The sequence below is a fragment of the Mobula hypostoma genome, chromosome 5, assembly GCF_963921235.1.
Source record: "Mobula hypostoma chromosome 5, sMobHyp1.1, whole genome shotgun sequence".
In the NCBI taxonomy this organism is placed as follows: Eukaryota; Metazoa; Chordata; class Chondrichthyes; order Myliobatiformes; family Myliobatidae; genus Mobula; species Mobula hypostoma.
Window position 1 is genome coordinate 190,974,312 of NC_086101.1, and position 61,505 is coordinate 191,035,816.

General features: G+C 45.3%; 1 protein-coding gene across 2 annotated transcripts; it reads right to left on the reverse strand.

The window, feature by feature from the left end:
• Nucleotides 1-21,856: 21,856 nt before the first annotated feature.
• Nucleotides 21,857-49,175, reverse strand: LOC134346382 (uncharacterized). Of its 2 annotated transcripts, none has more exons than XM_063047736.1 (5): nt 49,090-49,175; nt 39,128-39,508; nt 34,705-35,097; nt 25,973-26,072; nt 21,857-24,122 (listed from the first exon to the last, which is right to left on the reverse strand). In XM_063047736.1, the coding sequence occupies exons 1-5, from the start codon at nt 49,148-49,150 to the stop codon at nt 23,879-23,881; spliced, it is 1,179 nt and encodes a 392-aa protein (XP_062903806.1). In that variant the 5' UTR covers nt 49,151-49,175; the 3' UTR covers nt 21,857-23,878. The 2 variants fall into 2 exon arrangements, with proteins under 2 accessions (XP_062903806.1, XP_062903808.1); XM_063047738.1 differs by having other exon boundaries at nt 23,914-24,126.
• Nucleotides 49,176-61,505: the final 12,330 nt, after the last annotated feature.

A 61,505-nucleotide genomic window follows, 5' to 3' on the forward strand; every position in this document is an offset into this window, starting at 1 on the left:
GCCGATGTATCCTTCCACTTCAACAATTTCCTAATGACAATGGGATTGATGAGAACAGAACACTGAGTTGAATATTCTGTCATGACGATGCTGACTGGTGGAGCACGGCTGGACAGCCGAGTAGCCTACATGTGTGAACTGCGGCACAGCTGGGAGGGGAACAGTTACCTACATTCACTGTTTCAGGAGATTGTCACACCCATTAGACTTCGGATGCACGGCAAATCTGGCAGGGTTTGCAAGACGTTACTTCCTACAAAACAACACCCAATAGCATGAATGGCAGCGATGCTTCACTACCAGGTGAATTTAACGCTTCTACGCCTGCTTTGAAAGGGAGAATACAACTACAGTTTAGAAGATCGCTGCTGCACCTGATGACCCTGTGATCTTTGCCTCAGAGGCCGATGTTCGGCTGTCTTTAAAGACAGTGAACCTTCCCAAGGCGGAAGGTCCCGATGGAGTACCTGGTAAGGTTCTAAAAACCTGTGCAAACCGACTGGTGGGAGTATTCAAGGACATTTTCAACCTCTCACTGCTACAGGAGAGAGTTCCCACTTGCTTCAAAAAGGAAACAATTATACCAGTGCCTAAGAAGAAAAATGTGAGCTGCCTTAATGACTACCGCCCGGTAGCACTCACATCTACAGTGATGAAATGGTTTGAGAGGTTGGTCATGACTAGACTGAACTCCTGCCTCAGCAAGAACTTGGACCCATTGCAATTTGCCTATTGCCATAATATGTCAACAGCAGATATAATCTCAATGGCTCTTCACGTGGCTTTAGACCACCTGGACAACACAAGAACCAATGGATGCCGTTCATTGACTATAGCTCAGCATTTAATACCATCATTTCCACAATCCGGATTAAGAAGTTGCAGAACCTGGGTCTCTGAGCCTTTGCAGAACTTCCCTCTACAATTGGATCCTCGACTTCTTAACCGGAAGACCACAGTCTGTGCGGATTGGTGATTCTGCTCCCGACTGACAATCAACACTGGTTCCTCTCAGGGGTGTGTTTTAACCCATTGCTCTACTCTCTCTATACCCATGACTGTGTGGCTAGGCATAGCTCAAATATCATCTACAAATTTGCTGACGATACAACCATTGTTAGTAGAATCTCAAATGATGACGAGAGGGCGTACAGGAGTGAAATATGCCAACAAATGGAGTGGTCTCGCAGAAACAACTTGGCACTCAACGTCAGTAAGACGAAAGAGCTCATTGTGGACTTCAGGAAGGGTAAGACGAAGGAACACATACCAATCCTCACAGAGGGATCAGAATGGACAGAATGAGCAGTTTCAAGTTCCTGGGTATCAGGATCTCTGAGGGCCTAACCTGGGCCCAACATATCGATGCGGTTATAAAGAAGGCAAGATAGTGACTATGCTTCATTAGTAGTTTAAAGAGATTTGGTATGTCAACAAATACACTCAAAAACCTCTATAGATGTACCGTGGTGAGCATTCTGACAGGCTGCAGCAGTCTCTGGGATGGGGGGTCGGGGTGGGGTGGCGGCTACTGCGCAGGACCGAAAAGAAGCTGCAGAGGGTTGTAAATTTAGTCGGCTCCATCTTGAGTACTAGCCGCAAATTACCCAGGACATCTTCAAGGAGTGGTGTCTCAGAAAGGGAGTGTCCATTATTAAGGACCTCCAGCACCCAGGGCATGCCCTTTTCTCGCTGTTGCCATCAGGTAGGAGGTACAAAAGCCTGAAGGCACACACTCAGCGATTCAGGAACAGCTTCTTTCCCTCTGTCATTCGATTCCTAAATGGGCATTGAACACGTGAACACTACCTCACTTTTTTTAAATATAGTATTTCTATTTTTATACAATTTTTAATCTATTCAATATACATATACTGTAATAGATGGATTGATTTATTATTATTATTGTTTGTATCTTTTTCTATATTAACCTGAACTGCTGCTGCTAAGCTAACAAATTTCACGTCACGTGCCGGTGATAATAAACCTGATTCTGAGATTAGTTGCCTCAAATTCGGTCTGTGGTCAGGGTCAAGAGGGTGTGACTGCGAGTTAGGCGGGTAATGGGATGCAAGAGACAGTTCTGGAGGAGCATCAGCCCTTGAGCGTGCCCCAACTGGTCTGAGATTCTTGCTCCCTGTGTGGATGAGAGTGCGGGCTGTAGGAGGGGTGAGCAACCTAACTGTGGTACCGTAGTTCAGGGAGTCATTCAAGGTATCGGAAGTGATGGAGGTGGGGGAGAGAACAGAAATGTAGTGGTAATTGAGGATAGCATAGTCAGGGGAATAGCCATAGTTCTCAGACGTGAGAATAGAGCGTCCCCAAGGCTGTGTGCCTGGTGCCCGAGTTCGGGACATCTTCTCTGACCAGCAGAAGAATTTACAGTGGGAGGGGAAAGATCCATTTGTTGTGGTCCATGTGGGTACCAACGGTATGAGTAGACGAAGAAAGGGGTTCAGTTGAGGGAAATTAAACTAAGTTTTTAAATTAAGAAGCAGAACCAGAAATCTGGTAATCTCTGGATTACTACCCGAGTCACGTGCAAATTGGCATAGGGTCAAGACGATTAGAGAGTTGAATGTGTGGCTCCAGGGTTGGTGTGGGAGAAGTGGGTTTGAATTCATGGGAAATTGGCCCCAGTATTGAGGAAGAAGGGAGCTGTACCAATGGGACGGGCTCCAACTGAACTGTGATGGGACTTGGATCCCAGCGAAGCGCAGAACTGGGGCTGTGGATAGGGCTTTAAACTAAATAGTAGTGTGGGGCGGGGGGGGCTTGTTGGAGAAGTATGGATAAAGTAAAATAGAAAAGTGTGGATAAAGATAAGGAAAAAGCAAAAGAGAAAAGAGAAAAAAGAGGAAAGTAGGAGTGGAGTGAAGAAAAGTCCAGTGAAAAAAAATAAAAGATTACAGGATTTTAAAAGCACAATGACTGTAAGGGCACTTTATTTGAACTTCCGTCGTATTCGAAACAAGATCAGTGAACATGTGGCACGAATCAGTAAAAAGCGGTTGTTTATTGGCCATTACAGTGCCGTAGTTGCAGAGTGAGAGGATCGGGAATTAAATATCCAAGGATATCAGGTAAAACGGAACGATAGGAAGGTAAGGGATGTGGATTAACGCTCTTAATTAAAGATGAGATCAGGGCGATATTGAGAGACGATATAAGATCCAAGTAGAATGTTGAATCCATCTTGGTAGAGATTAGGAAGAGTAAAGGGAAAAAAAATTAGTGGTGTGAGTTGTCTAATGGCCACCGAATAACATTACAGTGGCACAGGCAATAAACGGAGAAATATCCGAGGAATGTAAGAATGGGGCAGTTATCATGGGGAACTTTAACTTACACATAGATTGAGTGAATCAAGTTGGTCGAGGCTTTATCATCAGTCACTTGCATTCACTGGCCACTTTATTAGGTTTCGCCGCTTGTTCATGCAAATATCTAATCAGACGGTTCATGTAGTGGCAGAGAAAGACATAAAGGCATGATGAATGCTTAAGAGGTTCAGCTACAAGCAAGAGAAAATTGAAATCGGAGCAGCACACACAAAATGCGGGAGATACTTCGCAGGCCAGGCAGCATCTATGAAAGTCGACGTTTCGGGTTGAAACCTTTCAGTGGGACGTTGAGAGCAAACATCAAAATGGGAAAGACATGTGATTCTTAGTGACTTCGGCCGTGGAATAATTGATATTCTGTGGTATTTCACGTTTGCTCTGCCAATTCCTGTGTGTGTTAAGGGTATTTTCACATTATTAGCTGTGCGTTTGCATTGCATAGTTCTCAGTGTGTTTATAATGACAGCCACAATTAAGACTCTTTAAATGTAACTCCACTTTAAGAAAAGAGGGAGGCAGCACAAATTAGCCTGACCCCAGTGGTTGGGAAGATGTTGGAGTCAATTATTGAGAATGAGGTTATGGAGTACTTGGTGACACAGGACAAGATAGGACAAACTCAGGATGGTTTCACTAAGGGAAAATCGTTCCTGACGAATCTATTGGAATTCTTTGAGGAAATTACATGTAGGATAGGTAAAGAGGATGCAAAGAATGCTGTATATTTGACGTTCAGAAGGCCTTTGACAAGGTACCGCACACGCAGCTGCTTACAAAGTTAAGAGCCCATGGTCTTACAGGAAAGTTACTACCGTGTTTACAGCATTGACTGATGGTAGGAGGCAGCGAGTGAGAACAAAAGGATCCTTTTCTAGTTGGCTGCCGGTGACTAGTGGTGTTCTGCAGGGATCGATATTGGGACCACTTCTTTTTATGCTGTTTATAAATGATTTAGATGATGAAATAAATGGATTTGTTGCCAATGATAGAAGATGATGCGAAGATTGGTGGAGGAGCAGGTAGTGTTGAGGAAACAAGAAGGATGTACTGATACAGATTAGGAGAATGGGTAATTGAAATACAATGTTGAAAAATGCATGGTCATGCACTTTGGTAGAAGAAATAAATGTGCAGACTATTTTCCAAACAGGGAGTAAATCCTAAATCCCTGAAATGCAAAGGAACTTGTGAGTCCTTGTGTAGAACACCCTAAAGATTAACTTGCAGGTTGAGTCAGTAGTGAGGAAGGCAAATGCAATGTTAGCATTCATTTCAAGCGGTCTTTAATACAAGATCGGGATGTGATGCTGTGTCTTTATAAGGCACTGGTGAAGCCTCACCTTGAGTATAGGGAACAGTTTTGTACTCTTCACCTGAGGAAGAATGTGCTTGCATTGGAGAGGGTTAAGAGGAGGTTCACAAGGATGATTCTGGGAATTCAGAAACATGAGGAGGGAATCACAGTGAAACCTTTCGAATGTTGAAAGGCCTAGACAAATTAGATGTGCAAAGGATGTTTTCCATGGTGGCGGAGTCTCAGACAAGAGGGCACGGCCTCAGAATAGAGGGGCGCACATTTTGAAACAGAGATGCAGAGAAATTTCTTTAGCCTAAGGGTAGAGAGTAGAGGATATGAGGAATTTTTAACCACAGGCAGCTGTGGAGGCCAGGTCGTTGGGTGTACGTAAGGAAGAGATTGATAGAGATTGAAAGGATCAGCCATAATTGAATGGCGGAGCAGATGCAATGGGCCAAATGGCCTAATTCTGCTCCCATGTATAAAAAAGACCATGACACTTAGGAGCAGAATTAGGATATTTGATCCATCGAATCCGATCAATGACTAAATCATGACTAATTTATTATTGCCCTCAAACCCATTTTTCTGCCTTATTCCAGAAATATCTGACACCCTGACTAATCAAGAACCAACCAACCTCAGCTTTAAGTATGCACAATGTCATGGGCTCCACAGCCGTCTATGGCAACGAAGTCCACAGTTTCTATACCCTCCGGCTAGCGAGATCCTTACTCATCTTCGTTATAAATGGACGTAGTTCTGTTCTGAGGCTGTGCACTCTGGTCACGCACTCGCTCACTGTAGGAATCACCCTCCCAAAAACTGGTACTAATTTTTCCAGACTCCAGCGAATGGAGTCACAGAACCACCACACGCTCTCCACATGTTAATCCTTTCATTTCCGGAGGGGAGGATGGTGGCAGTTTGAAAATCGGAGGAGGTTTGTTTTACGTGAAGTGTGATGAGAGCAGTGACACGCACTTTGCTGTGTTCCTTTAAGTTCTAAGAATAACTTCGCTCTCTGTTCGACCTCTTGATTCCTTTTGAGTCATACGTGTCAGTGTTGCGGTTAGCAGTTCCCGGACCTTCTACAGCAAGTGAAAAGGTCAGCATTTCAGTGTCAGCAAGTGAAGGGCAGCGAGCGAGATGGCCCAAACACTGGGGCGTGGGTGAAGGACTCTGGCATTGCCTTTGCAGTGGCCTTCTGTCTTTCTCAGGGGTAGGGTATTCATTCTTGACACTAATTTCCTTACACAAATTATAAAGTCCAGAATCTGTGGCCACACTCTTGGGACACGTGGTACCAGTTCGAGATCAGCAGAAGTTGCTCGACTTCTGAGCGTGATGAAGTTACGGATTGAGCAGAAGTTTCTTTGCACCCGAATGGAGAACTGACAATTTTTGTCTCCAGCACAGAAGTAGATTCTCAATCATGCACGGGTAGACTGGTGGAGCAGGGCCGGATAACCGAATGGCCTACACTTGTTAACTGGGTCACGGCGGTGGGTGGGTGGAAGAGGAGGGACTGGGCGTCAGGGGGATACAGGGAGGTGGATCTGGGGCACGTGCGCTGAGGGCTGAGGCTCAGGAATCGACAAAGGAGGGACTGCGCTGAGAGGGAAACGGGGAGGAAAAGCTGGGCAACGCGGGGTCAGGGGCGGGGTGGGTGCTGAGGAATTGAGTCTGGTTTCAGGTGAAGCACTAGGAAAGGGCCCAACTTTCAATTATAGCAAAAGTTGCATGCTGTCCTCAGCACATCTTTAAGTGCTGGTCGTTAACGCAAATGGTGCATATCACGAGTAATAAATCAATAAACGTATCTGAAGCTGAATTAATATGATCATGGACGAATTGTGTATGTTCTTCCAGATTCCTTGAAAGTTCAAAGTATATTTATTATGAAAGTACGTATATCTCCCCATGGACTACCCTGATTCAATTTCATGCTGGCATTCAGAGCAGAACAGAGGAGGTGTCGGGGTAAGTTTTTTTTACACGGAGAGTGGTGAGTGCGTGGAATAAGCTGCCGACGACGATGGTGGAGGCGGATACGATAGGGTCTTTTAAGAGATTTCAGGATAGGTACATGGAACTCAGAAAAATAGAGGGCTATGGGTAACGCTAGGTAATTTCTAAAGTAAGGATATGTTCAGCACAGCTTTGTCGGCCGAAGGGCCTGCATTGTGCTGTAAGTTTTCTATTTTTCTAACAAAGAAATACGATAGAATCAATGAAAAACTACACACAAAGACTGCCAAGTAACTATTGTATAAAACAAGACAGACCGTATCAATATAAAGAGACAAAAAATAAAAGGCAGATTAATTAAATAGATAGACACAGGCAGATAGACAAATATATATATGTGTGTGTGTGTGTGTGTGTGTGTGTATATATTGGGACTAAGGTCGATGGGACTAGACAGAATAACAGTGGACGTGGAGCTAGTGGGCCGAGTGACTAGTTTCTGTACGAGCGCTTTTTGACCCTACAACTGTAATGTTTTGACAACCTGCTTTCAGCTCTTTACTTGGCAGCCCTCTGCTTAAACACCAGGAATATCTCACTGAATCCATCCGAAGAAGTCACCCTGTTTAACTTACTAATTTTTGTACAGTATTTTCTATTAACTGAAACATTTAACTTTATTAGGCTGGGAATGTAAGGAGGCGGATTGTGTAAATAACTGTTAAACTTACGTATTTAACACCCGATGTAGATTGGGGGACCGCTCCATTTGAAAAAGTTTGGATTTGCCAGTTGCCAGCCACTTCCATTCCAATCCTCTTTCCTGTTCCAACATGACGGTCCATGGTCTCCTCTACTGCCACGGCGAGGTTACTCTTAATTTAAGGAGCAACACCTCATATTTTGTTTGGTGGCCCTGAACCTGATGGTATGAACATGGATTTCTCTAATTTCAGGTCCCCCCCTTTAATTCCTCACTCTGCCAACTCCCTGCTTCTCTCATCTTATCAGAGGCCAATCATCTCTCCCTGGTGGCCTTTCTACTGTACTTCCCTTTCGTCCATGGCCCACTATCCTCTCCGATCAGATTATTTGTTTCCTCAGCCCTTTACATTTTCCACCTATCACCTCTCATCCTCCGCCCACCCGGCTCCACCTATCTTGTACTCACTTCTTCCACTGTCTTATTCTGGCTCTTCCCCATTTCTTTCCAGTACTGATGAATGGTCTCGGCCCGAAACGTCAAAAGTTTATTCATTCCATTATATGCTGCCGACCTGCTGAGTTTCCTCCAACGTTTTGTATATGTGGCAGTGTATTGTTTAGACGATATCTATAGATGTTACTTGAATTCAGTAACTGTTCAATGTTACGTATTAGTCAAAAGGTGGCCTTCCGGCCCATTGGACAATGCTGGCTCTCAGCAGAGTGGTCCCAGTCGTTCCATTCCCTCTCTGTTTCTTTGTAAGCTATCTTTTCATAAATGCCCATCAAATGCCCCCCGAAGCATCCTCGGGATAATTTATGTCAGAAAATTAACCACTCATCCCACGCGTCCTTGGGAAACCCGGAAAGGAACGGGGCACTCATGGGATACCCACCCACAGTGACAGTGACAATGTGCTGATTCCACACAGAGATCACCAGCCACCCGTGTTCAATTCCCACCGCTACCTCAAAGGAGTTGGTACAGTTTGCCTGATACCACGTGGATTTCCCCCGTGTGCTTTGGTTACCTCCCACATTCGAAAGACGCGCGGGTTAGAAGGGTAATTAGTTCCACACTATATCTCTAAAAATAAAGTCATAAATGATAGATTGATCTTAACAGATTGGCACATCATGATGGGCCGAAGGGCTGGGCTGTAATGTTCTATGTTCCAAATACAAATCTAATCTTTGATGTACAGAAAAGTTCACCCTGGACCCCAGCAGAAACATGAAAACGGGATTTATGGGCAATGTGGAGGGGTGAAGCCCAAGGGCTACTCAATCTGCGTAGAATGATAAACATTTCTCAGTTAGCATACTTGGTTCTTCACGCTGACCAGCTGTTCCGAGTCCAGTCGACGCGCAAAGGAATGAACCTGCCATCCAGTTGTGGAAATGTGGTGCTCGACCCCATGATTTGTGATTGTAGTGGAAAATGTTGGGTTGGTGAGGTTTGGGAATTCACCCGGCAGCGAATGAATTCACGTGGTGTGCATGCGCTAGATAGACTCATTGTGGAGAACTTACCTCAGATGCAATGCGACGACCCAAAGACATTTGTATCCGCAAACCAGTAGTTCTTAACATCTACTAACAGCTGTGTGTGTTGTTGTTGTTGTTGTTGTTGGTGGTGGTGGTGGTGGTTGTGTGTGTGTGTGTGTGTGTGTGTGTGTGTGTGTGTGTGTGTGTGTGTGACAGAGAGAGAGAGAGAGAGAGAGAGAGAGAGACAGACAGAGAGAGAAGGGGGGGGGCAAGTGATGGGGTGCAGTTTAAGGAGAAGTGCAAGTCCGGTTTACATCAGAATGCACTGACGGGACTCAGACACACTTTGCTGTTGTTCCTTTAAGTTCTGAGACTAACTGAGACTGGCCTTAGCCTGACCTCAGTGGTTAGGAAGATGTTGGAGATAATTGCTAAGGATGAGGTTATGGAGTACTTGATAACACGACAAGATAAGACAAAGTCGAATGGTTTCATTAAGGGAACATCTTGTCTGATGGAACGATTGGAATTCTTCGAGGAGATTACAAGCAGGGCAGATAAAGGGGATGCAGTGGATGGGACATTAGATGGGACATTACCAGACGGGACCATGACACAGACTGGTGGGCGGTCTGTAATATAGCCCCAGTAACGTGGTCATACAATTCTTGTTACTCAGTTCCACCCATAGCACCTCACTTCAAAAGGTCTCCAGTCCGTCCTGACTGAACACTGCTGTGATATTTCCCTTGACTAGTAACGCCATCCCTTCTCCTTTAATCCCTTCCGCTCTGTCACGTCTGATATTGAACTGCTAGTCCTGTCCCTCCTGCAACTAAGGTTCACGAATGGTTGCAACATCATAATTCCAGCTGTTGATCCATGCCCTGAGCCCATCTGCCTTCCCTTTACGTGCACTGAAGTATACGCAGCTCAGGACATCAGTCGCACCGCGTTCAACCTTTTGATTCCCGAATTTGACTGAGGCCCCGGCAACATCGTCTGCACAACCTCTCTACAAACTGCCACTCAAGTTTCCATACTCCTGCAACTCTAGTTTAAACCCGCACCTGCCCCCCCCCCCACTCACCCCCACCCCCCACAACACCGAGCAGCACTATTGTCCATTTCCAGGTCAGGTGAAAACTGTCTCTTCTTTTTTTGCATTTTGTCGTCTTTTACACTTCTCAGTCTTTGCATACAGTATTTCATTGAATCCGTTGTATTTCTTTGTCCCGGGTGAATGCCTGAATGAGAATGAATCCCAGGGCAGGAGATGGTGACATCTATGCACTTTGATGATAAGTTTACTTTGAACTTTGGTGGAATCTGGAAGCACATACACAAGTTACCCACGATCTCATTAAATCAGATCCAAATACATTTATGTATTTATTTCATGTGAAATGAACCATTTGCATAAACAACCAGCATTTAAGGATATTCTGGGGGCAACCCGCAACGGTCACTAGAATTGGTTCGAATCTTTCCCGTGGGCTTCGCCTGAAACCTTACTCTATTCCAAAACCTCCTCCACCCTACATACCTTCAACTTCACCTCCCTGAATCCCTTTCAGGGACAGACCCTTCTCTCCCACCCACCCACCCACCATCCTGAGCCCAGTTAACAGATGTAGGCCGATTTCAACTTCCCTCATATTGACTGGCACCTCCCGACTGCAAGGGGGATAGACGGGGCAGAATTTATCAGGTGTGTTCAAGAAGGATTCCTAACACAGTATGTGGACCGGCCGACGAGAGGAGAGGCCATACTGGATCTAGTTCTGGGTAATGAACCTGGTCAGGTGGCAAACCTCTTGGTGGGGGAGCATTTTGGTGGGAGTGACCACAACTCCCTTAGCTTCAGCATAGCTATGGAAAAGGATAAAAACAAACAAAATGGGAAAGTGCTTCACTAGGGAAGGGCTTAAATATGGGGCAGGAACTAGCGAGAGTAAATTGGAAACAGATGTTCAAGGGTGAAAGCACAGAAGTAATGTGGAGAAAGTTTAGGGACCACTTGTACTGAGTTCAGGATAGATTTATCCCACTAAGACAAGGAAAAGATGATAGGAAAATGGAATCATAGCTGACAAAACACGCGAGGCAACTCGTCAAGAGGAAGAAGGAAGCATACGTTAGATAGAAGAAGCAGGAAGCGGGGGGGGGGGGGGGCTCATGAGAAATATAGGGTAGCCAGGAAGGAGCTTAAGAAAGGACTTAGGAGAGCTCGAAGGGGGCATGAGAAGGCCTTGGCATGTAAGATTAAGGAGAACCCCAAGAAATTCTATGCGTATGTGAAGAACAGAAGGATGACAAGAATGAAGGTGGGGCTGCTAAAGGATAAAGAAGGCAACATGTGCCTGGAGGTGGAGGAGGTTGGGGTGGTCCTAAATGAATACTTTGCTTCAGTATTCACAAGTGAAAAGGACCTTGATCAGGGTGAGGTCGAAATAGAACAGGCTTGTGTGTTGGACAATGTGGAGATTAAGGATGAAGTGTTGGATCTTCTTAAAAACATCAAGATTGATAAGTTCCCAGGGCCGGACGTGATATACCCCAGGTTGTTGTGGGAAGTGAGAGAAGAGATTGCTGGAGCAGTAGCTATGATCTTTGAATCCTCTCTGGCTGCAGGGGAGGTGCCGGAGGACCGGAGAATGGCAAATGTAGTTCCCTTGTTTAAAAAAGGTAATAGGGAGAATCCTGGGAACTATAGACCGGTGAGTCTTACGTCGGTGGTCTGCAAACTATTGGAAAGAATTCTTAAGGATAGGATTTACTTGCATTTGGAGAAGTACAGTCTACTCAAGGATCGTCAACATGGCTTTGTGAAGGGAAGGTCGTGCCTCACGAGCCTAATTGAGTTTTTTGAAGAGGTAACAAAAGAAATTGATGAGGGTAGGGCGGTAGATGTGGTCTACATGGATTTTAGCAAGGCATTTGACAAGGTCCCCCACGAAAGACTCATCTAGAAAGTCACGAGGCATGGGATCAGCGGAACCTTGGCTGTTTGGATAAAAAAAAATGGCTTGCAGGTAGAAAGCGGAGGTTAGTACTGTAAGGAATGTATTCTGCCTGGAGATCGGTGATTAGTGGAGTGCCACAAGGATCTGTCCTGGGAGCCCTGCTCTTTATGATTTTTATAAATAATCTGGATGAAGAGGCGGAAGGATGGGTGAGTAAGCTTGCGGATGACACGCAGACTGAAGGAGTAGTGGATGGAGCTGTAGGTTGTTAAAGGTTACAAGAGGATATAGACCGGATGCAGAGTTGGGCAGAAATATGGCAGATGGAGTTCAATCCGGATAAATGTGAGGTGATGCGTTTTGGAAGGACAAACCAGAAGGCTGAGTACAGGGTTAATGGTCGGTTACTTATGAGTGTGGATGAACAGAGGGCCCTTGGGGTTCAAATCCATACATCCCTCAAGGTCGCTGCACAGGTTGATAGGGGAGTTAAGGATGCCTATGGGATGCTAGGCTTCATTAATAAGGGGATTGAGTTCAAGAGTAGAGAGGTCATGTTGCAACTCTACAAAGTAGAGCACACTTAGAGTATTGTGTTCGGTTCTGGTCACCTCATTTTAGGAAGGATGTGGAAGCTTTGGAGAGGATGCAAAGGACATTTACCACGATGTTGCCTGCATTGGAAAACAAGTCTTATGAGGCAAGGTTAGCAGAGCTGGGACTTTTCTCTTTGGAGCGTAGAAGGATGAGAGGGGACTTAATGGAAGTTTACAAGATTATGAGAGGCATAGATAGGGTGGATAGCCAGTACCTGTTTCCCAGGGCACGAACAGCAAACACCAGAGGGCATATGTACAAAGTTAAGGGAGGGAAGGTTAGGGGAGACATCAGGGGTAAGTTTTTTACACAGGGGGCTGTGGGTGCCTGGAATGACTTGTCAGGGATGGTGGTGGAGGCTAAAATATTAGGGGTATTTAAAAACCTCTTGGACATGCGCATGGATGAAAGACAAATACAGGGTTACTGGTTAGTGTGGATTTAGTATATGTTTAAAGGAAGTTATGGGTCGGCACAAGATCGAGGGCCGAAGGGCCTGTACTGTGCTGTAGTATTCTACTGTCTAGTGTCTAGTGCCATTCGATCATCCGGCCCTACTCCACCCGTCAACACGATTATGGCAGACCATCCACTTCAGGATACTACTACTACTACTACTACGTCGACTCAGGACTAGGGGGCCGGCGTCGGGCACGATGACGGACTCTCCACTTCTCACTCTCCCTCATCAGTGTGTTCAGTTTATCTACATTAGCCGCGCCGCTGTCTTCTAGGAGCGTGTTGCCCATAGTCTTGGGAGTGTGCCCAGGGTTCATCCTCCCATGCTTGGGCTCCCATATGATGACAAGGCTGCCAGGTAGCTCAGGGTGGCGTAGACAGTGCCCCGCTAGTTGCAGTCTTCAGCATACTTACACCTCAATCACTTTGTATTAAGACAACATGGAGGAACTCAGCTGATCAGACAGGAATAAACAGTCGATGTTTTGACCCCAGACCCTTGATCATTACAGTAATGTTTATTATTTTCCATAGAATCTGTCTGACCAGCAGATTTCCTCCAGCATTCTGTGTGTGTTACTCTAGATTTACAAAATCTGTAGAATTTTTTGTGTTTAAGATTTGGCATTAGGAAATTGACTTCTTGAATACATTTAGCGACTTGGACTCTTCAGCATTCTGGGCTGGAGACAACTGTGTACGTTCCTCACACTCGGAGACAGAGAAATTTCTGCTCATCCCAGACTGGTACCATACGCCCCAAGGCTGTGGTCACAGATTCTAGACTTTACAGTTAACGTGGGGGAATTAGTGTGAAGAATGAATCAGCTATAGTCCCCTCGCCCGGAGTCTGACGCCAGGACCCTGCGGAGACAACGCTAGAATTCGTCACTCACAACTCAGTGTTGGGGCCTTCTCGATCGCTGTCCTTTCTTTCCCGGCCCTGAAACACTTTCTTTTTCACTTGCTGCAGAAGGTCAAGGAACTGCTAAGCTAAAACGCCGACATTTATGACACAAAGGAATCAGGTGGCAGAGCAGAGAATAAACTTATTCTTGGAACTTAAAGGGGCAACGGCAAAGTGTGTCTTAATGCACTCATCACATTAAAGTTACCCTGCTCTTTCAAATTGCACCCCTGCTCACTCCAAGCGACATCCTTCTTCTCCCCCTCGCCCCCCCACCACACACACACACACACACACACGCACACACACACACACACTCACACACACACACACACACACACACACACTCACACACACGCACACTCACACACACACACACACACACACTCACACACACGCACACACACACACTCACACTCACACACACACACACACACACACTCACACTCACACACACACGTGCACTCACATACACACACACACACACACGCACACACTCACACACACACTCACACACACACTCACACACACACACACACACACACACTCACACACACGCACACACACACACTCACACTCACACACACACACACACACACTCACACACACGCACACACACACACTCACACTCACACTCACACACACACACACACACACACTCACACACACACACACTCACACTCACACACACACGTGCACTCACATACACACACACACACACACGTGCACTCACATACACACTCACACACACACGTGCACTCACACTCACACTCACACACACACGTGCACTCACACTCACGTCAACCTTAAACTGTGCCTTGTAATATTTGCAGTTCTGGGCATTTTTCGAAGATCATTTGTGCTGGCACTGGACGGGGTCCAGAGAAGGTTTCGTGAGGATGATACCGGCAATGAAAGAATGAGGAACAGAGTATATTTCTGCTGCTTAAAACTCCTACATTTATCTTTTGTTAATTCAAGACCCATGATCATGTCTGAAAAAGGAAACGCCTCTCATGCACGGGTTCCCAAACTTTTCGTTTCGAAATGGAGCAATACCCTTAATAAAGGGGAGCGTGAACGTCAATTTGAGAAACTCTGCTCCAGAAGTTACATAGTAAACTGTATCTTACTAATAGAGGAAACTTTACTTTATATTATTATTCAGAGATACAGCGCGGTAACAATCCTGCGCTGCCCAAATACATCCAAGTGACCAATTGCCCTCCTTATCCGTAGGTCTTTCGAATGTGGGTGGTAACCGGTGCACCCGGAGGAAACCCAAGCGGTTTCACAAAAGCATACAAACTCATTAGAGACAACAGCGAGAATTGAACGCTAATCGCTGGTGCGTATGTGTGGAATTTGCAAATTCTCACTGTGACTGTGGGTGGGTATCCCATGAATTTTCTGTTTCTTTCCCCACGTCCTAAGGACGCGTTGGATGATTAGTTAATTTTCCGACATAAATTATCACGAGTATGATTTCCAGGAAATTTGGGGGCTGTGGATGGGCATTTATGAGAGAGGACGGGTTACAGGGAAGCAGGGAAGGAATGGGACAAGGGGGACCTCTCTGGTGAGAGCTGGCAGAGTGGTCCCCCTTGTGAAATGGGCGAGAAGGTCCCCTTTTAAATAATAAATAACATTGAACAGTAATTGAATTTAAATAACATCTACAGATACAGCTAAATAGTTCAGCAGAACACTCACAAAATGTTGGAGGAAGTTCAGCAGGTCGGGCAACATCTGTGGGAAAGACGTTTAGGGCCGAGACCATTCACCGGTACTGGAAAGGAAGGAGGAAGTTGCCTCAATGAAAGGGACAGAGTGCAAGATAGGTGAAGCCAGGTGGGTGGGGGTGGGAGGTGAAGAACGGAGCAGGAAGGTGATAGATGGAATATATAAAGGGATGGAAAGGAAAAAAATCTGATAGGGGACGGTAGTGCACCAGTGGCGAAAGGGAAGTACAGTAGGAAGGCCGCCGGAGGAGATGATTAGCCCGTGAGGAGACGAGGTAGGTAAGGGGGTGGCAGACTGGGGAACTGAGGAGGAGGGAAGTGGATAGGTAATTAGGAATGTTGCAGAAATTGATGTTCATGCCATCAGGTTCAAGGCCACCCAAAGGAAATGTGAGGTGTTGCTCCTTCAACCTCAAGGGGGCGTCGTTGTGACAGTAGTGGAGGCCTTGGACTGTCATCTTGCCATGAGAATGGTATTGGAGTGAAAATGGCTGGCTGCTTACAAATCTAAATTTTTGCCGATGGAGCGAAGGTGCTCGTTGCTTAAGTTTCTTAGTTACTGTTTTCACACAATGCGCATTCTTATGTTCCCAACCTACAAGAAGTTATATGTTTTTAGTTCATTGAAATGCTGTTACAGGGGTCAGTAAGTGAAACATCCTGACTGCTTCAGATGGATTTTGTGACATGTTTCCAGTGCCAAGTAACGGATTGGAAATCGGTTGATGTAACACTACAGTAGTAGATTCCTGAAGCGCCAGCACATCAAGGGTCCTTCGGCCCATCTAGTACATACGAAACTGCTAATCTGTCTAGTCCCATCGATCCACACAGGGACCATTTTCCTCCATACCCTCTAATCCATTTATAGTGCTTATTTAAAATTCTCAAGTGTTGCCACAGAGCTGCACAGTACAAAAATCATCCTATTGGCCCTCCCCGACCTTGACAAACTTCTAGTCTTGGCACGAAACCTTGAGTGTACTTCCTTCCACAGATACTGCCTGGCCCCCTGACTTCCTCCAGCATCTTGTGTCTGTTGCTTGGATTTCCAGCATCTGCAGATTTTCTTTTGTTTAAAGCTTTCGCTGTCTACGCATCCCACTTGACCCCTTTAGGTGCATAGGCTTCTGCACCTTGCCCATTTAAGTGACTGTCTCAATGGATCAAGCACATTCCAGATAACAACCAGTCCGTATGTAAATGTCATTTCCGCAACACCTCTTTAAACCCCTAACCCTCTATCTGTCTGACCTTATTTTCGATCCTCTGTTGTGCGACGTTTATTGGAAATGTAAAAGACTCCTACAAACAGCAGATCGGATAATTGATGATTAGAGATGATCAGTCATCTACTAATAATAGAGAGGGAACACCAATGCCCAAGAATGGAGACACTAACAAAAAGTGATGAATACTGCCCGATCCGTCATAGGAAATCACCCACCCTGTCTCCCCATCACCACCACCACCACTGAGCACATTTACAAGCAGCGCTGCCCCAGGGAAACAACATCCATCATTAAGGATGCCCACCACCCCAACATCCAAGTCATCTTCTGTTGTCTCTGCTGCCATCGGGAAAGAGATATCGGATTATTAGGTCCCACACCACCAGACTGAGGAACAGTTATTATCCTTCAATCATCACGGCTAGCGTCGAAAACTGCACACACCTTAACACAAAACTGATCACTGAACACAACTTATCTATCTATCTATCTATCTATACATCTATATATCTATCTATATATCCACCTCCCTGTTTCCCTCGCAGGGTCAGTCCCTCCTCCTCCACCCAGTTAACATGTCTTGACCATTCGGTCACCCGGCCCTGCACTACCGGTCTCTTTCAATATTTTTATCAGTTTCTGCATAGAAGAATACAGAGTACAAGAAAATGTATATTATAAGTCAAAAGTAAAAAAAATAAAATCGTACCAAATACATTGCACTAAAAACACAGTTACAATCACAAAACCCTGTATTCATAAAAGTTAAATTAAATCATAATGCTGAAATATAATAATTTTGTTACACAGAAAACGAATCTAAGCCCGCTACCAAAGTCAGAGCTGTTATGAAAAACAAGAAAAAGGGGGGAAAACTCCTTATCATATAATGAAATATATTATTAGCCACCATCTGTACTTTTACAACAAATCAAAGGTTTTGAAAATAACTCAAAAATTGTCGCCACAATGTATAAAAGTCTTGGCTAGACTCAAAAACTGAACAATGGATCTTCTCTAAATTTAAGCATGACATAACATCACGTAACCATTGAATATGAGTAGGCGGAACAGCATCCTTCCATTTAAGCAAGAGCGCCCTCCTAGCTATAGGTAGACAGATAGATAGATAGATAGATATACTTTATTGATCCCGAGGGAAATTGGGTTTCGTTACAGCCGCACCACCCAAGAACAGAGCATAAATATAGAAATACAAAAACCACAAACAATCAAACAACAAAGTGCAAGCTATGCCAGATGGAAAAAAGTCCAGGACCAGTCTATTGGCTCAGGATGTCTAACCCTCTACGGGAGGAGCTGCAAAGTTCGATGGCCACACGCAGGAACGACCTCCTGTGCCGCCCAGTGTTGTATCTCGGTGAAATATGGCCGAAGTCCAACAGTAAAAAGGTCAATATCCGGTCTGCAAACACGCTCCTCGATCTTAATATGACCCGGATTGCACCATCTGTTGTTAACCAGAACAGTAAGCACCTAACTCCTTCACGCTTACCGCACTCAGTGCACTTCCGGTCAGCCGGAACGGTCTGGAAGCCGTCCATGGAGAAGTTATGATCGGGTATGTCCTCGTGCAGCCCCGTCCCAGTGAAACAGATAACACTGCACTCCCGAATTGTTCTCTGACGCCTGGCTAGCGCCGTGAACTCGTCCATTTTATTACCCACCGAACTCCTCTTCTCCATAAGTCTCTGTTGTCTCGACCCGGTCCTCTTTCCTCGACTTTGTGATCCCCCTCTGCATCCTCTGTGTGTTTTCCTCCAGATTTCAGCCGGGGTGTCCGCCGCTCTGCTCGCTAAACCGGCCGGCATTAGCGCAAGCAACTGGTCCCTGGAATAGACAATGCGACCATGCTTCTGTCCCGTGTGTCGGGATGTAACTATTTCCAGCGCTAAAAACCCAAATAAAACTCTCTCTACCAGAATGTTAGAGAGGGTGCAGCTTCGACGTGTTACCGTGATAAAAAAAAATACGAAAAATAATGTAAGTTAAAAAGTAAGGAGAAAAAAGTAAGAATCTGATCTGAACGGCTGTAACAGGCGGCATGCACGACCGGCGCATGCGCACTATAAGAGAGATAAAAGCCAGAATATGCAAATCAGGTGTCTCCAAAATAAAGTCTTTTCCTCCAACAATACCAAATAATGCGGTCAAAGGGTTAGGCTTAAAATTTACCATAAAAATTACGGAGAAAGTTTGGAATACTTCCTTCCAGTATCTTTCAAGGCTCGGACGTGTCCAAACATGTGGATTAATGAAGCTTCTCCATTATTTCATCTATCACAGAAACGAGATATATCCGAATAAAAACGAGATAGCTTATCTTTAGACATGTGATCCCTGTGAACCACTTTAAATTGTAATAGTGTCATGGTCCGGTCTGTCAAGTCTGCATTCCAGTTCAGGATCCGGACTCCGGGTCTTCCAGCTGTCCCTCGTTTGATTGAGTTAAGCACAGGCACCTGATTCCCATCTTGAGGCTTGGAATATAAGTAGCCTTGAGGTTGAGTGTGGGCTGCTTGTTTGCCTTTTCAGTTCCCCTGGGAGCAAACTGCTGGTGGAAGGCTACAGCGACCACTTGTCATCTTTAGGCCGTGTTGGAGAGCCATCACTTCATGGATCACTTCTTGCTGTCGGTAGTGGGAGCTGTCTTTGCGGTATGGATTCGGCTGTTTACTGGGCCAGCTGAGTGGCTGCCAGCCACTCCGAGCTAGGTTGGGATCCAACTGTTTCCCTAGCCAGTTGAAGTTGCTGGCCGAACTGAGACTCGGAGCTACCCCAAAGCAGAGATGGAACTGTCTGTTATTCTTTAGTGTTTGTCTCTTCTTGTCCTCGCCTCCCTGGGGTAAGTCAGGCCGTTTTACCGTTGCCATGTGGGGGTCATGTCTTGTCTTGTCTTTGCCTCTGTTGGGTAGGTCCGACCGTTCTGCCGTTACCCAACAGGTGGACCTGTCCCACCTTGGTGTGGAGAGGTTGAGTCCCGGCTTGTCTAAGTATAAGTCCCGGCTCTATGTCTATGTACTGTCTTGTCTCATGTTGGTGTCGTGTTAACGATGAGTCCCGGCTTTTCGAAGGACAAGTCCCAGCTCTATCTTGTTCGGTTCCCCGTCGGTCTCTCAGCTCCAGCCTCCGAGTTATCAGCCTCCGCATTTCAAGACGAGGATCCCGCAGCCAAGCTCCAAGAACTCAAGCGTCGACGATCCCGCAGCCAAGCTCCAAGAACCCAAGCGTCGACGATCCCGCAGCCAAGCTCCAAGAACCCAAGCGTCGACGATCCCGCAGCCCAGCTCCAAGAACCCCAGCGTCGACGATCCCGCAGCCAAGCTCCAAGAACCCCAGCGTCGACGATCCCGCAGCCAAGCTCCAAGAACCCCAGCGTCGACGATCCCGCAGCCAAGCTCCAAGAACCCCAGCGTCGACGATCCCGCAGCCAAGCTCCAAGAACCCCAGCGTCGACGATCCCGCAGCCAAGCTCCAAGAACCCCAGCGTCGACGATCCCGCAGCCAAGCTCCAAGAACCCCAGCGTCGACGATCCCGCAGCCAAGCTCCAAGAACCCCAGCGTCGACGATCCCGCAGCCAAGCTCCAAGAACCCCAGCGTCGACGATCCCGCAGCCAAGCTCCAAGAACCCCAGCGTCGACGATCCCGCAGCCAAGCTCAAGACCCAAGATCCCAGCCACGTCCTGTCCTGAAGCCATGTCATGTCCTTGCCTGGTTCTGGGGTCTGAGCCCGAGGCAAGGCCCAGGTTCTGAGTCCTTGTCCAGTCTCGGGCTCGGAGTCCAAGCCTTGTCTCCTAGTCCATGGTTCCTAGTCCTGGTCCCGCTTTCCCTTGCCCAACTCTGCATTCTTGTCCCTGCTCCTTGCCTGTATCCTGTCACGTCCCTACTCCAGTCAAATCCTGTTCCTTGTATTTCAGTGTCTGTGTCTCGCATTTGGGTCCGTTCCCAGCACCCCCTTGTGACAGAGGGAATGACAGGCACATAACGATGAAGTGTTAACCAATTTAAAAATTTCATTCCAAGTTTCCTCAGAGACTGAAGTCTGTAAATCCTGTTCTCAAAGATTTTTAGTTTTTTCCATAGGAACATTTCTCATTCCTAACAACGTACCATAAATATTGGATATTGAACCATTATAAAAAGGTTTCAAATTAAAAGTTACATCCAATAAGTCCCTATCGGAACTTATAGGAAATGTACATAGTTGAGAACGCAGCAAGTCTCTAATTTGTAAATAACATAAAAAGTGAGTTTTGAGTAAACTATATTTAACTGACGTTTGCTCAAACGAAAGAAGTCTTCCTCCATTAAACAAGTCCTGGAAGCATTTAATACCCAATCTATCCCATTCTTTAAAAACTGAATAGGTCATCGAAGGTTTAAGCTCCACCCAGTCTACATGTTCAAGGATGACCATCTTCTTCTGTGCTGGAGACAAAAAGAATTTTCTACTCAAAGCTGTAAGTTCATCGCACTTGGAAATTTCTGCTCATTTCAGACTGGTACCGTGTGTCCCGAGGTTAGAAACCATAGAAAACCATAGAAAAGCTACAGCACAGAAACAGGCCTTTTGGCCCTTCTTGGCTGTGCCGAACCATTTTCTGCCTAGTCCCACTGACCTGAACACGGACCATATCCCTCCATACACCTCCCATCCATGTATCTGTCCAATTTATTCTTAAATGTTAAAAAAGAACCTGCATTTATCACCTCGTCTGGCAGCTCATTCCATACTCCCACCACTCTGTGTGAAGAAGCGCCCGCCCCCCCATGTTCCCTTTAAACTTTTCCCCCCTCACCCTTAACCCATGTCCTCTGGGTTTTTTTCTCCCCTTGCCTCAGTGGAAAAAGCCTGCTTGCATTCACTCTATCTATACCCATCATAATTTTATATACCTCTATCAAATCTCCCCTCATTCTTCTACGCTCCAGGGAATAAAGTCCTAACCTAGTCAACCTTTCTCTGTAACTGAGTTTCTCAAGTCCCGGCAACATCCTTGTAAACCTTCTCTGCACTCTTTCAACCTTATTTATATCCTTCCTGTAATTTGGTGACCAAAACTGAACACAATATTCCAGATTCGGCCTCACCAATGCCTTATATAACCTCATCATAACATTCCAGCTCTTATACTCAATACTTTGATTAATAAAGGCCAATGTACCAAAAGCTCTCTTTACGAACCTATCTACCTGTGACGCCACTTTTAGGGAATTTTGTATCTGTATTCCCAGGTCCCTCTGTTCTACTGCACTCCTCGGTGCCTTACCATTCACCCTGTATGTTCTACCTTGGTTTGTCCTTCCAACGTGCAACACCTCACACTTGTCTGTATTAAACTCCATCTGCCATTTTTCAGGCCATTCTTCCAGCTTGTCCAAGTCCCTTTTCAGGCTCTGAAAACCTTCCTCACTGTCTACTACACCTCCAATCTTTGTATCATCATCAAACTTGCTGATTCAATTTACCACATTATCATCCAGATCCTTGATATAGATGACAAATAACAATGGACCCAGCACTGATCCCTGTGGCATACTACTAGTCACAGGCCTCCACTCGGAGAAGCAATTCTCTACTACCACTCTTTGGCTTCTTCCATTGAGCCAATGTCTAATCCAATTTACCACCTCTCCATGTATACCTAGCGACTGAATTTTCCTAACTAACCTCCCATGAGGGACCTTGTTAAAGGCCTTACTGAAGTCCATGTAGACAATATCCACTGCCTTCCCTTCATCCACTTTCCTGGTAACCTCCTCGAAAAACTCCAATAGATTGGTCAAACATGACCTACCACGCACAAAGCCATGTTGACTCTCCCTAATAAGTCCCAGTCTATCCAAATGCTTGTAGATTCTGTCTCTTAGTACTCCCTCCAATAACTTACCTACTACCGACGTTAAACTTACCGGCCTATAATTTCCCGGATTACTTTTTGATCCCTTTTTAAACAACGGACCAACATGAGCCACGCTCCAATCTTCCGGCACCTCACCTGTAGACAGCGACATTTTAAATATTTCTGCCAGGGCCCCTGCAATTTCAACACTAGTCTCCTTCAAGGTCCGTGGGAACACCCTGTCAGGTCCCGGGGATTTATCCACTTTAATTTTCCTCAAGGTTCTGGACTTTACAGAGTATGTGATGAAATTGAAAAATGGATCAGGTATCGGTACTCTCCCCTGAGACTGACAGTAACAGATTGTTTCAGGGTCAGTCTACCCTCTTCCAACCAGCCAGCACCCTGAGCCCAGACAGCGGTGGGAATTCAACCGCGAAGTTTCATCACTGACTGGTGATCAATGCCATAACCGCTACTCTACTGAGTCAGACTGAGCTTAGAGTAGGTTAAAAAGTTGTGTCAACATTATGGGCTGACAGGCCTTGAGTGTGCTGTACTAGTCTGTTCGGTGTGATAGAGCAAGAGCTAGAAGAGCACTAGGGCCACTCTGCACCTTGAATCCGGTCCTCTTTTCAAAAAGGGCTAGGCTGCATTTTGAATTCCCATGCTGTCTGCATCTGGAAGAACTTTAGATTTAAAACATCTGATTCTAACAACAAAGCGGATGAGGAAACAGATCTTTTCCCAGGTGGCAGGCAGTAACTAGAGGCCAACCAGAGGAATTTGTGTTTATGCCCCAGTTGTTCAAAGTCGACAGCAAGGAAGTTGATGAAGGAAGTAAATTTAACACCTCCAGCTCTGAGGATGGCGCAATGTCAGGAGGAGAGGATGAATTTTCTAAGTGACTTGCAGCAGTTAGTTGAGAGGGCAAATGGATGGCAGAGGCAGTTTAATGTACACAAGTATGAGTCTAAATATGGTAATGCAAATTGTTTTTGAATGGTGGGAGGGAGGAAAGAAATGGATGCCACTGCACAGTACAATCAGGAGTTCAGCAGTGACAGGTTGGAAAGCAAATGTTACGTTGACATTCATCACAAGGTGATTTAAGAACAGAAGAAAGGATGTCTTGCTGTAGTTGTACAGAGCCTTAGTGATTCCCTACCCGAAAATTGTGTATTTTTAAATTTGTTTGAGTTAGGGTGATTTATCACAGAGCAAGTGCTGTGAGCATCCCAGGGTGAGCAGAACTGATGCCTGTTGGCCCCATAGTCCCTGGAGTTGAGAGAAATGAAGGGTACCTCATAGAGCCGTGAAAAATTCTAACCGGACAATATGGGCGTGACAAGGGCAAAGTTGCTGAATGTCAGAGGGGCTGTAACCATAAAACACAGACAAGAGAGAATCAGAAAGCAATTTGGAAGTAAGATCAGAAATGCCCGCTCCCAGAGTGCGGTAAGCTGATGGAGCGAGGAGGGCGGGGCGTCTGCTCCTGGTTCTTGGAAGTCTGTTCTTCTCTGCCTCCTGCGGTGCATGAGTCTCCTCCCTTCCTGTGGACAGAACAAGACCAGTTAACATGAACCTCCCTGGCAGTTGTACGACAAGACCTAACCCGGCTTCCCCATTCACTTACAGCCTTTGAAGGGATTTAGATCGAGACTTGGACGGGATTTTCTGCAGGATAAATATCATCGTTGGTATCAAAGTTTGACAACAAAATTGGAGATGAGCACAGATACACAATGAATTGGAAGCTTTGCAGTGACACACAATATACAGTACCTATGAAAAGTATTCACCCCCCCCCCCCACCCCGTTGGAAGTTTGCATGTTTTATTGTTTCACAACATTGAATCACGGTGGATTTAATTTGGCCTTTTAGCGCTAATCAACAGAAAAAGACTCGTTCATGTCAAAGTAAAAACAAATCACTACAATGTGATCTAAATTAATTACAAATATAAAAGCAAAATAATTGATTGCATAAGTATTAAACCTCACCCCAACGCCCCCCCCCCTTTAAGTTAGTATTTAGTAGATGTACCTTTGGCAGCAATTACAACCTTGAGTTTGTGTGGATAGCTCTCTATCCAGTTTACACATCTGGACACTGCAATTGTCCTTACAATACTGCTCAAGTACGATCAGATTGCATGGGGGTCGTGCGTGAACAGTCCTTTTCAAATCCAGCCACAAATTCTCAGTTGGATTGAGGTCTGGACTCTGACTTGGCCACTCCAGTACATTAACTTTGTTGTTTTTAAGCCATTCCTGTGTAGCTGTGGCTTTATGCTTGGGATCATTTTCTTACTGGAAAACAAATCCTCTCCCAAGTCGCAGTTCTCTTGCAAACTGCATCAGGTTTTCCTCCAGGGTTTCCCTGTTTTTTGCTGCATTCATTTTACCCTCTACCCTCACAAGCTTTCCGAGACCTGCTGCAGTTAAGCATCTCCACAACATGATGCAGCCACCACTATGCTTCACTGTAGGGATGCTGTGTTTTTGATGGCGTGGGGGGTTTGGCTAATGCCAAGCATACAGTAGGTAGTGTTGGTAGTAAGGAGGATGGTCTCGGACTATGGTATAATATTTATCAAATAGTACGGTACTTAGATTAAGTCCAGAAAACCAGAAGACTTCGGAGCAGAATTAGGGCATTCAGTCCTTCTATTCTGTTCTGCTATTCTATCGTAGTTGAGTTATTGTCCCTCCCAACCCATTCTTATGCCCCCATCTCGTAATCTTTGACACTCTTACAAATCAAGATCCTATCAATCTCCGCTTTAAATATACCCACAGCAGTTTGTGGCAATAAATTCCTTGTATTCTTTGCTCTAAAGGGACATCCTTTTATGAATGGCAGATGCAATATCTTGGCTGTAGCGAAATTTTTAAGGAATAGACTTTGGATGTTAGTTCTCCTGGATTATTAAGGAACAGAGAGAAATGGGTACACAGGGTGTTAAGTACATGCAAGGTACTGGGAACATGACAGACAGCGGTTGTAAATTAAGCAGGAAACTGATTGTCCATAATGTAAGAGAAATGGACACAAAATACTGAGCCGCTACGCTACTGTGGCGCTCTTCCCTCCTACATATCCCTCCATTTTTCTATCATTCGGTGGTATTTACCAGGTACTTTCGATACGAAAGGTTTTTCAAAATGTAAACAGATAATAAATACGTTTGAAGCAGTCACTGTTATGATGTAGAAAATTCAGCAACCATTTTCTGAGTATCAAAAGCTCCCCTGCCAGCAATGAGGTGTTCGTAGGCGAATACCTACTGGACGCTTCAAGTGTTCGAATCGCTTCCCAACGCCCACCGACTGTCTCGGTGAATCAGATTTCAGTCACGTCACGGCAAGAGCCTTCAGCATTATTGTGCACGGTACCTGAGTTTGTCACAGCAGAGAACGGCGCCCATCACTAAAAGGGCGAGAGTTTTCAGTCCGAGTGGGATACACAACATCAGCACGGCAAAAGCGTCTGTCCCTGAAGTGAAAGGGAGAGAGGTCAATCCAGACTCAGGCGAAGGGGAAAAACCAATAATTTGCACAGATTATAATCTGTAGATGTGGAGACGAACATATAATTTAGCAGATTTATACTAACAGAACTACGGAAGATTACACGTGTACGAAGGAACAAGAAATAGATATTACTAAGAATGTAGAGATCACAGTGACAGGAATTAAACGTTGGAACAAAAAATAAACCTACAGTAAGACCATAAATCATAAGACAAAGGACATTCGGCCTATCGAGTCAGTTCCGCCAGTCTATCATGGATGATTATTCGTCTCAACCTCATTCTCCTGCCATCTCGCCGTAAACTTTGACGTCCTTGCAAATCAGGAACCTATAAATCTCCACTTAAAGAACAAAGACGACCTCCACATTCGTCTGTGGCAATGACTTCCACACATTCACCACCCTCTAGCTAAATAAATTCCTCTTCATCTTTGTTCTTGCTCTCGAGGGCCGTTTCTCTATTTTTGAGGCTGTTCTAGTCTCCCACACTATATGAAATCTCTCCACGTCCTCTCTGTCCAGGCCTTTCAATATTCGATAGGTTTCAAAGAGTCCCCTCTCCCGCCCCACTCATTGTGGTAAACTGGCGAAAGCAGTCCAGAGTCCAATCAGCGTCGGGTGCAGAGCACTGCGAAGTAAATAAAAGTATAGAAGGGGCAAGCGGGGCGGCCATTGCTGGGAGTAGGCCAGCGGTGAGAGTGAGAGTATAAGGCTCGGACTCAAGAGCCCAAAGACACGGGTTAGTAGAGTTGTTCTTGGTTGCCCATTGTACAGTGCAGGCAGGATGGAAGACATGGCAGTGTAATACTCCCCCCGTAGGATGTGGGAATTCATGGAACCTGATGGTTTCCCTGATGACTACACCTGCGGGAATTGCAGCCAACTCCAGCTCATGAAAGACGCAGTAAGGAGCCGGAGCTGGAGTTGGACGAACTAAGGATCATCCGGGAGGCGGGACAATTGATAGATAAGACTTTTGAGCAGCTGGTTACACGCAGAGTGCAGAATTCGGGGAGTAGATGGATGAATACCGAGAGAGGTGAAGGGAGAAGGAAGTCACTGCGGCCTCCCCCTGTGGCCATTCCCCTCAGCAACAGGTATACTTTGAGTACCCTTTGGATACTGCTGAGGGGGATGACATATCTGGGCAAAGCAGCAACAGCCAGACCAATAGCACTGTGGTTAGCTCCGAGTCTCAGAAAGGAAGGGTGAAGTCGGGCGGAACAATAATCGAAAGGGACTTGATAGGACAGATAGGAGATTCTGTGGCAGCAAAAGAGACACCAGGATTGTGGGTTGCCTCCCGAGTGTTCGGGTCCAGGATTGTAGAATATTCTTGACGGGGAGGGTGAGCAGCCAGAATCGTGGTACATATTGGCACCAATGACGTATGCAGGAGAGGGGTAGAGGTCCTGCGCAGTGAGCTGAGGGAGTTAGGAAGGAGACTGAAGAGCGGGACATCCAAGGTGGTAATCTCCGGATTACTCCCGGTGCCACAGCTAGTGAAGGTCAGAACAGGAAGATAGCACAGACGAATGAGTGGCTGAGGAGATGGTGCAGGGGGCAGGGATTTGCCGTTCTTGGATGATTCGAACCTTTTCTGGGGAAGGAGTGACCTGTACAAGTGGGACAGGTCGCACCTGAACTAGAGGGGAACCAATATCCTGGGAGGGAGGTTTGCTAATGCTGTTGGGGAGGATTTAAACCAGATTTGCAGGGTATTGGGAACCGAAGTGAAGATGCAGAGGATGGGGCGTTTGGCGCACAAGCAGTGACAGCTTGTAGGAAGTTTATGATGAAAAATAGGCAGATGATAAAGCAAAGAAGCACTCAGCATGATGGTTTGAGATATGTCTACTTTAATGCAAGAAGTATCATGGGCAAGGCGAATGAACTTAGAGTGTGGATCAATACGTGGAACTATGATGATGTGGCCATTACAGAGTCTTAGATGACTCAGGGGCGGTAATGGTTGCTGAGTGAGCCAGGCTTTAGATGTTTCCAAAAGGACAGGGAGGGAGGCAAAAGAGGTGGAGGAGTGGCACTGCAAATCAGGGATAGAAGCACGGCTGCAGGAAAGGAGGAGGTCTGGGAGGGATTGTCTATTGAGTCTCTGTGGGTGGAAGTCAGAAGCAGGAAGGGACAATAACTTTACTGGGTGTTTTATAGACACCCCCCCCCCCAAAGTAATTTAGAGATATCAGGGATTAGACTGGGACGCAGATTCTGGATGGTGCAATAATAATATGGTTGTTGTGATGGTTGTCATGGTCCAGATCGGGGTCCCTTTAAATTTACTTTGTTTATGTAACGATCCGGACCGTTGACTCCCTGTTTCCCTTTGGTTCCCTGTTTTCCCGTGTCCAACTGGCTTGATTCACTAAAGTGATTCCGGGAATGGGAGGGTTAACATATGAGGAACATTTGTCCGCTCTTGGACTGTATTCCTTGGAGTTTGGAAGAATGAGGGGAGACCTCATAGAAACATTCTGAATGTTGAAAGGCATGGACAGAGTGGTTGTGGCAAAGTTGTTTCCCATGATGGGGGAGTCTAGTACGAGAGGGCATGACTTAAGAATTGAAGGGCGCCCATTCAGTATAGAGATGCGAAAGGGGATTTTTTTTTTTAGCCAGAGGGTGGTGAATCTGTGGAATGTGTTGCCACGGGCGGCAGTGGAGGCCAAGTTATTGGGTGTATTTAAGGCAGAGATTGATAGGTATCTGAGTAGCCAGGGAATCAAAGGTTATGGTGAGAAGGCGGGGGAGTGGGACTAAATGGGAGAATGAATCAGCTCATGATAAAATGGCGGAGCAGACTCGATGGGCCGAATGGCCGACTTCTGTTTCTTTGTCTTACGGTCTTATGGTCTTATGGTGATTACAGGCAATTTACTCTCGGCTGAACCGGCAGTTTATAAGTCTCCGGCTTTCAGCCGTTCGGGGCGAGAGCGTTTGCAAAGTCACCAAAGGTACTACGAGCCAATGTCATCTGGCCGGAGCAACCCTAGTCTCCTCCCGGAGCAAATGCCAGCAAGCCGCCTTCCCTTGTCAGTGCGGGTCTAAGTTAACCCGCTGTGGTGAGTCTGGACCTCGTCGCGGCTTGGAGCGTGCTTGAGCCCAGTTATAGTTCTATTCATTGTTGTGTGGTTTCCGTATCCATGTCGTGCGTCTAAAAGGGGTCCCGTGTCTGTAGCTGTCCCGTGCATAAGAAGAGCTCCTGGCTCCGGAGGCTCCAAGTACCAAGTCCTGACTCCGGAGGCTCCCAAGTACCAAGTCCCGGCTCCGGCGGCTCCAAGTACCGTGCTGGCCCCGGCGGCTCCAAGTACCAAGTGCTGGCCCCGGCCGCTCCAAGTACCAAGTGCTGGCCCCGGCGGCTCCAGGTACCAATTCCTGGCCCCGGCGGCTCCAAGTACCAAGTGCTGGCCCCGGCGGCTCCAAGTACCAAGTGCTGGCCCCGGCGGCTCCAACTACCGTGCTGGCCCCGGCGGCTCCAAGTACCAAGTCCTGGCCCCGGCAGCTCCAAGTACCAAGTCCTGGCGCCGGCGGCTCCAAGTACCAAGTGCTGGCCCCGGCGGCTCCAAGTACCAAGTGCTGGCCCCGGTGGCTCCAAGTACCCAGTGCTGGCCCCGGTGGCTCCAAGTACCAAGTCCTGGCCCCGGAGGCTCCAAGTACCAAGTCCTGACTCCGGAGGCTCCCAAGTACCAAGTCCCGGCTCCGGCGGCTCCAAGTACCGTGCTGGCCCCGGCGGCTCCAAGTACCAAGTGCTGGCCCCGGCCGCTCCAAGTACCAAGTGCTGGCCCCGGCGGCTCCAGGTACCAATTCCTGGCCCCGGCGGCTCCAAGTACCAAGTGCTGGCCCCGGCGGCTCCAAGTACCAAGTGCTGGCCCCGGCGGCTCCAACTACCGTGCTGGCCCCGGCGGCTCCAAGTACCAAGTCCTGGCCCCGGCAGCTCCAAGTACCAAGTCCTGGCGCCGGCGGCTCCAAGTACCAAGTGCTGGCCCCGGCGGCTCCAAGTACCAAGTGCTGGCCCCGGTGGCTCCAAGTACCCAGTGCTGGCCCCGGTGGCTCCAAGTACCAAGTCCTGGCCCCGGCGGCTCCAAGTACCAAGTCCTGGCGCCGGCGGCTCCAAGTACCAAGTGCTGGCCCCGGCGGCTCCAAGTACCAAGTGCTGGCCCCGGCGGCTCCAAGTACCAAGTGCTGGCCCCGGTGGCTCCAAGTACCCAGTGCTGGCCCCGGCGGCTCCAAGTACCAAGTGCTGGCCCCGGCGGTCCGTGATTCCAAGTCCTAGCCCAGCTTCTAGCCCCAAGACTCAGCACTCAAGACACCAGCCTAAAACCACAAGAGCCCAGACCCCAGCCTCAAGCCTCAAGAACCCAGACCCTTAGTCCCAGCCTAGTCCAAGGCCTGAGTCTTTGTCCAGTACGCCATTCCTGTTTCTGCTTTGCTCTCCTTGTAACGAGCATCTGTTAGTGTCTTGCATCTGGGTCCACTCCCAGCGCCCTCGTATTGTGACAATGATTGATTTTAACGTCCCTAATATTGATTGGCATCTCCTTAGAACAAGGGGTTTAGGTGGGGTGGTGTTTGTTATCTGCGTTCAGGATGGTTTCCTGACGCAATATGTAGATAAGCCAACTAGAGGAAAGGCAGTACTTGATCTGGTATTGGGAAATGAAACTGGTCAGGTGTCAGATCTCTCGGTGGGAGAGCATTTTGGAAGTAGTGATCACAACTCTATTTCCTTTACAATAGTGCTGGAGTGGGATAGAATGTGAAGATTTGGGAAATCATTTAATTGGGGAAGAGGAAAATATAATGCTATTAGGCAGAAATTTGGCAGCAGAAATTGGGAGCACATGCTCTCAGGGAAATGCACGGCAGAAATGTGGCAAATGATCAGGGAACATTTGTATGGCGTTCTGTATAGTTATGTTCCATTGAGGCAGAGAAAGGATGGGAGTGTAAAACAACCGTGGTGTGCAAAAGGTGTAGAAAATCTAATTAAACCATTTTAAAAAGGACTGATAGCTATAATTTATAAATGGTTATTGAATTTGAGAAAGGTATCTAAAGATAAAATTAAAGGTTCGTGGGAACTGGAATTTCGAGAGTCACTTTCAGGTAATCAAAGGGGTAAAATTTTTCATTTGGTAAATACGTCATCTATTTGTGTCAGTCATTCGTTGATACAGTTCAAGGTAGTACATCGGGCACATATGTCCAAGGATAAATTAGCCCATATTTTCCCAATATTAATCCTATTTGCGACAGATGTAATATTGAGGTGGCTACTTTAACTCATATGTTTTGGACTTGTATCAAGATAGATAATTTTTGGAAAGATGTCCTTAAAATTTTATCAAAAGTCTTGAAGTTGGACCTACAACCGAATTTATTTACAGCAATTTTTGGGATCATTCCACCGGAAGCAGGATATAATCCTGTTTACGCTCAACGGATGATAGCTTTTACAATTTTATTGGCTAGGAGAGCCATTTTGCCTAACTGGAAGGGTTCTAATCCACCTACTGTTTTTTATTGGGTTTCCTCCATTATGCCCTGCCTAAGTTTAGAGAAAATAAAAAGTCAGACATTTGATACATCCTTTAAATTTGAAAAAACCTGGAGTCCTTTTATTCAATATTTTCATATGGTTTGATTTATCGCTCTTCCAGTTACTTTCTCGAAAGTTGGATTTGATCAGAAAGTTTCTCTTTCTTCTTGCTTTTACTCTCAGTATGGGCTGCCCGGTCCCCTTTTTTCCCTTTTTCTTTTTTTTTTAACTTTTGTTTTTGTTTATAGAGAATAGTTGGGTTCTTTATATATATATAGATATAAAATTATAGAAGTTTCTTTGCCTTTTTTCTTTCTATGAAATGATAAGAGGAGAATTGATTATCTTATTTTTATTATACATTTTTAGATTAATACTATATATGCTATTGATATGTTTATTTTACCGCTTATATGTATTGTTATCGATATAGATATTTGTGATAACTCTCCTCGTGTTTGTAAATATGTACCTTTTTTAAATTAATAAAAAGATTGATAAAGAAAGGAAGAAAAAAAGAAAAGAAAGGCTTTCGAAAGATTCAAGAAACTAGGTACTGTTAGAACTCTAGAAAATTACAAGGGTGGCAGGATGGAACTCAAGAATGAAATTAGGAGAGCTAGAAATAGCCATGAAAAGGCCTTGGCGGGCAACATAAAGAATAACCCCAGGCATTCTACGAACATGTGAAGGGCAAGAGGATGAGCCGTGTGAGAATAGCACTAATCAGGAGTGAGAACAGAAACATGTGCATGGAGCCATAGGATGTAGCAGAGGCACTTAATGAATACTTTAATTCAGTATTCACCAGTGAAAAGGACCCTGGCAATTATGGGGATGACCTAAAGAGGACCGAAACTCTTGAGTGTATAGACATTAAGAAAGAGGATGTGCTGGAGCTTTTGAAAGGTATTAAGTTAGATAGGTCGCCGGGACTGGACGAGGTATACCCCGGGTTACTGTGGGAAGCGAGGGAAGAGATTGCTGAGCCTCTGGCGATTCTCTTTGCATCATCAATAGGGACTGGAGAAGTACGAGAGGATTGGAACGTTGCAAACGTTGTTCCCTTGATCAAGAAAGGGAGTAAAGATAATCCAAGAAATTATAGACCAGTAAGTCTTACTTCAGTGGTGAGCAAGTTGTTGGAGAAGATCCTAAGAGGAAGGATTTATGAGCATTTGGACAGAAATAATCTGATTAGGGATAGTCAACATAATTTTGTCAAGGGCAGACCCTGCCCTTGAAAACCTGATTAAATTTTTTAAAGATGTAACAAAACACATTGATGAAGGTAGAGCAGTGGACGTAGTGTATTTGGATTTCAGTAAGACACTTCATAAGGTTCCCCATTCAAATCTCATTCAGAAAGTAATGAGGCATGGCATCCAAGGAGATCTTGCTTCGTGTATCCAGAATTGGCTTTACCACAGAAAACAAAGAGTGGTTGTGCATGGCTCGTATTTGGCATGGAGGATGGTGACCATTGGTGTTCTGCATGGATCTGCTCTGGGATACCTCCTCTTTGTGCTCTCTATCAATGACCTGGATGAAGAAATAGAAGGGTGGGTTAGTAAGTTTGCTGATGGCACAAAGGTTGGTGGTGTTGTGGATACTCTGGGGGGTTGTCAAAGGTTGCAGCGGGACATCGATAGGATGCAGAACTGGGCTGAGAAGAGACAGACGGAGTTTAACCGTCTGTGAAGTGGTTCATTTCGGTAGGTCAAATTTGAAGACAGAATATAATATAAATGGTAAGACTCTTGGCAGTGCGGAGGATCAGTGGGATCTTGGGGACCATGTCCATAGAACACTCAAAGCTGCTGCGCAGGTTGACAGTGTTGTTAAGAAGGCATACAGTGTGTTGGACTTTATCAACAGTGGCATTGAGTTCAAGAGACGTGAGGTAATGTTACAGCTATATAAGACCTTACTTAGACCCCATTTGGAGTACCGTGTTCAGTTCTGGTCACCTCATTACCGGAAAGATGTGGATACTACAGACAGAATGTCGAGGAAAATTACAAAGATGGTGCCTGGATTGGAGAGCATACCTTATGAGAATAGGTTGAGTGAACTTGGCCTTTTCTCCTTGGAGTGTCGGAGGACGAGAGGTGACCTGATAGAGCTGTATAAGATGATGAGAGGCATAGATCATGTGGATAGCCAGAGGCTCTTTTCCCAGGGCTGAAATGGGTAACACGAGGGGTCACAGTTTTAAAGTGCTTGGAAGTAGGTACAAGGGGAGAACGTCAGAGGTAGGATTTTAGCACAGAGAGTGGTGGGTGCGTGAAATGAACTGCCAGCGAAGGTGGTAGAGGCGAATACAGTAGGGTCTTTTAAGAGACTCTTAGATACATGCAGCTTAGAAAAATAGAGGGCTATGCGGTAGGGAAATTCTAGGCAGTAGGTTACATGGTAGGCACAATATTGTGGGCCGAAGGGCCTGTAATGTGCTGTAGATTTTCTATGTTCTACAGTCCCAAATCCATCAGACGGTCTTCATACGTTAACTGTTGTATTCCAGGAATCATTCTCGGGAACTTTTAATTATATGTAATTATGTAATAGTTATAAGATTGTTGTATAATATCTTTACTCTAGTAAACTCTCCCTTACTTGGGAAAAATGACAACTCGTTGTCTTTCTGGTTTACCAAGAACCCGCCGCTTTACTAAGTTTCTCCGCTTTACCCCAGATGAACATTGGACAGTCCCTTATCGAATTCTCGTTAGGGTTATTTACTCCATTATTAAACAAAACGACAGAGTGTTGTATTTTTGGTCTGCGATATTCCAGCCGGTTCTCTTGCCCTCTCCGTGTTTCACTGAACACTTCTCTAAACCTGCTTCCTCTTTCATCTACCCCCTCCCCCGCTCTCCACCTGACAGCCCAGATTCCTACTCTGCAGAAGCTGCCCTCTCAGACGCCAGGCTACAGCCGCCTCAACGTCGTTAGGTGCGTCTTCCATCCCTGTTCCCCTTCCTCCCTTCCCCCTTGCTCCCTCCCCGTACCCTGCAGAATGTGTCAATGATTTCTTACCAGGTCTGACCCGCAGCCGGATCTCACTCTGGGGCAGATGGATATAGGGTGGATCGAGCTGGTATCCGTAGAAGTGTGGGTAAGGGTGGGTAAAGTCGCTGAAATCAGCCAGACACAGGTAGCTGTGACTGTCCTCCACCCTCAACTGCTTTATCCTGGTCGAAGCGTTTCCCCGCTCTGGGACCCCGACGAGCTCGTACCGAGTCACTCCGTTTTCCGCTGCCCACGATCCGTTTTCATAACGCCTGAATGTGACGATGTGTCGGTAGGGATCCTTCCTCATCCACGTCACCGTGTGTGCGGTGAGGTTCTGCGGAGGCCGTGTGAACTCACAGGGTAACGTGACCGAAGCTCCCTCGGTTCCATTCATCACAGAGACACTCTCGCCGGGAGCTGAGGGAAGGACGGACATTTTGGCATTGCAGCAACTGGAAGGTGTGAGCAGGTTTTCAATAGTTATATTTATGAACACCGTTTATTGCACATCCATGCCAAGACCACGAGACACAGAAACAGTTATTGCTTCGAGCTGCCAGGCTGTTCAACACTTCCACCCATTAACCCACTCCACCATCCACCACCACCAGCACTCTCCACAGCCCCTCAGAACCCGTCGTCCCCCCACCAGCTGCCACTTTACACTTACACTCCACAGTAAAAATAAGATGATGGGGGCCAGGGAATTTGAAATCCTTGAAAACAGTCCATGGTGAGAGCCGAGACCCTCCGTTGCTCTGGATTTCGACAATCTGCAGAATCTCGTGTGTTCCCTATTGGAGTGGATGAGGTGGCTGTCAGGGCAGAAGCAGGCTCCCCCTGTAGCGCGTGGAAACTAGGGAGACCTCCACTTTCCCTGATCACGTCAGCTGCTGGAAATGCGTCCAGATGCAGCTCCACGCTTACCGTGCGGAGGAAACCGGGCAGAGTTTGAACTGGAGTCTGTGGAAGTGAGCGAGGCCCTCAATGAATACTTCTCTTCGGTATTCACCAATGAGAGGGAACTTGATGATGGTGAGGACAATATAAGTGAGGTAGATGTTCTGGAGCATGTTGATATTAAGGGAGAGGAAGTGTTGGAGTTGTTAAAATATATTAGGACGGATATGTCCCCGGGTTCTGACGGAATATTCCCCAGGCTGCTCCATGAGGCGAGGGAAGAGATTGCTGAGCCTCTGGCTAGGATCTTTATGTCCTCGTTGTCCACGGGAATGGTACCGGAGGATTGGAGGGAGGCGAATGTTGTTCCCTTGTTCAAAAAAGGTAGTAGGGATAGTCCGGGTAATTATAGACCAGTGAGCCTTACGTCTGTGGTGGGAAAGCTGCTGGAAAAGATTCTTAGAGATAGGATCCATGGGCATTTAGAGAATCATGGTCTGATCAAGGACAGTCAACATGGATTTGTGAAGGGCAGATCGTGTCTAACAAACCTGATAAAGTTCTTTGAGGAGGTGCCCAGGCATATAGATAAGGGTAGTGCAGTAGATGTGATCTACATGGATTTTAGTAAGGCATTTGACAAGGTTCCACATGGTAGGCTTATTCAGAAAGTTAGAAGGCATGGGATCCAGGGAAGTTTGGCCAGGTGGATTCAGAATTGGCTTGCCTGCAGAAGGCAGAGGGTGGTGGTGGAGGGAGTACATTCAGATTGGAGGATTGTGACTAGTGGTGTCCCACAAGGATCTGTTCTGGGACCTCTTCGTGATTTTTATTAACGACCTGGATGTGGGGGTAGAAGGGTGGGTTGGCAAGTTTGCAGACGACACAAAGGTTGGTGGTGTTGTAGATAGTGTAGAGGATTGCCGAAGATTGCAGAGAGACATTGACAGGATGCAGAAGTGGGCTGAGAAGTGGCAGATGGAGTTCAATCCGGAGAAGTGTGAGGTGGTACACTTTGGAAGGACAAACTCCAAGGCAGAGTACAAAGTAAATGGCAGGATACTTGATTGTGTGGAGGAGCAGAGGGATCTGGGGGTACATGTCCACATATCCCTGAAAGTTGCCTCATAGGTAGATAGGGTAGTTAAGAAAGCTTATGGGGTGTTAGCTTTCATAAGTCGAGGGATAGAGTTTAAGAGCCGCGATGTAATGATGCAGCTCTATAAAACTCTGGTTAGGCCACACTTGGAGTATTGTATCCATTTCTGGTCGCCTCACTATAGCAGAAATGTAGAAGCATTGGAAAGGGTACAGAGGAGATTTACCAGGATGCTGCCTGGTTTAGAGAGTATGGATTATGATCAGAGATTAAGGGAGCAAGGGCTTTACTCTTTGGAGAGAAGAAGGATGAGAGGAGACATGATAGAGGTGTACAAGATAATAGGAGAAATAGATAGAGTGGATAGCCAGCCCCTCTTCCCCAGGGCACCACTGCTCAATACAAGAGGACATGGTTTTAAGGTAAGGGGTGGGAAGTTCAAGGAGGATATTAGAGGAACGTTTTTTACTCAGAGGCTGGTTGGTACCTGGAATGCACTGCCTGAGTCAGTGGTGGAGGCAGATACACTTGTGAAGTTTAAGAGGCTACTAGACAGGTATACGGAGGAATTTAAGTTGGGGGCTTATATGGGAGGCAGGGTTTGAGGGTGGGCACAACATTGTGGGCCGAAGAGCCTGTAATGTGCTGTACTGTTCTGTGTTCTATGTTCTATGTATCTAGGATCTTGCGGGACGCTGAGAGCATCACAGGCAAGATTTTTAGTGAGGTGGTCACACCTACAGCGCAGGCTGCAAGATAGTTGGGTGACCACCAGGAGAGGTCGTGGACGGGACCGAAGGAGCAGGGTGCCCCTCGTGACTGACCTCTCAGTAGCAAGTCTACAAGTAGACACTTTTAGCACTGCTAGGGTGGAGGGGGAGTTGTAGTGAGCTTTTCTGGACACAACAGCAGTAGCCAGGTCGCACTGAGGGTGCCTCTGAATTTCAGTGTGTATGTGACATGCTAGATAAGGCAGTAGCGAAGGGGACTCCATAACAAGTCCATGAGACATGGAAGTAGAATTGGGATATTCGGCCCGCCGATTTTCCTCTGCAATTCGATCATGACTGATGTATTTTCCCTCTCAACCCCATTCTCCAGCCTTCTCCCCGTAAGCTTTGACGCCGTTACTAATTAAGAACATATCCAGCTCCGCTTTCATATGTCCAATGACTTGGCCTCCACTGATTTATCACTCTCTATCTAAATAAATTCCTCCTCATCTGTGTTCTAAAGGGACGGCCTTCAATTCTGAAGCTGCGGCCCCAGTCCTAGATTCCCCAACTACAGGAAACATTGTCTCCACGTCCACTCAGCCTAGGCCTTTGAATAATATTAGGTACGTTTTAATAAGATAACCCTCCCCCTCCCCTACCTACCGCCTCCCCCACACCCGGTCTTCTAGCGGGTACAGACCCACAGCCATCAAACACTCCTGATACGTTAACCCTTGCATTCCCGGAATCACTCTTCTGAAGCTCCTCTGAACCTTCTCCAGTGCCAGGACATCTTCACTAAGTTAAGGACAGGGCTTTTTTTCACAGATCAATTTCCATCTACTGGACTGCCAGATATGGCAGTTTTGGATACGAACGTGAATATGCAAGCTTTGGAAGGATGTGGATCATGTGCGGTTCGATGGGATTTAATTCGCCGACATGGTCGCACAGACTGGCGGACCAAACGGTCTACTCCTGTACCCTGCTGTTTTACTTTCGATATTCCACTCTCTGTGAACGAAAAAAAAACTGCCAGTCTAAACCTCTTTAAACTTTCTCGCATTTTACCTGAAAGCAATACACTCAAGTGTTTGCCTTCTCTGTTCCCCTGGACTGTTGGTTTTTATAATTCTGCTGCTTCGTTTTCGGGAGGTGGGGAAGAGATTGTCGATTTTCTGGGCAACGGGTACATACAGGAGAGTTCCTGGAATTCCCTCGGAGTGAGAATGTTTACAGCAGGGAAGGAAAATATTCGGTCACTTGACAAAGTCCCTGACTCTACACTCTGTCTCTATTCTCAGAGTTTTTTCTACTACCAGATCGGCCACTCCTCTCCCTTTTCCTACTCTTGATAAAAGAAGCCAATATTGTCCAACTTCTCCCGTTCCTTACTACTTTCCATTCCATTGAACACCTTCTGAATACTCTCCAACGCTTCCATACCCTTCCTCTAATGTAGCTCCTAGATCAGCACAGAAATCTCCGAATGTCGGTTCTCCAAAGTTTTATAAAGCTGCAATACTTTTATATCAAACAGCCCGAACAAATATACCAGAGCCAACGTTTCATGCAGGTCCCCAAGCACACTGCCCAACAGGATTCACCGGAGAGGGATCCGGATCAGGGTCCCCGATACTCCGCTCCCACATTTATTGATCAGGTTTGGACCATGGGGATCCTGTGGTCCGTGCGCTCCGAGGCAGCTACAGTACCTGAATTTGGTCCTCACCTCTCACAGACAGTTCTGTTAGAACTGCCGTTTGATGTTTGCCAATATTGAGGTCCACCTTGCATTGATACCGACCACCGTCACTCCGGTTCAGACGCTGCACCATTATCGAGGCATCTCTCCGACTGAGGTTCCCCACGAATCCGAACCGCCCTCCTCCAGCCTCCTGTGTCGTACTGCACCCGGAGCGGCCGGAACCGAAAAATGTGCACTTAAAAACCTGTTTACTAGCACCTGATTCTATCTTGTACCAGTTCATGGAGCCGTTCAAGGCGACGTCAGTGGATGGGTGGGTGAAAGTACACGGTAACACAGCGGAGGCCCCTTCCACCGCAGAGACGACATCAACGCCGGACACTGACCAACCATGCTTCGAATAGTCTGCAGATAGAGAGACAAACAGACAAAAATCGCTTGAGTATGTGCGTGAGAGAGAGAGAGAGAGAGAGAGTGGGATTGGGGGTAGAGAGATCAATATTGAAACAGCTAGTGAACAGACAGAGTTTCAGAAGAAAATTGAACGGAATCCTGGGATGTAGTCCCACGTGGTATCGTAACATATCGGTGAGTCTGGTTTTTATATAGATACAGACTCAGATTCCGGTTTATTATCAACGGCATAAGACCATAGACCATAATAAATAGGAGCAGAAACAGGCCATTCGGCCCATCGGGTCTGCTTCGCCATTCAAACACGGGCTCATCCAATTCTTCCCAGTCACCCCCACTCCCCTGCCTTCTCCCCATACCCTTTGATGCCCTGGCAAATCAACAACTTGTCTATCTCTGCCTTAAATGCACCCAATGACTTGGCCTCCAAAGCCGCTCGTGGCAACAAATTCCACAGATTTACCACCCTCTGACTAATTTCTCCGCTTCAGAATTCCCTACCATGGGAAATAACTATGATATCTAAATAAATACATAACGCATGGGGTACGAGGGGGAGGTGGGGCATTGGTGGAAGTTAGAGAAGGCAATGTTCATGCCAATAGGTTGGAGGCTACCCAGACGGAATATAAGGTGTTGTTCCTCCAACCTCAGTGTGGCTTCATCTTATTTATATACACACATTCTTTCCCTCACTCTTCTTTTTCTCCCTCTGTCCCTCTGACTATACCCCTTGCCCATCCTCTGGGTTCCCCCCCTCCCCCCGCTTTTCCTTCTCCCTGGGCCTCCTGTCCCATGATCCTCTCATATCCCTTCTGCCAATCACCTGTCCAGCTCTTGGCTCCATCCTTCCCCCTCCTGTCTTCTCCTATCATTTTGAATCTCCCCCTCCCCGTCCCACTTTTAAATCTCTTACTAGCTCTTTCTTCAGTTAGTCCTGACGAAGTGTCTCGGCCTGAAACGTCGACTGTACCTCTTCCTAGAGATGCTGCCTGGCCTGCTGCGTTCACCAGCAACTTTGATGTGTGTTGCTTGAATTTCCAGCATCTGCAGAATTCCTCGTGTTTGCGTGACTTTGAAAGGGGTATTATCATATATAGAAACAGATTCATTTAAAGGAAACAGTTTATTTTATATCTTGAAAAAGTCTCCAAATTCATTAAATAATTTTAGCAAGGCAGGAATAGATTTCTTGGGATTGGATATATAAACCAGTAAATCGTCAGCGTAAAGAGAAATCTTATGAATGGTCACATTTACAGAAATCCTATAAATTCTTTAGCTTCACGAAGAGCGATAGCAAGGGGTTCTAATATTAAATTAAATAACAAAGGGCTGAAAAAAGGAGACTTACAGTTATTAGTAATAACAGTAGCAATAGGAGTTCTATATATCACTCTAATCCAATTACTAAAATTAACACCAAGGCCAAATTTCTCTAAAACATTAAATAAATATTTCCATTAGACTCTATCGAACGCTTTTTCAGCATCCAAAGAGACGACGCATTGTGGAGTTTTAAAAGAGGACGAATATATAATGTTAGATAATCTCCGAACATTTGAAAAAGAATAACAACACTTTATAAAGCCTGTTTGATCTTTAAAAGTAATTTTACCCAAAATGTTCTCCAACCGATTGGTCATTATCTTTGACAGAATCTTGGCATCGACATTCAATAATGAAAGAAGTCTATATGAGGCGCAATCAGTAGGATCTTTATCCTTTTTAAGAATTAAAGAAATAGAAGCTTCGTTAAAAGTAGAGGGTAAATCACCTTTCAAAAAAGAATCCTGAAACATTTCCAACGTATACGGAGAAAGCAATTTTCCAATTTTTTTTATAAAATTCTACAGGACAGCCATCAAGTCCAAGGGCCTTACCAGACTGCATTGAAAAAATAGCTTAATGAATTTCGGCTTCAGTAATTTGAGCGTCAAGAGTTTTTTGATTCTCAACAGAAATTTTAGGAAAAGCAATCTTTCGTAAGAAAGCATTCATTTTAGAAGAACCTACTAGACATTGAGATTTATAAAGTTCAGCATAAAAATCTTGAAAAATCTTATTAATTTCTTCATATTCCCAAGCCAGGGTACCATCTTTCCTACGGATTTTCAAAATTTGGCCTTTTGGCTCTAGCCATTTTTAATTGAGATACAAGCAGTCTATTATTTTTATCTCCAAACATATAAAATTGGCTATTTAACTGAAGCAAATAGCCTTCAATATGATGAGTTAATAATAGATTATATTGTGATTGGAGTTCCACCCTTTGTTTGAATAAATCAGTATTAGGGGAAATTGAATAAATATTATCTAAGTCTTTAATTTGTTTTGAAATCTTATCTAATTCTACTTTACTCTGTTTTTAAGCTTAGCTGAATAAGAAATGATCTGACCATGTAAAAATGCTTTAAATGTATCCCATATGATTAATTTAGACGTACCCCCCTATATCATTAAAAAGAAAAAAATTCTTTTATCTGAGTTTCAATGAAACTGACAAAGTCAGAGTTTTGCAATAATGTCTGAGACATGCGCCATGGTGGACGAACAAGAATAACATCATCAAATTCAAAAGGCAAACTCAGAGGCGCATGATCAGATATAGCAATAGTCATAGTCATAGTCATAGTCTTACCTTATTGATCCCGGGGGGAATTGCTTTACGTTACAGCGTCATATTCACAATTTTTAAGACTAAGCAAGAAGCGAGGACCGATTATAATATAATCTTTTTAGAATATTTTTATAAACATTTGAAAGGAAAGAATATTCTCTGTTATCAGGTTGTAGATAGCTCCATAATTCAATCAATCCAAAATCAGTCAAAAAGGAGTTAATAAGTGACGCGGAGCGATTTGGAAGTCGCTGATTGGTTGAGCTCTTGAATTTAAACAACAGTTAAAATCCCCACCCATTATCAACATGTATTCATTTAAATCAGGCAATAAAGCAAATACCTTTTTTAAAAAAAAGGATAATCTAAGTTAGGACTGTACAAGTTGACTAAAACAACTTTTCTGTTACAAATTACTCCTTTAACAATTAAAAATCTACCATTAAAATCAAAAACACAAAATAATCTGCAGATGCAGGGGTCAAAGCAACACTTACAACACGCTGGAAGAACTCAGCAGATCGGGCAGCATCCGTGGAAAAGATCGGTCGACGTTTCGGGCCGGAACCCGGACTGATGAAGGGATCCGGCCCGAAACGTCGACTGACCTTTTCCACAGATGCTGCACGACCTGCTGAGTTCCTTCAGCGTGTTGTGACTGTTACCATTAAAATCAGACTCATTATCTTCTTGAGTAAAGATATTGGATTTAATAAAGATAGACATGCCCTTAGTTTTACTCTGAGAAGTGGAGTGAAACTTCAAACCCCTCCATCATCCAAAAAATCTATTTTGATCTCCCGTCCTGATATGCGTCTCTTGGGCAAAAATTATATCAGGTTGGAATCGGTTAATGATTTTAAAAGTCTTTTTTTGTTTGATAGGATGGTTCCAACCACATACATTCCAATTTATTACATTAATCCGTTTAAATACAATACTGTACTATAATTTTATTCTACTTTACACATCCGCAGAGCACATACTAATACCTAATAATGATCAAAAATGGCGGCGATGAAGACTACGACCACATAGAAAACACGCATGCTCCGGGATCACCCAATGGGGAAAAAACCCTAACTCTAACACCCCCTTCCCCCCATAGCCCGAAAAAAAGCAGGTACACTATGATAGAATACGAAGCCAGGGACTGCTCTGTCTTTACAAAATAATTTTAAAAGATTCTCTCTCCCTCCCCCTAGTTAAAAAAAACCCACTGACCTTGTAAGAGAAACGACAAAATCTCAATAAAAGGAAGTGTTTACATTCCAGCATCTACAAAATATCCCATGTTTATATTTAATCTTCTTTTTAAACAAGAAAGAACCGACATAATGTTATGTGTTACAAAGAGAAGACAGTGCCATTTTTAAATTTAACATTAAATCCCTAAAGAAAAGCTTTAAATTCGGTTATAAGGCGCTATAATAAAGCAGAAAAAAGTTAATAGTATATTTAACCCAACTAAATTTTCAAAAATACCAACTAGTAATATTATAAGTAATTGAACCCTGCCCTAAATATATATATAAAAAGAAGCCCCATTAGTAGGAAAAACTACCAATTAATTAATTAATCAAGAAAGAAACAAACCAGATATTAGGTTAAAGGACTTTCTGTTTTCTGCCGATCAGCCAGTGCTCCACCCACTCTAGTAACTTCCCTGTAATTCCGTGGGCTCTTATCTTGCTCAGCAGCCTCATGTGCGGCACCTTGTCAAAGGCCTTATGAAAATCCAAATACACCACGTCTACTGCACCTTTTTTGTCTACCCAGCTGTAATTACCTCAAAGAGTTGCAGTAAGTTTGTCAGGCAGGATTTTCCTTTCAGGAAACCATGCTGGCTTTAGCCTATCTTGTTATGTGCCTCCAGAAATTCCGTAATCTCATCCCTAACAATCGATTCCAACAACTTCCCAACCACTGGTGTCAGGTTAACAGCTGCGTCCCACCCTTCTTAAATAACCAAGTAACATTTGCAATTTTCCAGTCATCCGGTACAATGCCAAAATCTATCAATTCTTGAAAGATCATCGTTAATGCCCCCGCAATCTCTCTAGCTTCTTCCTTCAGAACCCGAAGGTGCATTCCACGAGGTCCAGGAGATTTATCCACCCTCAAACCATTAAGCTTCCTGAGCACCTTCTCGGTCGCAATTTTCACTGCACAAACTTCAGTTCCCTAATATTCTTGAATGTCTGGTATACTGCAGACGTTTTCCACTGTGAAGACTGATGCAAAATACGCATTCAGTTCCTCTGCCATTTCTGCATCTCTCATTACAATATCTCCAGCGTTATTTTGCATTGGTCCTATATTTACCCTCGACTCTCTTTTACTCTTTATATATTAAAAAAAAAGCTTTTGATATCTTCTTTGATATTAGTCGCCAGCTTTCTCTCATAATTCATCTCTTCCTTCCGAATGACATTCTTAGCTTCCTTCTGCAAGTTTTTAAGAGCTTCCCAATCATTCCACTAGCTCTGGCTTCCTTGTATGCCCTCTCTTTTGCTTTTACTTTGGCTCTGACTTCACTTGTCAGCCACGGTATTGTCCTTCTTCCCTTTGAAAATGATTTGGAATATATCTGACTCGCACTTCCCTCATTTCACGCAGAAACTCCAGCCATTGCTGCTCTGCAAATGTCCCTTTCCAATCAACTTCGGCCAGTTCCCCTCTCATGCCATTGTAATTTCCTTTATTCCACTGAAATACCGACACATTGGATTTCATTTTTTCCCTCTTGAGGTCCAGTACTGACCTAGTTTTCCCAATCCACTTTCATGTTAAAATCCCCAACTATTATCATAACATTGCCCTTCTGGCATGGTTTTTCTATCTCCTGCTGTAATTTGTAATCCACATCCCGCCGCTGTTTGGAGGCCTGTATACAATTTACATTAGGGTCCTTTTACCCTTGTCATTTCTTAATTCAATCCAAAGATACTCTACACCTTCCAATCCTATGTCATCTCTTTCCAATGGTTTAATATTATTTCTTATACACAGGGCCACACCACCCCCTCTGCCTACTAACCTATCCTTCTGATACACTGTATATCCTTGGACGTTCAGCTCCCAATGGCAGCCATCCTTTAGCCATGTTTCAGAGATGGCCACGTCGTCATATTTGGCAATCTGTTGCTGAATTTCAAGATCGTCCATTGTATTTCTTATGCTGCGTGCATTCAAATACAACACTTTCAGTCCAGTATTTGTTGCATTCTGTTTTAACTGCACCACGCCTCTATTGCCCAGTAACTCATGCCACTGGCTTTGATTAAGCCTCATCTCCTGCATGTGACGTGGAAATTGCTAACGCAGCAGCAGCAGTTCAATGCAATACAAAATATAGAAGAAAACAGTATAAATAAATAAGTAAAACAATTACAGTATATGTATATTGAATATATTAAAATCGTGCAAAAACATTGAGGTAGTGTTCACGGGTTCATTGTCCGTTTAGGAATCGGATGGCAGAGGGGAAGAAGATGTTCCTGAGTCTCAGAGTGTGTGCTTTCAGGCTTTTGTACCTCCTACCTAATGGTAACAGTGAGAAAAAGGCATGCCCTGGGTGCTGGGGTTCGTTAATAATGGACGCTGCCTTTCTGAGACACCACTCCTTGAAGAAGCCCTGGGTACTTTGTAGGCTAGTACCCAAGATGGAGCTGACTGGATTTACAACCCTCTGCAGCTTCTTTCGGTCCTATTCCGTAACCCCACCACCCCGCCCCCCCCCCCCCCCATACCAGGCAGTGATGCAGCCTGGTCAGAATGCTCTCTACAGTACATCTATAGAAGATTTTTTTAGTGTATTTGTTGACATACCAAATCTCTTCAAACTCGTAATGAAGTATGGTTGCTGTCTTGCCTTCTTTATAACTACAACGATGTTTTGGAACCAGGTTAAATCCTCAGAGATCTGGACACCCAGGAACTTGAATCTGGTCACTCTCTCCACTTCTGATCCCTCTATGAGGATTGGTATGTGTTCCTTCGTCTTACCCTTCCTGAAGTTCACAATTAGCTCTTTCGTCTTACTGACGTTGAGTCCAAGGTTATCGCTCCGACACCAGTCCACTAATTGGTATATCTTACTCCTGGACACCCTCTCATCACCACCTGAGATTCTACCAACAATGGTTGATTCATCAGCAAATTTATGGATGGCATTTGAGCTATGCCTTGCCACACAGACGTGGGTATAGAGAGAGTAGAGCAGTGGGCTAAGCACACACCCCTGAGTGTTGATCGTCAGCAAGGAGGAGATAGTATCACCAATCCACACAAATTATGGTCTTCCGGTTAGGAAGTCGAGGATCCAATTGCAGATGGAGGTACAAAGGCCCAGGTTCTGTAACTTATCAGACAGGATTGTGGGAATGATGGTATTAAATGCTGAGTTATAGTAGATGAACAGCATCTTAACATATGTGTTTGCATTGTCCAGGTGGTCTTAGGCCGTCTGAAGAGCTACTGAGATTGCGTCTGCCATTAACCTATTGTGGCGATAGGCCTATTGCAATGAGTCCAGGTCTTTGCTGAGGCAGGAGTTCAGTCTAGTCATGACCAACCTCTCAAAGCATTTCATCACTGTAGATGTGAGTGCTACCGGGCGACAGTCATTAAGGCAGCTCACACTATTCTTCCTAGGCACTGGGAAAATTGTTGCATTTTTGAAGTAAGTGGGAATTTCCACCCTTGGCAGTGAAAGCTTGAAAACGTCCTTCAATACTTCCGCCAGTTGGTTGGCACAAATTTTCAAAGCTTTACAAGGTACTCCATCAGGATCTTCCGCCTTGCGGGGTTTCACCCTATATAAAGACAGCCTAATATTCGCACCCGAGACAGAGATCACGCGGTCATCAGGTGCAGCAGGGATCTTCACAGCTGTAGTTGTGTTCTCCCTCTCAAAGTGGGCATAGAAGGTGTTGAGTTCATCTGGTTCTGAGGCATCGCTGCCATTCATTCTATTTGGGTTTCGCTTTGTAGGAAGTAATGTCTTGCAACCCCTGCCAGAGTTGCCATGCATCCGATGTCACTTCCAACTTCGTTCGAAATTGTCTCTTCGCCCTTGAAATAGCCCTCCGCAAATCATACCTGGCTTTCTGGTGCAGGCCTGGGTCGCCAGACTTGAATGCCACAGATCTGGCCTTCAGCAGACGACGTACCTCCACGGCTTGTGGCTTGGGAGTGTACAGCAAGCCTTTGTAGGCACACAGTCATCCACACAGGTTTTAATGAAGTCAGTAACAACTGCAGCATACTCATCCAGATTCGAAGATCAATCCCTGAATACAGTCCAGTCCACCGATTCGAATCAGTCCTGTAGGCGCTCCTGTGCCTCCCTTGTCCACACCTTCTTGGTCCTCACTGCTGGTGCTGCAGTCTTCAGTCTCTGCCTATACTCAAGGAGTAGAAGTACAGCCAAGTGATCAGACTTCCCGAAGTGAGGGCGTGGAATCGCACGGTAGGCATTCTTGATGGTGGTGTAGCAATGGCCCAGTGTGATGTTTCCTCTGGTATTGCAAGTGATCTGTTGATGGTAATTGTTTAGTGTGTTTTTTTTTTCAGGCTGTGGTTTTGTCACAACCACGGATTCGGCAGCGCAACAGATGCGGCAATTCCGCGGGTGAATATGCACGTGTCGTTCTTAGTACTTCTTTTCAGCCGCCGTGTAGGCTCCGTTTTCCATCTGAGAGTTTTAGTTAACGACCCCGTTAGACCTAGTGTTTATTGTCTTCTTTTCCCTTTCGCATTAAAGTCTGTGAACTGTCGACCTGTTACAGATTCTCTCACTCCGCACTTGGGCCATACCCGCACCGGGTGACAGGTTTGGCGTAGGAGGGGTTCAGGGTGGTGGTTATGTGTACAATAACGGACAGCGGGAGTAGGATAAAGGCTGGGGAGTGACGTGGCAGGGGTGCGGGAGTGAGGGTCATATGTCTGGTAACGGGTACCCGGGATCTGACGTGGCGGAGGTGAGGGAGTGACGGTTATATGTATAATAACGGATACCCGGGAGTGGGTTACATGCTGGAAGCCAGTCGGGGTTTCGAGGGTTCGTAATTGTCTGTTCCCGGAATCTGTTGGCTTTTGCAATCCTTCAGAGGGGAACTGACTGGAAATTCTGGGACACCGGTTACGGACAGCAGAGTTCTAGGAATTCCCTCGGAGTGATGGAAAGCTTACAGCAGGGTAGGAGGACAATCAGCCTATTGGTTTCATACTGCCCGTGTGTGAGAACAACCCACCCAGTCCCATTCCCCCATCCTCTATAAACAGCCCCACGAATTCCTTTTCCCGCTCCTCTTATCAAAAACCACTTCCTACGCCAGTCCCACGTTTCACTCCGAACACAGCCAGGGTGGGAAGAATGCATCCGAGCAATACTGTAGTTTAGTTATCTAGCGATTAACTGTCATTCTGCGACGTAATTTCCTACCACGTCCACCAATGGGAAGAGCCTCCCACAATCCAAACTCTCATAATTTTAACTGCCTACCTCCCCTTCCCCCAACTAGGAATCCCTCCGACCTCCTTAACTGTAAGGAGATCATCCGGGGTGTGAATTAGAAGCAGGAGGCCACTCGGCACCGCTGGATCTCACCGCCATTGAATAAGATGCCGGCTGATCTGTTTAAACTCAACGCCCAATCCTCCGCCATCGACCAACAGCCGCCCTCCCTCCTATTTATCGAGGGTTCCACTCTGGGGTACAAAACCCTGGGATCTATATGTGTGTTTCTCCAACTGTCCGGCCATCAGATCCCCTCCACCAGAGGATGTGCAGTGTGTCAAGAAAGCGGATCAGTCAGGAGCGCTTACGGTTGGACAGTTTGCCACCAACCTCTCACTCCCTCTGTGTGATACAACGCTCAAACACCTGCAGAGCTGCCACAGCGGACACCCGAACAAGGAGATGATGAGGACAATGGAAAACACTTACTGTATCCCTGGACTGAGACGGACAGCAGAACAGTGCAGAGGCAAACCCAGAGAGAGCGCATCGCCGACACTGCAGTCTGGTGTCCGTTTTGCTTCCTAAAACTGAAATGCAGAAGTTGCACGAAGTGCTCGTCATTTCCTTAAAGATCCCCCACTCTTATAAATTAGGTAAGTCACTGATTCTTAACTGAACAGGATTGGAATGTTGCAGGAACTCGCACATGTCTTCTGCCCTGACCATAGGAAAACTCCCTGAGGAGTTCGGAGAGTTCAGACGCGTTCCTAAAACTGAACTTGAGAGGGCAAAGGGTAGCAATAAAGTTTCAGCGGCACATATGATTAAGGAGGATCCCAAAGCTTTTCAAAAATTATTTACTCGCTTTCACCAACTCGTGAATCCCTTTGGGATGCGTCTGGTGAATTTCGATCATTTATTCGATCTTCCGCAAAGATTCTGATTTCGCACCAGCGACTTTAAGTGAGGGCAGCTCTGACGAAATACTCTGCTTCTCGGCGGGGCTGACGAGTTCATGGAAGGCGGTAATCAGAGTTAATAGCTGGCTGGAGTCGTCATGATGCTCCATCTACATTTTGTGTGATCTCAATACCTGGGTATATCGTCTCCCTCATACATTTCCAAAATAATTCCTACATTGAGCGATTGGTGAAAATTAAACTGTACATACTTAACACCACAATGTTGGCACTCTGTAATATTTCACTTCGATGCCACTGAACTCATAAGACGCTTTCGTAAAAAAAGTTCTTTACCCCAAAAAAAATTCAATCTTATTCTTACAAACATTTTCAAACAAGTTTGATACTATCCGTCGTGGCAGTTTGCGGTAGAGTCTCACAAGTGCGAAAGTACATCACATTTTTATGTCCTTAAGTACAAAGAGCTTTTGGCATGTGGGCCTTTGTAAATCTAAGTAGTGAGTACTGGAATTAGCATGTTATGGTGACATTGTATAAGATGCTGATGAGTATTTGGGGATTTCGGGTCAAGCAGGAAAGATATCAATGTTTGAAAGAGTTCAGAGAAAATTTAAAAGACGTTGCCGGGACTTGAGTACCTGAGTTATTAGAGAAAGGTTAAATACGTTAGGTCTTTATTTCCTGAAGCATAGGAGAATGAGAGGAGATTTGACAGAGGGAAACAAAATGATGAGAGGCATGGAGAAGGCCTATCAATTCGTTAAAAGAAGACCTTCTAATTTTTAACAGAACATTTTAATTTTAATGCCCATTCCCGTTCCGACATGTCAGTCCATGGCCTCCTCTTATACACCAATGAGGTTTCCCTCGGGCTGCAGGAGCAACACCTTATATTCCGTCTGGGAGACCTTCAAACTGATGATATGAATATCGATTTCTCCTTCCATTAAAAAATAATCTCTCCCCCTCCCCTCTTATTCTATTCTCTGGTCTGGCCTCTTACCTCTTCTCACCTGCCTATCATGTGCACTGGTACCTTTCCTCCTCCCTTTCTTTTATGGTCCACTCTTTTCTCCTATCATATTCCTTCATCTCCAGTCCTTTACCTTTCCCATCCAACTGACGTCACCAGTCACCTTCTCGATTGTATAACCATATAACCATATAACAATTACAGCACGGAAACAGGTCATATCGGCCCTTCTAGTCCGTGCCGGAATCTTACCCTATCCTATTCTCACCGACCTGCACTCAGCCCATAACCCTCCATTCCTTTTCTGTCCATTTATCTATCCAATTTAACTTTAAACAACAACATCGAACCTGCCTCAACCACTTCTGCTGGAAGCTCGTTCCACACAGCCACCACTCTCTGAGTAAAGAAGTTCCCCCTCATGTTACTCCTAAACTTTTGTCCTCTAATTCTCAACCCATGCCCTCTTGTTTGAATCTTCCTTGTCCTTCTTCTCCACCCACCTTCTCGTTCTGGGATTCTCCCCCTTCCTTTCCAGTCCTGAAAAAAGGGTCTCATCCAGAAGCATTGACTGTTCATTCATTTCCATGGATGCTGCCTGACCTGCCGAGTTTCTCCTGAATTTTGAACGTATTGCTCTGGGTTTCCCAGCATCTGCAGGATTTCAAATTATGAAAGGTATAGATGGGGTCAATGCAAGGAGGCCTTTTCCACTGAGGTTGAGTGAGACTAGAACTAGAGGTCATGGGTTAAGGGTGAAGGGTGAAATGTTTAGGGGGAAGATGAGTGGGAATTTTTTTCATTCAGAATGAGGTCAGAGTGTGGAACAACCCGTCAGCAGAAGTGATAGATGCGGATTCGATCTCAACACTAAAGCAACTTCGGATAGGTCCACTGATGTAAGTGATATGAAGAGCTATGGTCCAAATGAAGGTCGATGGGACGAGGCAGCATAATGGTTCAGCATGGACTAGATGGACCGAAGAGCCTGTTTCTGTGTTGTACTGTTCAATGATTTTATTACTCTACATTGAGGTAGATTTTAAGGCCAAGAGTCTATCGTGTTTTACAATAGGTCTGATAGCAGTTGGATTGAAGCTGTCCTTGAGGCTGGTGATACGTGCTTTCAGGCTTTTGTATCTTCTGCCTCATGGGAGAGGAGAGAAGAGGGAATCTCCAGGGTGTGTGGGCTGCTTGGTTATGCTGGCTCTTTACTGTGACAAAGTCCATAGAGCAGAGGCTGGTTCCTGCAATGTGCTGAGCTGTGTCTACAGATTCTTAAGATTATGTACAGAACAGTTGCCATGCCATGACCTTATTCATGCAGACTGCATACTTTCGGTGGTGCATCGATAAAAATTGGTAAGATAAATCCAGGATATACTGAATTCCTTTAGTCTCCTGAGGAAGTAGAGAAGGTCCAGAGGAGGTTCACAAGGATGATTCCAGGAATGAAAGGGTTATCATACGAGGAACATTTGATGGCTCTAGGTCTGTACTCACTGGTATTTAGAAGGATGGGGGGGGGGTGGAATCTCATTGAAACCTTTCAAATGTTGAAAGGCCTAGACAGAGTAGATGTGGAAAGGACAGGGAGTCTAGGACAACAGGGCACGGCCTCAGAATAGAGGGGCATCCATATAAAACAGATGCGGAGAAATTTTTTTAGCCAGAGGATCGTGAATTTGTGGATTTTATTACCACAGGCAGCTGTGGAGGGCAGGTCGTTGGGTGTATTTAAAGCAGAGATTGATTGGTTCTTGATTGGACAGAGCATTAAAAGTTCCAGGGAGAAGGCCAGGGAGTGGGCAGAGGAGGGGAAAAAAATAATCAGCCATGATTGAATAGCAGAGCAGACACAATTCTCCAAATGGCCTATTTCTGCTCCTGTGTCTTATGGTCTTATGTTGATGAGTTTTCTTCGCTGTAACATCAATGTGGTTGGAGTAGGACAAGCTATTGTTAATAGTCACAGCTTGGAACTCAACCCTCTCAACATCAAGATCATTGATGTAGAGTGGGGCATGGCCATCTTTGTATGTGGCTGTATCAGGTTGTGTGTAGAACCCAGGTATGTGGGCACCAAGTACCACTATGTGCCCAGGTTCTACCTGTCGCCCTGGCTACGAAGGATGGGTCTGGCCCCACTCCCGCACAACGCCCCAATCAGCTAGTCGTTGCCGCCATACCTGTCCTTCGTAGAAAAGTTCTTCCAAGAGAACACCTTTGACCACAGGGCCATCAGGCAGTAGTCGGCATGTAATGTCCTGCAGGCGCTGCAGGAGGAGGACGTGATGGACACAGTGGGTTCGTTCCCTGAGCAGACTGTCCAGTTCATCTGGCAAAATGCCTCATCGTCAGATCTCACCAACAGGCACCAGGACCTCGCCTGGCTGGCGGTGAGAGGTGCCCTCCCAGTCAGATCCCTCCTGTACGCCCGGAACGTCGTCTCCGCGCCCCACTGCTCACGGGAGGACTGCAGTGAGGAGGAGTTTGTGACCCACCTCTTTGCACACTGTCAGTTCGCAGAGAGGGTGTGGAGGAGGATGGACGGGCTAGTGTCACGTTTCATCCCCAGCAGCTGTGTAACAGAGGACTCTCTGATCTCCCGTAGGCTGTTCCCGGGGACGCACACGGAGACCAACGTCCGGTGCTGCTGTCAGATCATCAACTCGGTGAAAGACGCTCTTTGGTCGGCCCGAAACTTGATGATCTACCAGCACATGGAGATGTCCGTGGGAGAATACTGCCGACCGGCATGTTCTCGGCTGCAGGAGTACGTGCTGAGGGACACACTGAAACTCGGTGCAGCCACCGCAAGGTCCCGGTGGGGAAGGACCACGGTATAGGTTTCTTCACCCGTGGGAGTGGGAGGGGTCGGGTGGCGGGGAGTATACCCCTCAACAGTGATGTGGTAAGGTGAACAACTGGAGTGCCACGTGGGTGGCCATAAGTATGGATATGTACACGACTATGATGGAAACGTATGTAAAGGATGGAAAGTTACTGAATGGTTTATTGTATATAATTTTATTTTTGAATAAAGTATATTTTGAAATTTTAAAAAATGTATAATGCCATTCCTAACCCAGAACCATTCCCATAGTCTGAAGTCAATGACCAGCTTTTTTGTGCTGTTGACATTGAGTGAAGGGTTCTTGCCATGACACCATGTCATTAAGCTCTCTATCTCCTACTTGTACTCCGTTTAGAGTCCACAGGAGGCTGATGGGGCCCTGATAGAGACTACTGAATCTTTGCTGCCTCAGACAAGGAACCAGATGACTGGAAGACAACATATGAAGGCTTAATTTATTCCAAAGAGTCGCAGAGATAATGACAGATCAGTTGCGATGAAGTCTTGGACACGAAATGTCACTCTGTTTCTCGTTCCACACGAAACATCACTCTGTTTCTCGTTCCACACGAAACGTCACTCTGTTTCTCGTTCCACACGAAACATCACTCTGTTTCTCGTTCCACACGAAATGTCACTCTGTTTCTCGTTCCACACGAAACATCACTCTGTTTCTCGTTCCACACGAAACGTCACTCTGTTTCTCGTTACACACGAAACGTCACTCTGTTTCTCGTTCCACACGAAACGTCACTCTGTTTCTCGTTCCACACGAAACGTCACTCTGTTTCTCTTTCCACACGAAACGTCACTCTGTTTCTCTTTCCACATACACTGCCCGTCCAGCTGAGTATTTCCAGCCTTTTCAGGGTTTTTTTTATTTTAAATTTCCAATATCTGCCATTTTATTTTGAATGTCAACCAGTGATTCTTTGTATCAGTGGAAGGGGAAATACTGGAAAACATTTTACAGAGTAGAGGTTATTTACAGAAATGAGACAACAGCGGTTTGACCCATCTTTATACCCCTGAAGATCAATTCCAATGAAACCACAAGTACAAATCCCAGAATAAGGGAAGTCAGCTGCCATTGCAAAATGCTTTGTGCAGAATATGGATGAATTTCAACACAGATGAATAAACAAGTCAGTAATTTCGTTAATTTTGCAGATGTGGCAACAAATTATTTCAACAGAACAGTGCATTGAGTTAGTACAAGGAGAAGCAATAACAGAATGCAGTATGAAGTGTTCCAGTTACAAAGAACATGCAACGCTGGCACACGATAAGGTGCAGTGTCACGACAGGGTAAATTGCAAGGTCAAGAGTCAACCCAATCATACAATGATCAGTATTGTTATTACGTCAAGATAAGTACTGTGCAAAAGCTTTAGGCATTTGCATTTACAGTAGCTAGGGTCAACGTGGAGAAGACAGTGAGGTTGTAAATCTGGCAGGAGCGAAAGGTGTTTGGAATGGCGAGACTGGTGTGCCATGGGAGCGGTGTGGAATCTGTGACACATAAGGAGTGCGAGAAGCAAAGGTGTTGGCAGTGCAGTTAAAGACTGGTCTAAGAACACTGAGGCTGTCTACAAGAAGGGTCAGAGCCGTCTCTATTTCCTGAAGAGACTGAGGTCCTTTAACATCTGCCGGACGATGCTGAGGATGTTCTCCGAGTCTGTGGTGGCCAGTGCTATCATGTTTGCTGTTGTGTGCTGGGACAGCAGGCTGAGGGTAGCAGACATCAACAGAATCAACAAACTCATTCGTAAGGCCAGTGATGTTGTGGGGATGGAACTGGACTCTCAGACGGTGGTGTCTGAAAAGAGGATGCTGTCTAAGTTGCATGCCATCTTGGTCAATGTCTCCCATCCACTACATAATGTACTGGGTGGGCACAGGAGTACATTCAGCCAGAGACTCATTCCACCGAGATGCAGCACAGAGCGTCATAGGAAGTCATTCCTGCCTGTGGCCATCAAACTTTACAACTCCTCCCTTGGAGGGTCAGACACCCTGAGCCAATAGGCTGGTCCTGGACTTATTTCCTGGCATAATTTACATAGTACTATTCAACTATTTATGGTTCTATTACTATTTATTATCTATGGTGCAACTGTAATGAAAACCAATTTCCCCCAGGATCAATAAAGTATGACTATGACTATGACTACCAAGTTTCCATACCATGCAGTGATGCAGCACGTTAAGGTGCTCTCTATTGCACATCCTCGTAAAGAGAGTTTTCTTGAATTGGATACTTGATTTCCTCACATGAGGACCTCAGTCAGCTTGAATTGGCAACAACAACTCTTCCAAAGTCTCCACCAGCACAGGTGCACCACAAGGCTGTGCACTTAGCTCCCTGCTCTACTCGCTTTACTTATGTCTGTGTGGCTAAGCACAGCTCCAATGCCATATTCAAGATTGCTGACACCACTGTTGTAGGCAAAATCAAAGGTGGTGACAAATCAGCATAGAGGAGGGAGACTGAAAATCTGGCTGACTGGAGCCACAATAACAACCTCTGACTCACTGTCAGCAAGACCAATGAGCTGATTATTGACTTCAGGAAGAGGAAAACAGAGGTCCATGAGCCAGTCCCCATCAGAGGTTCAGACGTGGAGAGGGTCAGCAACTTTAAATTCCTGGGTTATATCATTACAGAGGACCTGTCCTGGGCCCAGCATGTAACTGCAATTACAAAGCAAGGACAGCAGTGCCTCTACTTCATTAGAAGTTTGCAAAGAATAGGCATGACATCTAAACCTTTGAAGAACTTCTAAAGATGTGTCGTGGAGAGTATGTTGACTGACTGCATCAAAGCCTGGTATGGAAACACAAATGCCCTTGAAAGAAATATCCTGCAAAAAGTAGTGGGTCACAGGTAAAGCCCTCTCCACCATTGAGCACATCTACACAAAACATTGATGCAGAAAAGCAGCACCCAAGATCAGGGGACCCCCACCACCAGAACATGCTTCCTTCTCACTGATGCCATCAGGATGAAGGTACAGAAGCCTCATGACTCACACCACCAGGTTCTGGAACAGTTATTACCCTCAACCATCAAGCTCTTAAACCAAAGGGATAAATTCACTCAACTTCACTTCATCATCGAAATGTTTCCACAACCTATGGACTCACTTTCAAGGATTCTTCATCTGTTGTCCTCAATATTTATTGCTTATTATTCATTTATTATTATTATTTCTTCCTTTTTATATTTGCAGTTAGTGTATTTTGCACACTGGTTGATTGCCAAAGCTGGTGAAGTCTTTCATTGATTCTATTATGAGTAATAACAGAGAAATCGATTTATTAAGTATGCCTGCAAGAAAACAAATCTCCGAGATATACACCTGATTTGTACACCTTCCCCTCCCCCAATTTCTTATTCGGGCTTCTTTCCTCTTCCTTTCCAGACCCAAAGAAAGTTCTCAGCCCGAAACATTGACTTCCTTTCCATAGTTGCTGAGTTCCTCCAGCTTTGGATTTTCGTTGTCTGCAGAATCTCATGTGATTCTGATTTGCTGCGTTCCTGGAGCCTTTTCTGTGTGTTGCTTAAGAACATAGAACATAGAAATCTACAGCACATTACAGGCTCTTTGGCCCACAATGTTGTGCTGATCATGTAATCTGCTCTAGAAACTGCTAAAATTTCCCTACCACATATAGTCTATTTTTCTAAGCTCCTTGTAACTATTTAAGAGGTTCTTAAAAAAAACCTATTGTATCCGCCTGTACCACCATTGCCAGCAATACATTCCACACACCCACCATTCTCTGCATGAAGAACTTACCCCTGATATCCCTCAGTACCTATTTCCAAGCACCTTAAAACTGTGCCCCCTCGTGTTAGCCACTTCAGTCCCGGGAAAAAGCCTCTGGCTATCCACACAGTCAATGCCCCTCATCATCTTATACGCCTCTATCAGGTCAACTCTCATTCTTCGTCACTTCAGGGAGGAAAGGCTAAGTTCACTCAACCTGTTCTCATAAGGTACAACCTCCAATCCTGGCAATATACTTGTAAATCTCCTCTGCACTCTCTCTATTGTATCCACATCCTTCCTGTAGTGAGGTGAACAGAATTGAACACAGTACTCCACATGGGTCTAACCAAGGTCTATTAAAGCTGAAACATTACCTCACGGCTCTTGATCTCAATCCCACAGTTGATGAAGGCAACACACCATATGCCTTCTTAACAGCATTGTTAACCTGCACAGCAGCTTTGAGTGTCCTATAGACACAGACCCCAAGATCTCTCTGATCCTCCATACCGCCAAGAGTCTTACCATTAATATTATATTCTATCTTCATATTTGACATACCGAAATGAACACTTTCACATTTATCTAAGTTGAAGTCCATCTCATACTTCTCAGCCCAGTTCTGCATCCTATTGATGTCCCACTGTAACCTCTGACAACCTTCCAGATTATCCACAACACCCCAACCTTTGTGTCATCAGCAAACTTTCTAACTCACTCTTCTACTTCCTCATCAAGTCATTTATAAAAATCACAAAGAGTAGGGGTCCCAGAACAGATCTCTGTGGAACACCACTGGTCACTGACCTCCACGCAGAATACGAACCATTTACAACCACCTTTTGCCTTCTGTGGACAAGCCAATTCTGGATTCACAAAACAATGTTCCCTTGGATCCCATGCCTCCTTATTTTCTGAATGAGCCTTAAATGGGGAACCTTATCAAATGTTTTACTGAAATCAATATACACTACGTCTACTACTCTATCTTCATCAATGTGTTTTGTTACATCCTCAAAGAATTCAAATCAGACTCGTAAGGCACGACCTGCTGTGGACAAAGCCATGCTGACTATCCCTAATCAGATTAAGTCTCTCAAAATGTTCATAAATCCTGGCTCTCAGGATCTCCAGCAACTTGCCCACCACTGAGGTAAGACTGGAGGGGCAGGTAGAGGAAACAGGTAGGATGGAGGAGGTCAACAGGTTAGGATAATGGGTAAGAAAGTGGCATATTAAATACAATGTTGGAAAATCCATGGTGATGCACTTTGGTAGTAGAAATAAATGTGCAGACTATTTTCTAAACGGAGAGAAAATCCAGTAATCTGAGATGCAAAGGGACTTGGGAGTCCTTGTGCAGAACACACTGAAGGTTAACTTTCAGGTTGAGTCAGTGGTGAGGAAGGCAAATGCCATGTTGGCGTTCATTTCAAGAGGTCGAGAATACAAGAGCAAGGATGTGATGCTGAGGCTTTATAAGGCACTGGTGAGGCTTCACCTTGAGTATTGTGAAGAGTTTTGGGCTCCTCATCTTAGGAAAGATATGCTGGCATTGGAGAGGGTCCAGAGGAGATTCACAAGGATGATTCCAGGAATGAAAGGGTTATCACATGAAGAACATTTGATGGCTGAGGGTTTGTACTTGCTGGAATTCAGAAGGATGAGCGGGGGCACTTCATTGAAACCTTTCAGATGTTGAAAGGCCTAGACAGAGTAGATGTGGAAAGGATGTTTCCTATGGTGGGAGAGTCTAGGACATAAGGGCACAGCCTCAGGACAGAGGGGCGCCCTTTCAAAACACAGATGCGGAGAAATTTCTTTAACCAAAGGGTGGAATTTGTGGAATTTGTTGCCACATGCACCTGTGGAATTCAAGTTGTTGGGTGTATTTAAAGCAGAGATTGATAGCTTCTTGATTGGACAGGGCATCAAAGGTTACGGGGAGAAGGCCAGGAACTGGGGCAGCCATGATTGAATGGCGGAGCAGACTTGCTGGGCCACGTGGCTTAATTCTGTTCCTGTGTCCTATGGTCTTATGTGAGAATAATAACCAGTACCAATACCGTGGCTTCACAGTGGCTTTAGTGTTACCACCTACAAGATGCACTGCAATTAATCACCAAGGGTACTCAATTACTCCTCCCAGACCCACCACCAACTCTCCCATCAGTAAGGAACAGGGCAGTGGCTGGCAATATCCTGATCTGACACAAAATGTACACATTGAAAGTAAATGATAGCACAGGATAGGCATGATGGACTGAGTGGTCTCCCACACTCTGACTTTATGAAAAATTGTATTTCACATTATCACTAAAGATGAGTCAATGTCCACGCAGTTGTTTGTATCATGGTCCTCAGTCAATCAACTACTTTTAGAAAGTAAGATCATATATTTTGGGTATATACCTCAAGAATGGTTGAAAAGAGATAAATATTTAATGAGAATACTGCTGGTGGCTGGTGAAAAGACTCTCACCAGGAAATGTTTATCACAGGAGCGCCCAGCTTTAAACGTATGGATACAAAATACAGTCGACATTTACAAAATGAAGAAGATAACAACATCTGTTAATCATAAGTTGGAACAATTTGATTCATACTGGGAAAAATGGTTTAACTACATAACACCTCATAGGCCTGATTTTATTCTCACGTCAATGAATATGTTGTTAAAAAAAATCACTCCCTACCCTGTACATAGTTTTCTCCTTTTGATTGTTCTTTCTTTCCTCTCCTTTCTATAAGTGTATACCTCAGATAAATATTATGTGGAGATCTGTGACAAATATGACTATATGATAAATATGTACAGTATCTGAAATACATGTTATGGAAGGTTTAGTTTGATGATGAACTTCAAAAAAAAATAAATTACAAAAGAAAAGAAATATTCAACAAAAACACAGACCATCATATTGACAGAGGTCAGAAGGACAAATACTAGGGATCCTTTCAGGGGCTGAAGAGCTGAATTGACCAGAGCCAAAGGGCAAAAGTTAATCCTGTGGCCAACAGGATGGGTTGTGAATGTCCCGGTATCTAGAGGATTAGAGGAGAATTTCCCAACTCGTTGTGAAATGGAAACTCTCGCAATTACTTCTGTTCTCCTTTCTAGAATTTCACACTGTAAACTTGCTATTATTCGTAAATTAGTGTGTGTGTATGTGTATATACACATGTGTGCATCCATATATGTGTGTGTTTATGTACATGTCTGCATATGTGTGTTTATACATTTGTGCTTTTGCATGCTAACATTAATAGTGCAGCTACAAGTATTTGTTTGTGCACATGCAGGCATGTGTATGTGCGTGTGTGTGTGTGTGGTATACATCTTTGTGTGTCCATGTTCCTTTTTCCGAAGATGACAATGGCTAATATGAGAGGGCAGCATTTTAAGTTGATTCCACAAAAGTATAGGGAGATTTAAGAAACCCTCAGCAACACACAGAAAACACTGAAGGAACTCAGCAGGTCAGGCAGCATCTATGGACAGGAATAAACAATCAATGTTTCAAGCTGAGATCTTCATGAGGACTGGAAAGGAAGGGGGAAAATACCAGAATAAAAAAGTGGACAGAGGTGAAAGAGGATAACTAGAAGGTGATAGGTGAAGCCTGGTGGATAGGAAAGGTAAAGGGCAGGAGAGGAACGAATCTGATAGGAGAGGAGCTTGGACCATAGGAGAAGGAGAAGGAGAAGGAGAAGGAGAAGGGGCACCAGGGGGAGGTGATAGCTTGGCGAGAAAAGGTAAGAGGCCAGAGTGGTTAATAGAAGAGGGGAGGGGTAGGGAATTTTTTTAACCAGAAGAAGAAATCGATATTCATGTCATCAGGTTGGAGATTACCAAGACGGAAAATAAGGTAAAAAAAACTCTTGTATAGGCACATAGATAATACAAAAATGGACAGCCAAGTGAGAGGGAACTGTTAGATTGATCTTGGAATCATGAGTCAAAGGGCCTATGCTGTGCTGTACTTTCTATGTTTTATGTTCTATGTGTGCACATGCTTGCAAATGCAAGCATTGTGTGTGTAAGCAGTTATCTCTGTAATTCACTGCAATTAAATGTGTCTGAATTTGTGAACTTGGTGGTCTGTGTGGGGCATGTATACTTTGGCAATAATATATTCTTCTGTCTTCACTACTGCAGTTGTGTGCACACCTATGTCTACCCACAGGTTTTTTCTCAATCCTTCCTCTCACACCCCATCAGCTCTCATACTCCTTCTTAAAGCCCTTCCACCCTCTGCCCCTCTTCCCTCACCTCCCCCTCTCTTTGCTACGCTACACCCCTGCCCCGCGTGAAATAAATGTGTCCAAATTTCTGTCCCTGGGTATTTATGAAGATGTTTATCAGAGGAGAA

Bases quoted from the DNA above. Each gene is read 5' to 3' on its own strand.
- LOC134346382 (XM_063047736.1), bottom strand. From the start codon at position 49,150: ATGCGCTCTCTCTGGGTTTGCCTCTGCACTGTTCTGCTGTCCGTCTCA. The intron at 35,098-39,127 runs GTGAGGACCAAA...TCCTTCCCTCAG, and splicing joins AACAGAACTGTCTGTGAGAG to CTCCCGGCGAGAGTGTCTCT. The intron at 26,073-34,704 runs GTAAGAAATCAT...CTTTCACTTCAG, and splicing joins CCGGCTGCGGGTCAGACCTG to GGACAGACGCTTTTGCCGTG.